Here is a 59,877-nt window from a genome sequence, read left to right on the forward strand (position 1 = left end):
CCTTCAATTTCTCTCCCATCTCCAGGTCACTAACCGTGGTCAAACTCCCCCGTCTGATCCTAGGTCTGTTATCCCCGACCCTTTTCTTCCTCATCATCTTGATCCTTAAATCCATCACCAAGAGCTTATGTCGGGTCATAAGATTGTCGGTCGGAATGACCTTACAATCCTTGCACAGATCTTTATCATCCTTCCTAAGGAGTAAAAAATATATATGTGTTTTAGCCACCGAACTTTGGAAGGTTACCAATTGGTCCTCCTTCTTTGGGAAACTCGAATTGGCTATTACCAACCCAAAAGCTCTTGTGAAATCCAAAAGTGAAACTCCTCCTCCATTTCTATCCCCGAAGCCAAAGCCTCCATGCACATCATCATACCCTCCCGAACTAGACCCGATATGCCCATTGAAATTACCTCCCATGAAAAGCTTCTCCTTAAGCGGTATGCCTCCCACTAACTCGTCTAAATCCTCCCAAAAGCGCCTTTTATCCTCCTCGCTTAAGCCCGCTTGCGACGCGTAAACACTAATAATATTCAACGTGATCCCTTCAACGACTACCTTAATCGACATCATCCTATCAGTAACTCTCCTAACCTACACCACCTGATCCCTTAAATCACTGTCTACTAAAATGCCTACTCCATTCCTATACTTCGATCTACCAGAGAACCAAAGCTTATACTCGTCTACCTCCTTAGCTTTAGAACCTACCCATTTGGTCTCTTGGACACAAGCTATATTAATCTTCCTCTTCTTTAGAATATTAACTAGCTCTATGAATTTTTCCGTTAACATCCCAATATTCCAAGAACCTATTCTCAGTCTAGACGCTCCTTTAACCCACTTACCCCTCCTTACCCTCGTCCCCGTCCCTGAGAAAGAACATGACCCTAGTCTACCATCACTATCCAAAGCCACGAAAATGCGTAAGAACTAATAAATTATTCAAAGGTCTAAAGTCAGCAAAATGTAACTACAACTATATGAGCAAAGAATAGATATGGAAAGATATGAAAATCGGAGGTACCAACTCCAGTTGAAATGAACTTGGTTGCCGCCGAAAGAAGATTGTTGATGATGGAATCTGTCTTTTTCTCTTTGGACTTTTGTCAAACACCTTATGCCCCTACTTCTGAGTTCTATAAAATGCTTCAGCTCTAGCTCAGATTCCAGCCCTAGTAAAGATTGAAGCTTAACAGATCTCAGGGAGCTTATATTTCTTTATTGTGTTCTTGAAAGGACAAAGCTTTTCTTTTTTTTTAATTATTTGTCACAATATATCTCAAAACAGAAAACAAAAAGATGAGAAAATAGCCGGGCCATAAAGAGCATTTGTTAGTATAGTAGTGAGAAAAATAAAGAGAGAGAAAGCAGATCTTGGCTATAAATTATAATTAGCAAACTATAGTTATAGAGCATAACTAAAATATTTTTGAGTGGTTATATGCAAAAATTCTTCTTTAGTTTTTATCCACCCTCCAATATACACTTGGCCCTCATATATTAGATGTTCACCAAGATTTCCAAATTTGCTGTACAACAACCATTTTTGTTTGTTTTTTACACCATTAATGGCATAGTGTGATGCAATGACGAACTTAGAAATTTTACTAAAGCTATTTAAAATTTTAATATAATTTTTTTAAAAAAATTATAATATAATATTATTTTCTATATACACGATATATATTTTTAATGAAGGATGTTCAAGTAATTATCTTTGAATTTATATAGTCGCGTCAGTGTTTTTTTAAAAAAAAAAAACTTCTAGGATAACCCGCGGTCGCTACAATCTTTGCTCTTCGGGTAATCACTCTGTGGTAAACACTTTGAGCGCACCGCGTAAATACGTTGGTGTTTTTTGTCTAGTTACTAATTATACAAATTTTATTTTAAAAAATTGTGAGTTGTCTATGACTCTATGTTCAACTTAACTTTGAATTTATACAACAAGACATTCAAATTACGACAAAAAATAAATTCAAATTTTCCTAATTCTACAATGACTTAATTATTTGAGTTTCCAACTATTTATGAATCAAGAAATAAAAAGGCAAACATATATTTTCATACTAGAAATTGACTGTTTTTCTACTTTAATTAATAGTCAGCCATAAGTATGACTAACTTTTTCATCAAATTTTAGAATTATCCTTTTTAACAAATTCAAAAGAATACAAACCACAAAATGCACAAAGTAGCAGTTCATGGAAAAAGCCTGGCATTCACATTGTCACCCCCATTTGACAAGTGGGATAAGAATAATATTGGAATGATAAAATTAATAGCGAATTCAAAATTTTCAAGACAACGAATGCACCTGAATGAGTTAAGATCAACTCTCAACCAGTGCACCATTCAATCTCGTTTGATCATAAATGTCTTTAGATAATACTAGATATATTTTAAAAATTATACAAGAAATATATAGTTTAATCGGATGACCACGAATTCACGTGACCTTTTTTATACATAAATTCACCCCTGAATAAAACAATTTCACGATATATTTAATCTCAACTCATAAAATATCTTTATTTATTCTGTTCCACAGAGTCAAAAGAATAGGTAATTATTTTGTAATAGTATATACTAAGGAATTTAATTTTTCATTTATTATACTACATTTACATAGTTATGAAAATTCTTATATATTCCAAATGCAGCTTTTTGCTATCGAGATTTTCGAGATTATGAAACAGCGGTAGACTTGTATTACAAGTAACTAACGGATTTAATCGAACCCAATATTTTCAACATCGAGTATGTATATATATATATATACGTACATGTCGAAAGTCATAAAAAGAAATGTCTAATAAGTTTATTGATAAAACCTAAAGATCGATCATTCGAATACATCCAATTAAAATTTTGAATCAATCTCTGCTGCAAATTTCGATAGCCTACACTACATATAACATGTGCACAAGCGGAGCTAGTAAGGGCTCAGAGGGTTCGTTTCCCTTCAACGAAAAATTATATTATTTTATACATGATTAAAATTATTTTTTATATATTATATAGTAGATGTTGAAATCCGCTTCAATTTTATAGTGTTTACTTTTCATATTTTGAACTTTTTTATGAAAATCTTGATTAGGCCACTAATAATGTGCAGGTCTATTTACTTTACTTACAAAAATCAAGTTTACCTTTTTGTTTAGTTTTTATTAAATATACAAATCTTTTTGGAAAAAAATAGTAATTTGTCTGTTTTTTTCTCTGGACAATGTCCAACTTTACTTTTGACTTTATATAAAAAAAAACATTCAAATTACGACAAAAGAAAAAGTTCATTTTTTCCTGATTCTGCAATGACTTAAATTAACTATTTTACGTGTGAGTCAAGAAACAAAAAGCAAATATATTTTCACACTAAAAAAATTGACTTTTTTTTCTAACTTAATAATATTCAGCCGTACGTGTGACAGACTTTTTCATCAAAAGAATACAAAGCACAACATGATAGCAATATTTCATGAAAAGGCAAATTGGCATTCACATTGTCACGCTAAATTACTCGGGATCTAGTGAGATGGTTGAGATTTTTTAAGTTTAATTAGTTAGATTTTGAATTTAAATTTTAAAAAATATAAATGTTTTCAATCAAGAATGATTTATTCTGTTAATGGTTAATGATTTATTCTTTTATTAATTTTATCTAATATAAATTTGAATGAATCTACGGACTAATATACGTGTGATATCTATCACATAGGTCAAGTTGATAAGAGTAGGCAAAAAAAACAACTGACAAGCTTCTAAATTGAAAATCTTCCAAAGAAAGGGTGTGCATGACATCTTAATCGAATTTTACATTGAATGAAAAAGAAAAAAAAGTGCAAAGTTTATATGAGATAACACAAATTTATATGATATATATGAATGAAAAAGAAAAAAATGCAAAATTTATATGAGATAACACAAATTTATATGATATATATGCACACTTTAAAACTCGATGATGATGACATAAAGATAAATTTTTGAGATCTATTGGGATGAAATTAAAATTCATTGAATCTGACAATTCTCTGTTTCATCTTTCCCCGTAAAGAAATACTAATTCTACTGTTTCCTCCATCCCATATTAGATTGACATCTAATTAAAAATATTTATTTTATATTACTTGATCACTTACTAAATTAAAATAGAATTAATTAAATTTTTTCTATTTTACTCCTGCAATTAATATAACCTTTTGAATTTAAATAATTTTATACTAGCTATTTCTATACTCTATGTATATTGCATTGATATAAACAAAGGGCAAAATGATAAAGTCTTTCAATATATTAATAATTTCTTAATCACCATATAAAATTGAAAGTGTTCATCTAATATAAAGGAGTTAATATAAAATTCCTCTCTAGGACACTGCAATTATCTGCACAAAAAGTGTGTCGAACTTTTTTCAAAAAAATGGTTTGTGAAGGTTTATAATTAGTCATATATGATATTAAAAAAAAATCAATTTCATTTAAATTAATCTCAAGTAAAAGCAAAATACTAGGTGAATTCTATATATTTATTGGTGAACAAATAGTTAACATGGTCTGATGGCTCAATTGATTTGAAGGGTGCTTATTCATACGAATAAAATCGATCCCCCTTCAATATTTTCTGAGTCGAGTCTGTCGCATAAGATTTGCCTAATGCAGTTTACATTTCATATGTGGTTTGTTGGCTATTACACAATGAGGGATTATCTACTGCACACAAAATATTCACCACAGAGTGCTCACATGAACCACAAAGGTTGTGGCAGAGGTTATAGCAACGGCGAATTATTCTAAAGTTTCAAAAAAAAATAGTCAACATGTACTTATACTGATGAAAAACTAGTCAAGATGCACGCAAACGGACCGAACAACTACAAAGAAAAGAAAAGACTCATTTCAAGAAGATACATTGTCATTGACAATTGTCATGAATTAGTAAATTGGAGATACTTCTCTCATTGTGACAATTGTCATGAATTAAGAGGGTTTAATTTCCCTTATTTTTTCCCCGGCCACATGGTATTATTTTGTCTCTTTGCCACTTTCCACACTTTCCTTCCTTTTTCCTCCCCTCATGTTTTTGGTCTCTTTGAACCATATAAATACCTCATGTATACTATTTGTCCCAAACTCCCAAACTCTTCTACCTTTTCCCATTTTTTTCTTCTTTAATTTGATCACAATGATGATAGAGTCTTGGAATCCTCCTCTCCTACATGACTACTCAAAGCTTTCGCGACTACAGAATAGTCGCGACTGCTCTAATGATGGGGCAAACCTCAGCACTGAAAAAGTACTTATGATGAAAGAGTTGGAACTTCCGCTGATAGACCTAAACGATCTGAAAAGTGAAATTGAGAGAGAAAAGATTAAATGTGAAAATGCGATAGCCAAGGCTTCATCTGAATGGGGTTTTTTTCAAGTTGTAAACCATGGTGTGAGCCTTGAATTACTTAAAAAAATGAGAAGAGAACAAATGAAATTATTTAAGGCACCATTTGAGATGAAAGCTACTTGTGGATTGTTAAATAATTCATATAGATGGGGGAATTCAACAGCTACTTGTCCAAAACAATTTAATTGGTCTGAAGCTTTTCATATCCCTTTGACAAAAATTTCAGAAGCTGCTTATTATGGAGAGTTCACAACTTTAAGGTACTACTATTATATAGTTTAAGTTACATAAATACACTATTTATATAAAGAATTTTTAATATCACGTCAATGAAAATTTGTAATCTTGACATAAGACATATTATTTATCATTATAATAGATAAAGATGACTTGATGGTTTTAACTTTTTTTTTTCATAATGGTGTATATAACTTAACTAAATAGATGAATATATTAATTTATATATCTAGGTAGACTAATTCTGAAAAAGAAATGCACGTACAGAGGCGAATTCAGAATTAAGAATAAATTAGGCGAGTTGAAATTTAGAATTAATACACAATTTATTGTAAGGGTACAACAGAACTCAATAACTTTAGTTCAAACCTTGTATATGTACTGGCAAATTGACAAATACACTAAATATGTACCTATAATAAGTTGTAAATTAAATGAATATTCACATAATTAGGTTCCGAGTTCAATGGCGAGGGATAGCCAAAATTCATATACATTTCAAATCACGAATCTGCCTCAGCTAAGCTTATTACAAAGAGTTATACATTATTATTACCAAAAAAATCACTAATTTCCGACAAAAATTTTCAATGGAATATGTTGAGAATTGGCATGTTGGTAACATTCCTGACGACTCTCTCATTAGAAACTCCTAACCGACAAGTCAAATTTCGACCAAACGTCCATTGAAAATAATTTGTTTATCAGTGTACATGACTTAATTCCAAATTAAACTCCTTTTTGTTATAGGGAAGTGATGGTGGAATATGCAACTTCAATGCAAGATTTAGCCAAATCACTTGCTAGTGTTCTTGTGAGGAAATTAGGCCACAAAGATGGTGAAATTGGAGAAATTTGCAATGAGAGTGCATGTTTTCTTAGATTAAATCACTATCCACAATGTCAAATATCACAAGAAATATTTGGATTAGTGCCACATACAGATAGTGATTTCTTAACAATACTTCATCAAGATGAAGTTGGTGGACTTCAACTAATGAAAGATTCCAAATGGGTTGCTGTCAAGCCTAACCAAAATGCACTTATTGTCAACATTGGAGATCTTTTTCAGGTACACTCGTTTACTATATTTTTATTTAATGTACAGGTGTGAAAAATCGAATCGATCAATAAATTGAATCGAAAAAAATATTACTGGATTATTGTCTTAATGAATGGTTTTATAAAAAAAAAATATTGTGTTATTCGTTCGATATTGATCTTTAATATTGTGTTATTGAATAAATCGATAACTCATTAACACAATAGTAATTTACTACTTTACCCCTAAATAAAATTAAATATTAATATCAATACCTTATTGGTTACTACCTTTGCCTTTTAGTCTTCAATTCACATTATTGTCCTAGTTTTTTTATTGTGTTGCACTTGTAGAAATCTTTTCATGTTAGAGCACGTTTGAAGCACACCCCTACTTATTGTCTCTGTGTGACCTATAAGTCATAGAATCGACTTGTGGAGCATTCATTAATGTATACAATAGGTAGGTTAATACATCACATGCCATTGAAGTGCGATCCTTTTCGGACCTCACTAATACGAGATGTTTTGTGCATCGAACTGCTATTTCACTTTTATCTAGCTTATAACTTTTATTTTTTGGACTTATCAATGGAGAGAAATGACAACTATATAATTTTGCATACACTTAATGAAAGAAGTAAAATGTTTAATTTTTGGATTGATTTTGAACATTAATTCAATTAGTTTTAAATTATAAAACTTTTATATTTGAGAACTATGTCATTAATATAGAATAATCAAAAGTGCAATTTGTTTATAAAAATGTCTTTGATTGGTCAAGAAATGGTGAAACCAATGTCCAAAATTCCAATTTCTTTTTCACCAACTTTTTGTCTCCAATTGCTCATGGTCTCTCACTGTCATCATTTAAATATTTTAATCCATTTATATATATATATAAAGTATGTGTTTATTAATTTTTTATACCATGAACTAATTAAATAAATAAATTTTGGCAAGTATTGTACCAACAAAGTTATTTCCCTCTCTATCGATAAAAATAACTCATTTTCTATTTGATTGGTAAATAATCACCTAAGTCATTGACAATTTCTTTTACATTTTATTGGTATAATAGTCAAGGAACGTATAAGTTAATTCAGATGTCATCATTATAAAAATAATTTTTGTATTCGTTTAGAAAAGTATGTTCGTTTCTCTAAGATGGATCGGTTGATGTAAAAGGATTCACAAACCAAATGAAGTTCTGACCATCTATGAACGAGAAATAAATGAATGAATTTTGTACGATTTTCAAAAAATTCTTTTATTTCTTTCAAAGACAGAGGATTAATCACATATCTCTCAGGTTTTATATCTCTCAGGTTTTATGAATTTCCGAAACATTTTTTAGAAATATCCAAGAAAACATTTTGAAATAATGGTCAGTAATTGTTGATCCAAAATACTTTTTGCTCTTTACTAAAATACCAACAAATTTTCAAATACCATTTTCAACTTTAAAATAAATACTACCTCCGTCTCATATTAAATGGGCACTTTCAACTTTACACGGTGATTAAAAAATTATTAATATATTGAAAGACTTTACCATTTTGCCCTTTGTTTATATCAATGCAATATGCATAGAGTATAGAAATAGCTAGTATTGAAAATTGTTTACATTCAAAAGACCATATTAATTGTAGGGGTAAAATAGAAAAAAATTAATTAATTCTATCTTGATTTAGTAAATGATCAAGTAATATGGGACAAATATTTTTAGTAAGATATTCATCTAATATGAGACCGGAGGTAGTATTACTTTTCTCGGAATTTCACAATTTTTATGTCAAAACTCCCACTTATTACTATGTTGAAATAAATGCAGGCTTGGAGCAATGATGTGTATAAAAGTGTGGAACACAAAGTGATTGCAGATGGGAAAATGGAGAGGTTCTCAATAGCTTATTTCCTTTGCCCTTCTTATGATTCTTTAATTGGAAGTTGCAAAGAACCTTCCATCTATAAGAAATTCACTTTTGGAGAATACAGAGATCAGATTCAACAAGATGTCAAATTGATTGGCCATAAAGTAGGTCTTTCAAGGTTTCTTCTATAGCATTTACCACATATAATAATTAAAAAAAATCACTACCAGGAAATCGCTAATTTTCGGAAACTTTAGTGACAAACCAAATCTCAATGGATTCCATCAGAAATTAGCGGTTTTCTGATAATGAATACAAAATATTGGGATCATACTAAGGTCTGAGAATATGGTTTCTTTCGTGAAATACGATTTTCAAGGTACTCATTGGTCCTCGATCCCGGAAGGAACACAAGAAAAGATTTTGTTCTATTTTACCCACATACGCATACATACATATATATATATATATGTAGATCGATTTATGTTATATAATTCTAAAACTAAAGTAGACGAGAGGAATGTACTCTTTGTTTACTTCTTTTTATTTGGGAGAGAGAGTAAAGATTACTTTTGTATGTTTATTATTGTTCTCTATTTGATAAATGAAGATAAGAGTTAAATTTCGCCATCTAAATTGTTTAAAATCTTTCAGTATGTTATGTAGATTCCTAGGATTACTTCATCATGGACACTCAAACTTGCCCTCAATTATCAAGTGTGTAACACCTCAATTCGATTTCACTGTGTCAATTGAACACTCCAACTTACAAAATGATCATCTAAACACCTTCAAAATTTATGTGTCACGTCAATGTCGGATGTACACGAGACACAGTGGGGACAAGTTGGAGTGTTTAGTTGTCGGTTGAGACCAAGTTAATATGTCTAAATGTGCAGTCTCAAAGTCTGTTTATGTATTATGCGTTTTTGATATAGCTGCTAACTCTGACATAACATTTTGGTATAGTTGACAAAAAATAATATACAGCTATTCAGGATTCCTTCTCTCAAGTCAAATTCATTTCCATGAAAAAAATATTCCTTCTTCTAACTGGCTATATCAAGTTCTCATAATTTCTGCACAATGATGAAATAAAGAGAAAACTACTATGAAGAATCTACAAATAAAGATACTCTCTCATGGGATTTATAAGTAGACAAGTAAATGCTTTAGGTGAAATTTGATAAATTATATTCAGATATTATCTAAAGAAAATTATTCTTCCAAATACTCTACCTAATTATCTTCAGAAGTATTAGTCAAGAAACAGAGATACCTTGTCCTTGAGACTGCTTTTCTTCTTTACAAAAACTGGTCGATCCTCAGAAGGATCAGTTCGGTTATTCTTGTTCAGATCATGAGCTAAACTCATTTCTTCTCTGACCAGTTCAACTCTCTTCTCCTCATGAGTTTTCTTCAACAGGGGACCAAGAAACAAATCTAACATGTCTTGGGTAGGATTCTCGGACATGTTAAGCTTAGGAGGAGCATATTCAATTGTACTCTCTTGAATTGAAATACAATCAGCATTTGTTTCTCTTCGTGAAGATTGATTGTCAACTTCAATGCAACTTAACGAGCCTATTGACATGGAAATAGCATCCTCCATTGGACAATTTTTTTCTTTACCTGATGCAGCTTGCTCATTCTCATTCACATACTGCCAGGAGAAGAAAAATATGATAACAACCAATAGGTCCCATATTTACTAAAGAATTGAAAGTTGCAATTTCTTATACCAAACAAGAAAAGCACTTAGACACCATATACAACAACAACAAATACCAAGTGTAATCCCACAACTGGAGTCTGGGAAAGTAGGATGTACACCTTACCCACACCTTTGTGGTGTAGAGAGGTTGTTCCCAATAGACCCTCCGCTCAAAAGAAGTGTAATCAAAGCAAGATTGAAAGGGAAATAATGACAGTAAATAGGAAGATGAACAAAGCAAATGAAGCAACATGTAGTAGTAAAAACTGAAGAATAAGATACTACGTGAATACTAACTAATACTACTAAATAAGGAGAAGAGGAGACTAACCCCCTCCCTCTCCCACATAAAAGGACGACAATACTCAGACACCATATATATTTTACAATCATCCAAATGAAATGCCACAGATTAATAACTTATTTCTGTATTTTTAATAGAAAGCGAAGTAGTGCCTCTCGTTTTAAATAGCAATTAAAGCTTTAGTAAATGATTTAGATGTTTTAAAGTTAATAATATTTAGATATCAATAATCACCTCCTTAGCAATGCTCATTAAATCTTCAACAGTCAAATCTTCATCAGCATCACCAGCATACTGCAAATATGAACAGTAAAAAAATCTGAGATACCACATTTCTGCCCAAATGTGATCATTACTTTTAGATGGTAATTTTGAAGAATTGTTTAGGAGACCTCAAGAGAACTAAGGAGGTCACCTCTTCCGCTATGTTCATTTGATCTTCAACAGTCAAATACTCATCATCTGTTTTTGGTGTTGAGTCTTCAACATCAGCACAATTCTCATTCCTGGAATTCTTTGTTTTCTGTTTCTGCCTCCTCAAACTAGGGCCAGCTTCACTAGAATTTTCCTTCACCCTGCTGCATTTTCTCTTCCTTAAGACGCTTTTATCACTTGCTTCTGTTGTTGACTCTTCCATCTCATCACCTCCCTCGGTCTTGGAATTCTTCGTTTTCTGTTTCCGTCTCCTCAACATAGGAATCGCTCCATCACCTTTTACTTTCATGCGGTCACATTCACTCCCCATTAATGCTCTTTCATCATTACAGTCATCAATTGGTAGGTTTAACTTTCTTCTGCTTCTTTTTGTTGTTTGGCATTTTGGAAGCTGAGTGGGCAACTCCTCAGTGAATGTTTCCTTTTTATCCTCAATCTTTCTGTTTTTCCGCCTCTGAGTGACAATCTCCTCCTCTGTATTATTATTATTATTGTCTACATGATCAGTTTTGACTTTTTCCTTTACTTGATCAGCAGCAGACGAAGCAAACATCCACCGAGGCAACTGCCTTTTTCCACCCTTGTCAAGAACAATCTGATCATCCATTATTTCGTTTGTTTTTCTTTTGCAGAACTACTCTAGCAAATGAATTTCTTGTATAGTTGAAGCTAATCAGTCGACAGAAGGGAGGACACTCAGAATATTCAAGCTAAAAGTTGTACCGAAAACAACTCAATCAGCTTGAACCAGATTATACGTAGTGGTAAGGGGCACAATTTCCACCGTCTCAAGATATATTTTTCCACTAAAAAGAATGACGAATTTGAGCATTCACCTTCCTCAAAATACACCTTGTAGAAATACAGAAAAGGAGAAAATGAATTCTCTTTCCGATGATTAAGCATCAACCACAAACTTTGGGCTTTATTTTTATAGGAAGTCCTTATGAAGCAGGTACTTGTAACAGTAAGCACACAAGAATAAGTAGTAATAACATATATAACTTTGAAGAGAAATGTCAAAATTTTCAAAATTATGCGCAACATTATTGAAGATTGTAACTTCACACCTAATCTATAAGATTCTTCTTCAAGTTGTTTCATCTGTGCGAACTTTAGAAAATGCTAAACCTTTCTAGAAAATATACAGCTTTTCTTAAAACTACCATTTCTATTACCAACCAAAATCTCTCAACATATCTTCTTCAATTATAGAACACAAAGACTAATAAGTTTGTCTGCAGCTGCTCGACATCTTTTCCTCTCTCATAATTCAGAAAGATCAGCAGTATCAACTTCATTAGATGATATATGTTATGATATCAATAATGTTGAGTACTATCTTAGCCTTGCAATCAGGGGCAGATATAGAAGCCTGAGTACAACCCACTAACTTAAGAAATCTACTATAACTACATTTCTTGAATACTTGAGTACTATCTTAGCCAAGGGCGGCTCAACCCTACAGCCATTAAAGCAGTGGCTTTAGGCCCCAAAAAATAATTGCCTCCAGAGAACCAAAAATCCCCCAAATTCAGTTCGCTCAAATACGAAAACATGCCGAAGATGCACAAAAAGGACATAAATTCGACCGATTAAACGAAGAATTAAAAGAAGTGCGCAGACAAAAGATGAAGGAGACACATACCTACATACATAAAACAGACAACCACATCAGATGAAAGGCGATGTAAAATGTTAATAATCTTTCTGAGAAGCACGCAATAGCACACTGGGAAGAAACCTACCCTTTTAGTCGAAAACAAGTTATTTGCACAATTAATTATGAGGAATTTTCGTATATAGTTATTTAAAAATATTTTAATTATATTTTTTTTAGTTATATTTTGGATAATTATATTTTGTAATCATAGTTATAGCAGCGTTTGTATAATTTACACAGTGTTTGTATAATTTGTTATATAACTCACAGTTTTTGTATAATTTGTTGTACAAAATGATTTATTTGATCGATTTGGTTTGATTTTGGGGTTTAGATTTGTTTTTATCCAAACCGTGAATACCCCTCATACTTGGCAAATATTCTACTTTTTCTATCATTTATATGTTCTTCAGAAATTCACTATCTTTTCTACCTTTATATTCTTTGAATATCATACTCAATATGCGTGAGTTATGCAATTTTCTTTTTGTTCTTCTAATATATCACGAGTAAGCATGTTATTTATACCGTAAAACAATCTAATATATAAATGAAAAGCAAAACATAAACAAATTAAAGAGAAAAGTGAACATTAAAAACGTGTGAAGAAGTGAAATTGTGTAAATAGTATTGTCGGGACGAACCCTTTTAAGAGAAAATCATGAATATTAAACTAAAAAATAAATATATAAGTAAATTTAAATGTACAATATATATCGAAATGAAGAAGTTACATTTTCGAGTTTTTATCTTTTCATGTACTCAATCTATTAGTGCAATATTGTGTTTCATAAAAGTGTATTTTTTAGGTTGGACTTTTAGCTTGATTTACCCATTACTTATTGTTGTTTTTGGTCAAATTTTTTTACCACACTTCAACAATTTCGTTATCTATTAGTTAAAGTTTTAGTACCAAGATGCTTTTGAAAAAAAAAAGAAGAAGATCTTCTATGTGTCATGACATTTATTTTTAATGTTGGTGAAGTCTTAGACATATTTTTTGTCTAAAATATTTGTAAGATGTTTAAAAAAATATTAAGAGCACTGTATATAATTCATGTATACTCTACATGTAGTAGGAGTAATTTATCTTTAAGCGCTTTTTGACTAGTTTCCATCACAATCTTTGAAAATGGACATGTAAGACATGAAAGAGATTGCATAATAAGGTAGCCTTTATTTGATTTTATTTTGTTGTTGAGATGAACATCATGTTGTATTTACTGTATGAATATTCTTTTTTTTGCTGAAATAATTAGCATGAAGGCAATTTACTGTGGTCATTTTCATGTAATCATTGTAGGTATTAGGAATAAATTGCATCTAGGCACATTTTGTGATGTTTTTGATTACGAGCTTTGAACATAAAAAATGTAGCATATGAAAAGGGATGACATTGGTTGTGGTGTATTTACATTTTTTTTATATAAACTTCATATTGTATGTATAATATAATTTTATCATTTGTGTGAAAAAAATTAACAGTACAAAGGCAACTGAGTGTTGTGCTTTGAGAGCACGGGTAGCAAAGGACCTTTGCAAGTTAATGCAAATTAAAAGGTCATTCGAGCAAATATCATGTTTATCAATCACATATTTTAACAATGTCTCTTTACGTCTTCGAGCAAATATCATGTTTATCAATCACACATTTTAACTATGTCTCTTTACGTCTAGGAGATGATGAAATTTTGAAGTAGATATTCAAAAATCAGTGGAATTGAAAGTAAACGATAAGGAAATCAAACCCAAGAATAGATGTGGATGACTATCTTCTATTGATCAATTATATGGTGTGAAAGCTACAAGGTTTATGAAGTTAACGGTGTTTTTCCTCACACGAATATTAAAAAGTGGAAAATAACAATCATCTAATAAAACACTTTGTTTTTTCTATTTTTTTTACTATACTAAAAGTAACCAACTAACCAGAAAGAGACAAATCAACTCTCAAAAAGAATATCAACTAATGTCATCGTAATATCTGCAAATGATAATTTAATTCTGCACAAATATTAATTAAGTTCTTCAAATGTTCACGTGGTAGCTTTGAAATGGACAATAAATGTTAAGAGATAAGAGATTATCTGAAAGATTTTTTTTGTTTGAATTTTCAAAACTTATCCGGACACTATAAATGGATAGTACTTTTGGAAAGTTAACATGAAGAAAAATTAATCCTCTATAGTGGATAGTACGTTTTTATTATGACATGACCGATAATGTAGATTTACAAAGATGTGGATTTTCTACTGTAAGATATGTGACTTGAAGAACTAAATAGCAGCAAAACAAATCTACGATGGTATTTTTTTGGAATGTATATATACGATGATATTTATAGTGATTATTTACATAAATTGATATTTTATTATTTTAAAGTTTTATTTTTAATATATTGATATATTATATATGTGTACTACATGATTCGATATAAACTAGTAAACATTATAAGATCCAAAATAGCACTTAGATAATTTTTTTTTTTTCTTTTGAATGAATAGTTTCTTTTATTTTTGTGTATGGTTAATAACCGAATAACCTAATAGAACCAAACCGAAATCAGTATCAACCAAATCGATGTATGTATGTTTTATTTGGTTTTAATAATTTTAAAACAAATTAAGTTGATTTGGTTTTGGTTTTGACCAATAACCAACCCCTGAACACCCTTAATTATAGTAGGTAGGGGTGTGCAAAAATCAAATTGACCGATAAATCGGACAGAAAAAAAGTGTTATTGGTTTATTGTTATTGGGTTAACATTTATTTAATGATTTTATAAAAAAAATTATTGGGTTATCGGTTCAGTATTTTTTTTTGAATATTGGATTATTGGGTAAACTGATAACTCATTAAGACTGATAATGTACTAACTTAATTTTTAATTTTTTACTCATACACAAATATCAAACAAAAAATATTAATATAAATATATAATACTATTTAGTATTTTCCCTTTACGCTTTGCCGCTATAGGCTTAGTGTTCAGTGACAAAGTTTTGCAAGTTGGTACGAAGACGACTCTAGGAATCGTATATTTGTTTTAAGAGTATTTTCTTATTGGTTAACCGAAAATCGAATCGTTAAAGATCAAAAATCGATAAATCGAAAATCGATAATAAATTGGTTTGGTTTTCGATTTAGCGTATTTAAAAATTAAAAATTGTTAAACCTAACCGATAATACTTGAAATCGAACATGAACAGACCGATACAAACCTGGCTAATAACTATCCAAATAAGGTGTTAGGGGTCCTTTGTTACCAATAGTGGCGAATAGGATGTATTAATTTAATGTTGGTATTATTTATTTTCATGTTGAAATTATTTTTTCATGTAATGCTTAATTTGATGTATTGAGGTAATATGTTATTGCATTATTTTTTAAAAAAAGGAAAATTATTTATAAAAATATTCTTTATAAATATGGTAAAAAGAATGCAGAAAAAAATTGAGGGCCAATCATCCAATACACATCAAACTTCTGTTAATAAATTATTAACAAAATAAAGTTAATTATGAAAACCAGAGGCTATGATCCCTCATTTATTGTTTTGTTCTGATTTTAGTTCATCTATTATTCATCCTAGAATGTTAAATTTTCAATTAACCAAGTTATATTAGGTTAGTTCAAATTATCAATTTCGATTAACAAATGTCATTTTTTATTATTAAAATATTATATGAGTTTCTTTCTTTTCTATATAAATTCATTATTTCTTTTCTTTTTTCATATGCTAATGTCTCACATTATATTACTATTAATGTATTCTTTTTCTTGTTAGATATTGAAAATAAAAGTTTTATTGTCCGAGAATTATGCTAACCATAATATACAATTTGATCAATTCTTTTAAAAAATAGATTCTTGCTAAATTTCAAGATATTAATAATGATTGTCATGAGAAAAATTAATATTAAAATGGATGAATTCTCTATTGATATTCTTCAGCGTTGAATTAAATGACAATATTAATATTGTTAAGTGGAGTGTCCACATATAAGTGGAATGTCCACTTGCCTACTTTCATTTAATGTCTCAACATGATATCCATTTCTGCGGATATCTTTAAAACTTAATAAGTTTCTTGGAGATTTAAAAGAAAATAATGCATCTTCTATAACAATTTTTGTCCCTTTAGGCAGAATTATAGTAGCTCTTCCGGAGCCTTCAATCATTTTGGAATTGCCAGATATCGTAGTAACATTAGCTTTTCTTCTAAACAAGTTGGAAAAATATTTCTCGTCTTTAAAAATAGCATGAGTTGTTCCACTATCAATTACACAAATATCTTCTTGATTGATCATTGATCCAAACAAGATTTGAGGCATTTCCATATTTTCTTCACAAAGAAAGAAAGTAAATATTATAATTAATACATAATTTATTATACAAAATTTTATTTTATTACATGGATCTAGAAAAATACAAACATAATATTTAATACATACAACAACAAAGAGAATTGTTTAAATATTATCCGGCTTATCAACATTCATATTTACTTCTGGAAAATTAAAGAAATCAGCTACATCCAGATGCATGGGCTCAATATTGTCCTCAGAGATAAAATTTGTCTCTGGATTATTTTCCGCCCTCTTTAACGATGCCTGATATAGCTGAACCAAGCGTTTTGATGACCGGCAAATCCGCGACCAGTGCCCCACACCTCCACATCTATGACATATTGTTTCTGAATTATTCTTCGGTAAAGCTTCTGGCTTTTTACCCTGCCTTTTATATTGCTGGTTATTTCTCGGTGCCAGCCGAGCATCATGATTAAAATTTCTTCTCTGACTACGACCACGACCACGACCACGACTGGGGCCATGGCCTCTTTCTCGTTGGTTAGAATTTGTCTGATTCACTTCAGGGAGTGGCAAAGAACCAACTGGCCGACTATCATGATTTTTCATTAATAGTTCATTATGTCTTTCAGCAATAAGAAGGTGAGAAAGTAATTCAGAATATTTTTTAAAGCCTTTTTCGCGATATTGCTGCTGCAGGAGCATATTCGCGGGTGGAAATGTGGAGTATGTTTTTTCAAGTTTATCTTGTTCCGTGATTTCATCTCCGCATAAAGTTAACTGAGCTATAATTCTAAATAAAGCAGAATTATATTCAGTTATATTTTTAAAGTCCATCAGTCTCAGATTTAACCAGTCATAACGTGCTTGTGGAAGCATGACCAACTTCAGGTGGTCATACCTTTCTTTTAAATTTTTCCACAATTTCAAGGGATCTTTTAATGTAAGATATTGTAATTTAAGACCCTCGTCAAGATGGTGGCGGAGGAAAATCATAGCTTTTGCACGGTCTTGACTAGATGCCGTGTTATCATCTTTGATGGTGTCTGCCAGACCCATCGATTCAAGATGAATTTCGGCATCTAGTGCCCATGAGGAGTAATCTTTTCCAGAGATATCCAAAGCAACAAATTCAATTTTTGAAATATTTGCCATTTTATAGAAATAAAATTAAATAAAATTCTTACCACTTTTGTTACCTTGAAAATTAGCCGGAGCCTCGTGCTGATAACGTGTTGTAAAATACACTAAATGGAGCAAACAAAACGGAGAGGATAAGAGAATTAAAAGGAGAGCAGAGGAGGAATTAAAAGAAGAGCAGAGGAGGAAAACAATTTCGTCCGTATTCGTGTGTTTTAATTCTATGTACAAGGGTAAGAATTTATAGGAGAATAAGAAATGATTGTGGGCAAGTTGCCCACTTTTAGTGGGCCCCACATGAAGAATATAAAATGAAAGTAGGCAAGTGGACATTCCACTTATATGTGGACACTCCACTTAACACTCCCCCTTGGATGTCCACGTGTAATGTGTTTACATAAAAATACTTTACAAGAAATAATATACTAAGTTATTCTAATGTTGTGTCTACATATCTGATAATACGCCTTGATTGCTGCCTCATTAAAAACCTTACCAGGAAAACCCAATGGGACAAAACCTTGGTGAAGGGAAAAAGAGTGCAGCGCGTATTTACTCCCCCTGATGAAAGCTTCATTTGATATTTTGGAGACGGCGCATTCCAACCTTATGCCTTAGCTTCTCAAAAGTTGATGTTGGTAATGCCTTTGTGAATAAATCTGCAAGATTATCACTTGAACGAACTTGTTGTACATCAATTTCACCATTCTTCTGAAGATCATGTGTGAAGAATAATTTTGGTGAAATGTGTTTCGTTCTGTCTCCTTTTATGAAGCCACCTTTCAATTGAGCTATACACGCGGCATTGTCTTCGAATATAATTGTGGGTACTTTAACATTATTTTCCAGACCACATCTTTCTTTGATGAACTGTATCATCGATCTCAACCATACACATTCTCTACTTGCTTCATGAATTGCTATTATTTCAGCATGATTTGAAGAAGTAGCAACAATGGACTGTTTTGTTGATCGCCATGATATAGCAGTCCCTCCGTGTGTAAACAGATAACCTGTCTGAGATCGAGCTTTATGTGGGTCTGATAAATAACCTGCATCTGCATAACCAATAAGGTCTGCGCAACCTTTGTTAGTATAAAACAAACCCATATCAATAGTACCCTTCAGGTATCGCAAAATATGTTTGATACCGTTCCAATGCCTTCGCGTTGGGGATGAACTATACCTTGCTAGCAAATTAACAGAAAATGTTATATCAGGCCTAGTTGCGTTAGCAAGGTACATAAGTGCACCAATAGCACTAAGATATGGTACTTCAGGACCAAGAATTTCTTCATCCTCTCTTGGAGGTCGAAATTGATCTTTTTCCACTTCAAGTGATCGAACAACCATTGGAGTACTTAATGGATGTGCTTTGTCCATGTAAAATCTTTTTAAGATTTTCTCAGTGTAGGCAGATTGATGGACAAAAACTCCGTCTGCTAAATGTTCAATTTATAGGCCTAGACAAAGTTTTGTCTTTCCGAGATCTTTCATTTCAAATTCTTTCTTTAGTTATTCAATCGCCTTTTGGACCTCTTCAGGGGTTCCAATAAGATTTATGTCATCAACATAAACAGCGAGTATCACAAACTCTGATTCCGTTTTCTTAATAAAAACACATGGGCAAATGACATCATTTATATAGCCTTCATTTATCAAGTACTCACTGAGGCGATTATACCACATACGCCCTGATTGTTTTAAACCATATAATGATCTTTGCAGTTTTATTGAGTACATTTCCCGAGACCTTTTACATGCTTCAGACAATTTTAATCCATCTGGAATTTTCATGTAAATTTCATTATCAAGTGAACCATAAAGGTAAGCTGTAACTACATCCATTAGATGTATTTCAAGATTTTTATGTACAGCTAAACTGATGAGATATCGAAAAGTTATTCCATTCATAACTGGTGAATATGTTTCTTCATAGTTGACTCCCGGTCTTTGAGAAAATCCTTGTGCAACAAGACGTGCCTTGTATCTTACAATTTCATTTTTCTCATTTCGTTTTCGCACAAAAACCCATTTATAACCAACTGGTTTTACACCTTTAGGGGTTTGGACTACAGGTCCAAAAACCTCACGTTTAGCAAGTGAGTCTAATTCTGATTGAATTGCCTTTTGCCATTCTGGCCAATCACATCTACGTCGACAATTTTCGACGGATTTAGGTTCAAGACTTTCACTATCTTGCATGAGGTTAATTGCAACATTATATGCAAAAACATTATCCACCGTAATTTTTGATCGATCTAAATTTATCTCATCACCGGTAGAACTTATTGAAAGTTCTTCATTCACTTGAGTCTCGGGTTCTCTGATTTCTTCAGGAATATCAGGATTACTCAAACCTTGACCTTCTTCAGGAAGTCCATGTGTAGTATCATCTTTATTATTTCTTACGCTTCTTTTTCTAGGATTTTTATCCTTTGAACCCAACGGTCTACCACGCTTCTGGCGTGTTTGAGATTCAGATGCTATGATACTTGTAGATGGTCCTTTTGGCCTATATTATGCAAAAATTAATGCAATTGAAGCAAATATGATCGTAAACCAGAAGTTTACTGATCCAAATATATTTGTACTATGGCATGATCGAATAGGTCATCCTGGATCAATAATGATGAGACGAATTCTTGAAAATTCAACTGGACATCCGTTAAAGAACCAGAAGATTCTTACAAATGATGAATTTTCATGTGCTGCTTGTTATCAAGGCAAATTAATTGCCAGACCATCGACCCTGAAGGTTGGCATCGAATCTCCTGGCTTTTTAGAGCGTATACATGGAGATATATGTGGACCTATTCATCCACCTAGTGGATTGTTTAGATATTTTATGGTCCTAATAGATGCATCATCTAGATGGTCTCATGTGTGCTTATTATCATCTCGCAACCTAGCGTTTGCGAAGTTGTTAGCACAAATAATAAGATTAAGGGCGCAATTCCCAGATTATCCAATTAAGGCCATTCGCCTTGATAATACTGGAGAATTTACATCCCAAGCATTTAATGATTATTGCTTATCAATTGAGATAAAAATTGAACATCCTGTTGCTCATGTTCATACTCAAAATGGCCTTGCAGAGTCATTTATAAAGCGCCTACAATTAATAGCAAGACCTCTACTAATGAAAACAAAATTGCCTATTACTGTTTGGGGTCATGCTATCTTACATGCAGCAGCACTTGTACGTCTCAGACCGACACATTATAATAAATACTCTCCGTCACAATTAGTATTTGGTCATGAACCAAATATAGCCCATTTAAGAATTTTTGGTTGTGCGGTATACGTGCCTGTAGCACTACCACAACGTACAAAAATGGGCCCTCAACGAAGGTTGGGCATATATGTTGGGTTTGACTCACCCTCCATAATTCGATACCTTGAACCGTTGACTGAAGATTTATTCACTTCTCGATTTGCAGATTGTCGATTTGATGAAATAATTTTCCCGCCATTAGGGGGAGAGAAAAAGGAACCTGAAAAAGAAAAAGAAAAAGAAATTGCGTGGAAAGTTTCATCACTATCACATTTTGATCCACGCACCCGCACATGTGAGCAGGAGGTCCAAAAGATCATCCACTTACAGACAATAGCAAATCAAATGCCAGATGCATTTACTGATTTAAAACGGATAACTAAGTCACATATCCCTGCAGTGAATGTACCTATCCGAATTGATGTCCCAAAAGGACCATCTACAAGTATCATAGCTTCTGAATCCCAAACACGCCAGAAGCGTGGTAGACCGTTGGGTTCAAAGGATAAAAATCCTAGAAAAAGAAGCGTAAGAAATAATAAAGATGATACTACACACGAACTTCCTGAAGAAGGTCAAGGTTTGAGTAATCCTGATATTCCTGAAGAAATCAGTGAACCCGAGACTCGAGTGAATGAAGAACTTTCAATAAGTTCTACCGGTGATGAGATAAATTTAGATCGATCAAAAATTACGGTGGATAATGTTTTTGCATATAATGTTGCAATTAATCTCATGCAAGATAGTGAAAGTCTTGAACCTAAATCCGTCGAAGATTGTCGACGTAGATGTGATTGGCCAGAATGGCAAAAGGCAATTCAATCAGAATTAGACTCACTTGCTAAACGTGAGGTTTTTGGACCTGTAGTCCAAACCCCTGAAGGTGTAAAACCAGTTGGTTATAAATGGGTTTTTATTAGAAAACGAAATGAGAGAAATGAAATTGTAAGATATAAGGCACGCCTCGTTGCACAAGGATTCTCTCAAAGACCCGGAGTCAACTATGAAGAAACATATTCACCGGTTATGGATGGAATAACATTTCGATATCTCATCAGTTTAGCTGTACATAAAAATCTTGAAATATACCTAATGGATGTGGTTACAGCTTACCTTTATGGTTCACTTGATAATGAAATTTACATGAAAATCCCAGAAGGATTAAAATTGCCTGAAGCATGTAAAAAGTCTCGGGAAGTATACTCAATAAAACTCCAAAGATCATTATATGGTCTGAAACAATCAGGGCGCATGTGGTATAATCGCCTAAGTGAGTACTTAATAAATGAAGGTTATATTAATGATGTTATTTGTCCATGTGTTTTTATTAAGAAAACGGAATCAGAGTTTGTTATACTCGCTGTTTATGTTGATGACATAAATCTCATTGGAACCCCTGAAGAGGTCCAAAAGGCAATTGAATATCTAAAGAAAGAATTTGAAATGAAAGACCTTGGAAAGACAAAACTTTGTCTAGGTCTGCAAATTGAACATTTAGCAGACGGAGTTTTTGTCCATCAATCTGCCTACACTGAGAAAATTTTAAAAAGATTTTACATGAACAAAGCACATCCATTAAGTACTCCAATGGTTGTTCGATCACTTGAAGTGAAAAAGGATCAGTTTCGACCTCCAGAAGAGGATGAAGAAATTCTTGGTCCTGAAGTACCATATCTTAGTGCTATTGGCGCACTTATGTACCTTGCTAACGCAACTAGGCCTGATATAACATTTTCTGTCAATTTGCTAGCAAGGTATAGTTCATCCCCAACGCGAAGGCATTGGAACGGTATTAAACATATTTTGCGATACCTGAAGGGTACTATTGATATGGGTTTGTTTTATACTAACAAAGGTTGCGCAGACCTTATTGGTTATGCAGATGCAGGTTATTTATCAGACCCACATAAAGCTCGATCTCAGACAGGTTATCTGTTTACACACGGAGGGACTGCTATATCATGGCGATCTACAAAACAGTCCATTGTTGCTACTTTTTCAAATCATGCTGAAATAATAGCAATTCATGAAGCAAGTAGAGAATGTGTGTGGTTGAGATCGATGATACAGTTCATCAAAGAAAGATGTGGTCTAGAAAATAATGTTAAAATACCCATAATTATATTCGAAGACAATGCCGCGTGTATAGCTCAATTGAAAGGTGGCTTCATAAAAGGAGACAGAACGAAACACATTTCACCAAAATTATTCTTCACACATGATCTTCAGAAGAATGGTGAAATTGATGTACAACAAGTTCGTTCAAGTGATAATCTTGCAGATTTATTCACAAAGGCATTACCAACATCAACTTTTGAGAAGCTAAGGCATAAGGTTGGAATGCGCCGTCTCCAAAATATCAAATGAAGCTTTCATCAGGGGGAGTAAATACGCGCTGCACTCTTTTTCCCTTCACCAAGGTTTTGTCCCATTGGGTTTTCCTGGTAAGGTTTTTAATGAGGCAGCAATCAAGGCGTATTATCAAATATGTAGACACACATCAGAATAACTTAGTATATTATTTCTTGTAAAGTGTTTTTATGTAAACACATTACACGTGGACATCCAAGGGGGAGTGTTAAGTGGAATGTCCACATATAAGTGGAATGTCCACTTGCCTACTTTCATTTTATATTCTTTATGTGGGGCCCACTAAAAGTGGGCAACTTGACCACAATCATTTCTTATTCTCCTATAAATTCTTACCCTTGTACATAGAATTAAACACACTAATACGGACGAAATTGTTTTCCTCCTCTGCTCTTCTTTTAATTCCTCCTCTGCTCTCCTTTTAATTCTCTTATCCTCTCCGTTTTGTTTGCTCCATTTAGTGTATTTTACAACAAATATGATAAATTCTTTTGTTTGTGTTATTTATTTATGTATAATTGAGATAAAAGATAAATTTTATTTGTTCATTGTAATAGTGATTCATACATTAATAATAATCATTTTTCACATATGATGTACAAATATTAACTTTGAGCTTACTTAATTTAATTCCTTCCATAAATTTAAAAATGTTATTCGATTTCTCATCCAACAATGAGTTTATTGTTGCTTATTTTGACTAAAAAGAAATTCAAAAGAAATGTTCATAATAAATTGAAAATACCAATTCAACTACAAGCGTAATTATTAATTTAAAAAATTATCCTAAATTTCTAAAATAATCTGTGAGAAATTATTTTTGGGCAACATATTCAAATGAGAAAAAATCATGATTTTATTTTCTAAAATTCATATATCATTTGCTACATATTGACTCCTACAACTCATGAACATTAGTTATGGTGCAGTAATGAGACTGCTTCAGCCTTAATGAGAGGTCTCAAATTCAATTTCTGAGAATGAAATTTTTTTATTGAAAGTGCCACACTCGAATGAGCCCTGCAACGGTCGACTTTAATTGGGATTTCACGGACTCCAAGTGAAAAAAAAAAGAAACTCGTACAATCCACTCGTATTATAATATTAATAAAGAGAAATGAAACAAATGCAATTAATAAACAAGAATATAAAAGAAACAATGTAAAATTCGCTTTTTTTATTTTTATAAATAAATATTAGTAGGGCTTTTTTCCCCAAAACTTTTTACAGTAAGAAAAAGAAAACCTCAAATTCCGCCGCAGCTCCGCCGTAACACCGCGGCGTCCTTCTTCTTCTAATTCGCCGGCTTTAGAAGAAAGAGAAATAGCTCAGTTATTTGATGTTTCGAGTCTTTAGATAGCCCGTTTTAGTTTTGTTTCATTTTAGTTGTTAGGGTTTTTGGTGGTCCGAAGATGTATCCTTCTCGAGGAAGTAATGTGTATGGCCAACAATCGTACTCTTCGCAATCAAACTACGGCCAAACTGTGAGTATTTTTTTTTTCTTTGTTTTGTTATTTGATACTTTTGTTGTTGTTGTTGTTGTTGAGAAATGAGAACTCATTCTAATCCTCCTTTAATTGGTAAAGGCTGATTTGAGTTTGTCTAAGTTGAATTGTATGTTATCTTATCTTACACTTGTCCATACTAACTTTTGGGGACTTATGGGGTTGATTTAAGCTCAAGTGTCATATCTTTAGGTGGTATCATAGGTAGGTCTTGGGTCCAGGCGTGAAGGGGTGTTAAAGTATGCTAGAGTTCCACATTGGTTAGGGAATGGATGGGTGGTTTGGTTATATGGACTTGGGTAATCTTCTCCTCGTGAATTATCTTTTAGGGTTGAGTTAGACTTTCGTATCATGTCTTTAAATGGTATCATAGTCTGGTTTATTCCTGTTTGGGCTTTCGATCCATGCTTCAGTTGGGTCCAGGCTTGAAGGGGTGTTAATGTATGTTAGAGTTCCACATTGGTTGGGGAATGCACGGGTGGTTTGGTTATATGGACTTGGGTAATCTTCCCCTCGTGAGATAGCTTTTCGGGTTGAGCTAGACTTAGGTGTCATATCTTTATGGACTAAAAAGCAATAATTAAACCTTAATCCCAGTTAGTTGAGGTATTCACCGATTTCAGTAATCTCAAATTAGCATACAATAATGATAAATCATAGTACAAAAGGAACGAGTATTGATATTTAATATTATATATATAAATAAAAGGTAAACAACTGCTCAAACACAATATTGATATAGACACTACCATAACAATTCTAAATATTTTTGGACATGAAGGCGAACTTAGGGAAGGAGAACTAGAAGTAGATTCTGAGTAGCTTGAACCTTGAAAAATTCGTGATTATATCGACTCAGTCACAATTTCAACCTATTTAAATACAAAATTGAATTTATGCCAATAGATAGAACCCAACAATGGTCTGAAAGTATGTTCAAAACTAACAACCTTCTTGGTATTGGCTTCCTGTCTAAATTTACCCCTACCCTGGAGGTAGAGAAGTTGTTTCCGGTTGACCCTTTGCTCGATGAAACACATGTAGAAGCAGTTCGGAAAAGGCTATAGCAAAAACCATCTAAATTTACTATAAGTTTTAATTAATTTCTCAATATAAATACACCTCACTTAGTGGAATTTCACTGGGTATGTTGTTGTTGTTGCTGTTGTTGTTGTCTCAATATAAATACGAGGACCGGGTAAAAGCTACGTGTTTGGGGAACCCATTCCCTACACTGTCCACCCCTGCTCTATGGATCCATTCATTTCATTGTGTTATTTCCTTGGCTATATCAGCATTGCGATTGTAATTGTAAAATGCTAATGGCGGAGCAATTGTTCATCGCGTTGTACAAACTCTGAAGCAACAATGCTAAAGCAGAAAAAAATAGGTGGCTCCATGACTGTATTTAGTTGATATTGTAACAGTAAAAACTTATTGATTTTTGAAATAATGATATTGTCGTATCAAATGAAAAATGAGATAGGCAGGAGTATCAAGCGTGTAAATAGTGAACGTGAGAGTTAGATTGTAGTCGGTCTAATTTATGGACTTGCAGATCAGGTGCAGACAATAATAAGTATCTCTGCTGTAGTCCATTGTATTCTGAACTAGCTTTTATTCATGGGCAGCTTTTTCCATAAACCACAGGGTGCATAAATTCATTCTAAAGTAGCTCTTGATAAACATTTATGATTGATAAAACTCTTCTAACTCTTCTATTGTATAGTTTTCTGTACTATGTTCATGATTGTAATTTTATATCACTTTCTCTGTTCATCTAGTTGGGACATGGTTACTCCGAGAGTTCTGCCGGAGGGCCTGAGAGGTCCTCTCAGTTACCCACAGGTTCACGACATTCCTCAATGTTAGGAACTCCCCAAGATGCAGAAATGAATGCTTATACAACTCACAGTCATCATCCATCAACAGTTCCTAATTATGGTGGGCAATATAGCTCCCTGTATGGTTCAACTGCTCAGCAGGTCAGCAGATTCTTCTGCCCTATATATATTCTATTTGTATGATATGTTATCTATTGCCTTAACTGTCTGAAGAATGAAATATTGTCATAAGCGGCACAAATGCTGATGTTATGTTTGAAGGGGGGTGACCTTGTGTTTCTTGTGATGTGGACTCGGTGTGAGACTAATAGCTTGTTTGACCAAGCTTTTAAAATTAGCTTAATTTGAGAAGTGCTTTACAAAAAGTACTTTTGGTGAGAAGCAATTTGTTCTTGGCTAATCAATTTGGAAAACTCTTTTGAGCAATAATTAATGTTTGGTCCAAGCTTTTTTTAGTTTTTTTTTTTGATATGGTACATATGTTTGGTCTACGCCTTTAAAAAGTGTTTCTAAGCTATGTTGCTCGGAATTTTCAAAAATGTCAACGGGGGTGTGTCTTATTCTTCAAAAATAGTGTATTTTTGGAGAATTCGACGTGTGCACGGCATCGGAAGTGAAGAGTCCGCGCAACTTAGCTTCTAAGTGTATACTCTCGAAAGTGCTTTTCAAAAAAGTACTTTGGGGAGAAGCTATTTTTAGGGCCTGTTTGGATGGGCTTATAACTTACGACTTATAAGCATAAGTCATGAGTTAGGAATCCTAATTATTGTTTTTTATTGGTGTTTTTTTTGGGCTTAAAAGCACTTTTTCATTTTATCCAAACACTATAAAAATACTTAAAAGCTATTTTGACTTAAAAGCACCTAAAATAAGTTTATCCAAATAGGCGCTTAATTTCTCAAAAACAACTTGTGCTTCTCCTCAAGAGCACTTTTCTTCTCCAAAAGGCTTGGCCAAACACCTCAACTTTGAAAAAGCACTTTTTCGAAGAAAAAAACACGCCTTGGAGAAGCTTGGCCAAACAAACTATAATTCTTCTATCATCATGAGAGAGGAAAGACCTGCTCACAGTATTCAATTTATACAAACTTTAACCTCCGTGAATTTTATCTGGTTCCTTTTTTTGTTGTCTGAACGAGTTTAATATGTCGGCTGTTTCTGTTTGCATTTCTGATAGTGTAATTAGATAGATGGTATATTTGCATATGCTCACAGTAGTGGTACAGCTGTTATGCTGTGTTAGAGTAGCTGACTTTCCTGTCTTTTTCACACAATTGGATGTTGTTGTTTAAGATATACCAGTTGGCATGCCAAGAAATGTGATATTTTGCTCTGCGTAATTGCCCTGTTGCATTTTAGAGTTTAACCATTTGGAAAATAATCTCACCATTGAACATGTAGCTTCTTTCTTTGCATGATGGTTACCAAGAAAATCCTCTTTGTTCACCACTAGCCAGTGCATGTCTGTAGATGTATGTATCTGTAAACAAATCGATGCATGCACATACTGCTTTTGGTATAGCCTGTGTTGCACAGTCCATAGATTTGACTGTCTCATGATCTTCTTTCACAAGTGGGATATTTGACAAGATTTTGTCGAGTGTGCTTTCTTCCTTTCCACCAATTTTAAGGATTGGGTTTATAAAGCTTTCCCCACGTCTAATTTATTAATGCTTTGCATTTTGTGTGTGTGTGTGTGACTGTGTATTGCTTTTTGAGTGTTTCAGTTAAGCTTTTTGCATTATCAACTGTTTAATTTTCTGATTGTGGGTATAAAAGCATGTCTCTCTACATCTCTTTCATATGCAGATGCCCACAATTGGTGGAAAAGGATCTGGATCATCAGCTTTGGAAAGTCGTAGCGGCTTTGGTGTGGATTCACCAAAGTTCACGGCAGGTGACTACGTTTCATCATCCAGCCATGGATATGGTCATAAAGCTGAACAACAATATTCTGATAGGGTTTCTGATTATCCAACCCTTGATAGACGTCAATATGGTGAACGGCATAACTCTTATGCGGGGAGAGATCTGACAAGTGAGCAAGCCAGTCGATATTCTGATTCAATTTCTTTTGGTAATAAGCATCAGGTGCGGTTTTTACACTAGGCCTTCTATCTTTTTCAGGAACTCTTTTGACTGTTACCACCACCCTGGACACACCATGAGCATGTGCACATGAGATCTCAATACTTATGATGGTCATCATATGGATTGTGATTGTTCCCTTGTATAAATATATACAATAGTTACCAATTTAAAAATAAAACAAAATTCTGAATGAGCATTGGGAAGTTTGTGTTACCCAAACTTCTATCTGTTACAATTCCTTGGAGATTAACTAAACCAGAATACGAAGGAGCTTGATAAGAGAGAAGTTCATAGTCCATCCTAGACAGGATAGCCCCTTTAGTATGGAATGTGGAAAAGGGGGTTTGAGCGTAACAATATGTGTAGTGAATAGAATCATAGAAGTGGGTTGTTTATTTTAGGATGGTCAATATAGCAGTAGTAATACAATGTAATAATTTGGTTTGGTTTGAATCATTAAGTAAAACTTTCCAGTTTGTAAAATGAGGTTGATTGTTCTGGAGGTTTGAAGAGGAAACCATGTTGAGTAAGACTGCTTGTTGTCATTGTTTAGGCACAATGTACTTGTCTGTGTCCTGGCTAAATAATTTATTACTTTCTATGACCTTTTTCTTGATGTCTCCTATGTTTTCCCCTATTGTTAGGCTGAAAGATATGAGCATATGGATCAAGCATCTATAATACGACAAGAGCAAATGCGACAAGACCAAATGCGACAAGACCAAATACTGAAGTCTCAGGCATTGCAATCTGCTTCCATTGATGGAGGATCTAGGTATGTACTGTAGTTATATCTCAAAATTGTGTGATGTAATAGCAAAATGCTCTTTAGAACCATCTGATTGGTTGTGTTTAATTGTATTCTCCCTTACATTATCAGTATCTATACCTGGCTCTAACATGTAAATAGGAGTGATATACTTCCTGTGAGTGATAGCCTATATCTGTACACGTACTGTGCCCAGCTTCTTACATGGAGCTATATGTCCTCTTGCACTAAGTAGCAACAAATTTCTGGCAGACAAATTGAATATCTTGCAGCAAGGAGTGCTGCTGTTCGTCATGCAGCCCAAGATCCCACATCTTATAGTAGCAGAATCGACTCAGATCCTCGCACTTTATCAACTTTACCTGGATCATTACTTCCTGGGCAACACGCTCCTTCTATCCTAGGGGCCGCACCGCAAAGAGCTGTTGAGGATGTCATGTATGTTCAAAGTTCTACGAATCCTGGTTATGGAGTGAGCCTGCCTCCAGGTAGAGACTATGGGATTGTGAAGGGACTTCATGCAACTTCCGACTCTGACTATCCTAGCAGCGTGTTGGCACGTGCTGGTCACTCAAGGTTAGATGATTATAAGGATGACAGGGTTGTCTATTCTCGGGAGCCTGAACGAAGGGAGAAAGATCGACACTCTTCACGCGAACGAGCGAAAGATCGAGAAAGGGCGAAAGATCGAGAAAGGGAACGGGAACGAGAGCGAGAACGAGACAGGGAAAGAGAACGAGAACGGCAGCGACAAAGAGAGCGTGATCGTGAACGTGCTTTGGAACATAAGGAGAAGGAAAAAGATCATGAGCGCAAACGTGGAGCTGAAATAAAGCATGAACGAACACCTCCCAGGAGTTCCAGGGATCGACGAGGGCCCTCTTTAACCAAGGACAGTAGATCTACACGACGAGAATCTCCACGTCCTGAATCTTTGAATAGGTGGATTTTAATTGGTTTTGTCCTTCTATGGTTGTGTGTGTTTAGCAGCTGCTATATATTGCAGCATTTGTAACTAACTTGGTGCTCTGTCATGCTGAAGGCGTCATTCACCTGTTAAAAGGAGAGAGTATTTCTGCAAGGTAAAACAAGAGCTTAGCGCTTGAATCGTTATTATCCCTCCTTACGTTGTTCTGCTTTCCATGTGGGAATGAAGTGTTATGAGGACCTCTTAGTACTTTAAACATCTTGATCATCATATTTCATGGACAGAGACTACTCAAGTTACTCGTTTCTAAAAATATCCTTATTCCCTATCCAACACAATTGGGCTATTGGCTTTTTCAATTATCATGTGTTGCAACAAGTTCTTATTTTGAACCATTGCCAGTGTCAGATATTTTGTCCCTCTTTTTCCTTTATCTTCTTGCTGGTCTCCTATGCTCTCTTCCATCTTTCCCTCCGGTTGTTGCTGTCCGTGTGCTCAAGACATGTAGTTTCTGCAAATACTTGTGGTGTTCTCTCTGTTCCTTCCTTTGATCCTGGAGACTGTTGATCCTTTTCTGTACCATCAGATCTTGTCATGGTTATCCTTTTGGGGATGATAGTTGTCTCTCTTTTTTGATAATTTTTAAGCTGCCTTTATTTGAATGGTTGAATTTTGGGACTTGAAAGACTGCTTCAATTATTCAAAAAGGATATCTAATGATTACTATTCTTATGCGTTCATTGTTGTTTTTGCAGGTTTATTCATCCAGCTTGGTTGAAATTGAGAGGGATTATCTATCACTGGATAGGCGGTATCCCAGGCTTTTCATATCTCCAGAATGCTCAAAGGTTTGCCTTCTCTTTCATTCAGCTAATTTTATGTGAGATATATCACGTGACATCACATTTTTTTTTGCTGTAGGTAGTTGTAAATTGGCCAAAAGGGAATCTTAAGCTTTCTTTGCATACTCCTGTCAGGTAATTAGCCGTGATACGTCCTCTTTTATGTTTATTTATTTAATACTCTATTTCTGTTATTTTGCACTATAGCGTTCTATTTGTTAGTGCAACATCTGTTTTGCAAAAGAATATCAAGTCTCTCAATGATTTTTGAAACGATCTTATCCATAGGAGCCGCAGCTCAACAGCTGCTTTCTCTACCCTCCTGCACTTAATCTGGTGCAGTTAATTATTATGTAGATATGGAGTTTTGCTTTCTCAAAAAAAATATTAGGTAGATATGCAGTTTTGATTCTTTGGAATCTGGAAGCTGTTGGCTAATACGACACTTCCACTCTTTTCATGCTGGAACAGTTTTGAGCATGATTTTGTTGAAGGAGAGGCTGCAACAGCACTGAAACGGCTGTCATCGAAACCGTCTGCTGGTGAACCTGAAAAATCAGAACCTGGGATGACTATATGGAATGCAAAGGTTTCTATGAAGATATACGAATTGCTTTAGAACCTGTCCTTTCTTTTCCTTCCTTTCCTCTGATAATTCTTAAGTTAGCATTTGCTTGAGATGTTATCATGATACTATAAGTGGTGGTCAGATATAAGAACCAGTAGAAGTTAATGGTGGGGAATTGTTCTGAGATTTCAACGTGAATAAGAAGTTTATTAGTTTTGTCATCAGAGAAAAGGTTCCCTCTTCCTCTTGCATTTGTTTTAAAACATTGCTGAAGAGAACCATGACTGAAGTGGTGAATGTTTCTGGTTCATGGTGGTTATATAACAATTAGCTGTCTGTACTCCTGAATTTTGGGCATCTTTGAGAGTTAATTTGTGTCTTAATTATGGATTTTTGAGAGGAAGAATGATGTGATAACTGCTTTTGGTCTTTATAACTTCTAATATAGGTGATAATTGCATTAGTTCAATATTTTCCTTGCTCCTTATTGTTGCCACTATTAATGCACCTGAACAGACTTGGTTTCAACTTGATTAGATTGCAAAGCATAGACCTCATGTTCTATATGCTATATGTTCAAAGATTACTAGCAAGTTGGTTTTGTATTTTCCAATGTTCTAGTGGAAGAACAGTATATATGCAATGGTGTTTCTTCTCCTGTCGCGATATGTACCTTGTTATCCCAATGCACTCTCTCTACATTGTGCTAATATGTTTCTGATAGTTGTCATTTTATTTTCTGATATATAGATGATTTTGATGAGTGGGCTCAGCAAAAATTCTCTGGAAGAGTTGTCATCCGATCGAAACTATGATGACCGAATACCTCACTTGTGCAATATGCTTAGGTTTGCTGTTCTTAAGCTGGAAAATTCTTTGATTACTGTAGGAGGGCAGTGGGATAGTGTTGATGGTGGTGATCCATCATGTGATGACTCCTCTTTGATTCAGACGGCTCTTAGGTTTGTTAATCACATTCCGCTACTATTGTGATTTTATGTTTTTTTCACTAACCCTACTGATAGAGCTATTGATATTAGACATGCAAAGGACATAGCTCATCTTGATTTGAAGAACTGCCAGCAGTGGAACCGTTTTCTTGAGGTAACATCTGCCTGTAGGGGTATATCTGCCCTCCGTTCAGTTTATTCTACCTTACATGTTTAAAGCAGGACTCTCCATCTCTTGTTTTTTGGCAAGTAAAATGATTTTATTTACCAAAAGTAATTAGAATTGTACAGGGTCTGCGATGATACAACCACCAAACGCAGCAAGCATCAAAGCAACACTACCACTCAACTATTACAAATTGTTGTGCTTAACCTACCAACCTAGCTATTCTCAGGGGTAAAAATTTAATCTTGCGAGGGCTCCTGTTAGCCGTGCGTGATAAGATCCGCTGAACACTACCTCTTGGATTATCTTCCTGATTTCCTTCTGGGGTTCACTTTTCATTTCCTTGAACACACAACTATTCCTCTCAACCCACACATAGCAGACACAGGCAGCCAAGGTCATTTTATTGATAGCATCAGCAGCTCCATTGCCTCTACATGGTTATGTGCCCACTCTTATTCTTCTGTCCAAGAACACTTGTCTGTCTATACCCAACCACTGGAGGAGCTTGGACCATATAGTAGCAGCTGCTTGTCAACTTTAAGATTCATTACATATTTAGTTCATCAGCTTCCCTTTCCCCCCCTTCTGCGGTCCATGCTATTGAGATGGCTCATATCATAAAAAAATGTTCTATATTTTCCAAGAAATGTTGGTGGCAAACTCAAGCCAAGAAATAGATTTCTGATCTGGATCACAGAAGCTTAGAAATTGCTCACTATTAAATTTATACGGTATTGAGGATAATTTGTATTTTGATGCTTCGCAGATACACTATGATAGAGTTGGAAAGGATGGGCTGTTCAGTCATAAAGAAGTCACTGTTTACTTCGTTCCAGACTTGTCTGAATGCCTCCCTTCATTAGAATCATGGCGTGAGCACTGGTTTGCTAAAAAAAGGGCTATTGCTGAGAGGGAAAGGGAACTTGCATCGAGAAAAGAGGTCTGCTTGCTTAAAGTACTAGTACATTTTTTGTACCTTCAACAAAAAATTCTCTCTAGAGTTTTGACGAATTTACTCCATTTGTTTTATTAAGAAAGGTAATTTATTGTTTTATATGACACCAAACCGGTGCAGTCTAGTGGGCCTTACGAAAAGGGGAAAATGAGTTAATGAATTGAGAAGATCTATCAAGTTGTCTCTTCCATTTATGTCCAGTATCTGACATCAAAAAGCTAGACAGTGAATAACTTGATCCTCATGAACTCTCCTTCCAACAAAGATCCTTTGGTGTCTCTCAACTCCCAAACCGCCCACAAATGGCTGCAGAATGATATTCCTCTGTGCCACTGGAAAAGTGGATCTTTTGTAGTTTCTGGCATGCATCAGTCATCCACTATACATTTAAGTATGTGCATAATAGCTGGATCCTTATCAAAGAGCGAGAGAGAGCGAGAACTAGCATCTTTGTGGCCTTCATCACTAATATTATCTGTCGCAATAGCAATACACCTCTACTTTTGCAAGTCGTTCCGAGTCAGACAGGACTATGTGCCTCCAACCAAATACTGCACTTCGTGGGATGCTTTATTTCTCAAATCTGTTTCTGTTTCCAACTTGACTGCTCAACTGTCTGCTGCTCCCTGCTAAATCCTGATGAGATGACCTCACAGTAAACATGTGGTTGCTCTTGACCTCTCTCTACTTGTGTCTTGTTGTGACTTATGATTGTAGTAGTGGGTTAGGTATGTAGCAGCTGTAGTGGGTTTTCAATTCCAGAATGCCGATTGCTCTTTATCACCTTTTTCCACAGAGATTTCCCTCCCTACTGAACCTCCACAGACATTTTGCCAGTGAGCTGTTATTTGGTCCCTCATGCTTCTTACACCAAGGGTCTCCTTTCTTTTACTAGTCATTTTCTCCCACTCAAGATTGTATGTCCTTTCTCTGCTGAGTTACCATTTTAAATCCTCCCTTTATCTTCCTCACTACTCCGTCCAAAAAGAATGGCGTTGTCGGAGCACCAGGTTCAACACAGATAATCTCAATGTAATTGTTTTTTTGAAAGACAGTTTTTATAGTTTGGAACTGCATAGAAATACTAAATATCACAACTTCTTGTAGTTAAACTCACATACACATGTTTGAAACAATCATAAACTAAGGATAAACTCTTTGATTCCCATAATAGCAATATCCAATTTTTTTGGGACAGAGGGAGTAGCATTTTTGTTTCCAGTTTACTTTTATGTTTCCTTTTCATTTACTTTAGTTGCAGATGGTACATTAATTATTTTGCTTGCTGACCTGTTAAATTATTTGTTTGATCTAGAAATCCGGAGAGAAGGAAAGCCAGAAAGGTAAGATATCCGAAATTTTGGTGCATCAATTTCTTTACCTGAGAATCAATTCTGGTTCATTTATTCTTTTTGGAATTCAATAACTGAAGAGTATCAGCATCTCACAGATGCTAAGAGGGGTCCCAAGTCAGAGAGAAACTCTGCATCTGGACAGTCTGCAGAAGCAAGCAAGAAGGAGAATGATGGCAAACTGAAAGAGAGTACAGCTGATAAAGAAGGATCTAAGAAGAAAGGTGGAGAGAGTAAACAAGCTATTGAAACTTGTAAGGTGGGAAATGATTATGCTGAACCGAGTCCAGGAGAAAGTGCTGCTATTGAAACTGATGGTAGTGCAAAGTCAGTTAAGAAGAGAGTTATAAAAAGAATTGTTAAACAGAAGATCTCCAATAAGAAAGACTTGGAAACCACAGAGAAGGTGAATGATAAGGTGGATAGTAAAGAAACTGGGGAAGGAAATATGAGCTCAGAGATTGCTTCTTCCCAGGTTGGAGCATCTGCTAACCCTCCAGTTAAAACTTTTATAAGGAAGAAAATTGTTAAGAAGGTTCCTGTGTCGAAAACTCCAAAAGAAGATGGGATGAAACCTCCTGATGTGGCAAGTGTCAAGGAGGTGGAATCTTCGGAAGATAAGGGGAATAGTAAAACTGATGGTAATAGTACTTCTATCAAGCAGGATGCTGTTGTCAAGCAGGACATTGTTGTGAAGAAATTAGTTAAGAGAAAAATAATTAAGAGGGTTCCCAAACGAAAAGCAGCAACTACAGACAACAACAATGGAGCCACTGGCGTTGCTAGTCTCAAAGATGATGTGAAAGAGGAGAAATCAGTTCAAGCTGAAAGTAAGGTGAAAAATGTGGGTGATAATAATGCAGAAACTGCAGAGAATGTGAATATCGTCAACCAAGAACAGAAGGTTAGCCCTAAAACAAAATCAAAAATAGCTGACGTGAAGCAAGAAACTAAAGAAGAAAAAAATACCAAGGCGTTAAATCTTGCTGGGTCCAAGAAAGAATCTGAAGCAGACAAGCATAAAAGTTCTCAAAATGATGACCTTTTAAAGCTTAAAGGAAAGGAAGGCCTCAAAGAACAAACAGGAAAGAAGGATCAGGATGAGAAAATCCTTTCGAAGAGCAAATCAACTAAAGAGATCAAAGAAAAGAGAAGTGAAGATCCTCCTCGGCACCCTGGATTTTTTCTTCAAACAAAAGGGAGCAAGGATATGAAGGTAGGTTGAATCAGAATCGCTTGACTGTTCAAGTTGGAATAAATGTTTTATACTATTGTTTGTAAGAAATAACTATGTTGTTGTGTTCCTATGCTTACAGTTGCGATCATTGTCTCTTTCATTGGATTCTTTGTTGGATTATACTGATAAGGATATGGAAGAATCAAGATTTGAGGTATAAACTTCTTAGAATATAAAACAACCATGGCTGTACTTTTTGCTGGAAATCACATACTTGTCCTATGATTTTACTAAATCATCATCAGTGAATTGATTATTGTACTTTTGATTCAATTGGATGTTATTGCGTCACCTTTTGCTTATCCCTTTCGCAGCTCTCACTTGTTGCAGAATCCCTGTATGAAATGCTCTACTATAACATGGCTTCTCGTCTCTTAACTTTTCTTCAGGTTTGTGCAAGTCATATTATTCAGTTAGTTCCCTGAGAAATGATATTTCTGTTGCAAGTTTTTATTTAACGCTTGCCCATTATGTTACTTCTATAATAGAAATTGCGCCCTAAGTTTTTGATCAAGCGAAACCAGCAGAAAAGACAGAGAGAAGAATCATCCAAGAAGAAAAGTGAGGAAAAATCAGCCAAGCGTGCAAAGAAGACAGATGAACATATGGAGGATGCCAAATCTACTAAAACTGAATCACATGGCAAACATGATCAAGAAGATGAGAAATCGCCTTTCAAGGAAGAGGCTACATCACTAAATAATGCTGAAGAGACAGTTATACCAGATGAAGATGCGAATGATGACTCTGAGATGGATGAAGATCCGGAGGAAGATCCAGAGGAAGAATCAGAAATGCAAGACACAAGCCCACAGGATGGCCAGGCTAAGGAGTCAAAGGTTCCGTCTTCTCTTGCTACCACTTAACAATTCTTTTATGTTGTGTTTTCTGTGTACTTAGTTATGTTTGGAATTTGCTGTTTATTGATCTCATTTAGCGAGAACATTGTCGGTAAATATTAGTTGCAGTAGGTATTTTCAGTTTCTTATATAATTCAATCAGAGTCTTACTAAATTAGCAATATGAAGAAACACTGCTCTGCATCTATTTTCAAGAATATTTTGGATATTCTGGTACAATTAAGACTCAATAGAGGATTGGGATAGTGTAGTTTATGTAGAAGTTTTTTGCCAACACAAGAAATACTTGTATAATTTGGTAATTGGTGAATTAACTTTTTTTATTATCTTATTGGTGAAATAAACTTTATCAAACAGCTTATTGGTGAAATAAAAGAGAGTTCATTGGTGAACATTGATCTATATAATATGAAATTGTAGTGCCACTACAAATTTTATATGTTTGTTTCCGCATATTGAGGTAGACAAACAATAATTTGAACCCATTGATTGGTAAGTTGGTTTTGCAGCAAGGGTGTGGAAATGAAGAGACTAGATTTGGTGTAGTATTTACTGTAATCTTGTATGTTTCTGATTAGGAAAATGCCGAGGAAATGCAAACTGATGCTGATACTGGAGGTGAACTGTCTGGAAACAGCAAAGATGAAGGAGCTTCTGAGATAAAGCCAAATCTGGAATCAGGCAGCAAAGAAGAGACGACAAAGGTGGAAAAAAATACTAGAATTGCTCTGGGTGAGGTTAACAAAGAGCTGTTGCAGGTAAGTTGCTGGTTTCTCTCTTAATTTCTATTAATCATTCTTTATGTTCTCTATCTGATGTCTTCTTGCTTTGGAACAGGCCTTCAGGTTCTTTGACCGAAACAGAGCGGGATATGTTAGGGTAAACCAACTAAGCTTTGTCCTTTCCTCTCTCTCTCTACTTGTTGCATAGGGAACTCAATCATGTATGCCTTTATCAGGTCGAAGATATGAGACTAATCCTCCACAACTTGGGGAAGTTCCTTTCTCACAGAGATGTCAAGGTTGGTTTATTTCGTATATTGGTTGTACCTTTACTGGGTTACTTTGCATGTCTGCTGACAATAACACATGTCACCCAGGAACTTGTGCAAAGTGCACTTATAGAGAGCAACACCGGGAGAGATGACAGAATTCTCTACAAGAAGTTGGTTGACATGAACTTGTGAAGTTTGTTGCAGGATTAGCTAGTGAATTATTATCAAATTTTAGTGCTGCCTTTTTAATAAATTATTTAATGGTGAACAAAGTATGCCCTGGAATAGACTTAATTATTAAGGCTAGTGGTTAAATTATCGAAACCAAACCGTTACAGAATATTTGATACTTGTGCAAAGCATTTTTCATAGTGCGCATTCGGTTCTTAATCAGTGTGCAATTTGGCCATTTCCAATATGACTACATTCTCTAGTATATGCCAGACAATGCACAAGGCAGATGGAAGTTGTAGAAGCTGTCCGTCTCTACAATTCTATTCGGCTGTAAACATATTTCCCTTCTCGTTAAGTTGTAGTTTCTCCTTTTGTTGTTGTGTTGGTTGGTTTGGGGATGGGCGGTGCATTGTCTCGCGGTTTTGGGAATGATTTTTGTCTTCGATATAGGTGTGAGCAGGCACAGATTTATAAAGCATAGAACCAAGATCAAAGTTTAGGAAATTGAAAACATCTGACTTGTGAGAGTGCACGTTAAACGGCGAATGCCAAACACATACGCAGCCCCTCTAACTTGCCCCTAAATTTCAGTTGAGCAGGCACAATTTGTTCGAGTCTCCTTTGTTGGCAAATCACAATACACATACTGGTCAAAATATTCTTCTTTACGTGTGTATATATATATATATATAGTAGATATATATATATATATATATAGTAGATGATGAACCGTTTGGTGAAAATCTAGTCTCATCTACTTGTTGAATTTCTTAAACAGCATCAGGATCCTTTGTAAAGTTACTTGTACCGTTTCTTCCCACATGTAGACCAGAAATCTTTCTTTATGAACAGTTTGAATTTAGTACAAATACATACCCTTTACAACAAATTCACCTCTGTATATACAGCTCACGTTCTATGTAAATATGTTCTTTAACGTGTACTTCCTCTTAAGGTAAAGAGGTTGAGTTGAACCTGAAAATGAAATCGTCTTTAGTATAAAGTACTTAACCCCTGAAGTAGGACTTCACGGGGCGAATTGGGATTAGCTAGCCAGTCACCCTTTTCTGAAAACAACTAATACTTAAATTGCAAACTAGTTACGATCAACTATATAAATCATTTACATCAATTCTGCTCTATTTGAGTTCATTTCAATCCAATACTCAATAATTTGTTGATTTTTACAGCAAATTAGGAAGAAAAAAAAAGAGAGAACAATTACACAACGAAAGGATGATTTCGAAGTTATATTTGTTTCTCGAATTTACACACAGAAAGGTGGAATAATCTCGCCTGATATGGGATGACGAAAAAAGGCTGTTATTTCCTGATACTTCTTGCTCAGATATTCAGCTTCCGAAAATGGTTCAAAAACGTTCTTCTCATTGACCTAGTCATGTAAGTACCGCCAGTTGTTTTATGCATTTACACAAAATTGTGCACTTACACTAGCCAATAACCCAAACTGAGCACCGAGCATTCTCTATCAACAAGCTGGCTCCTGTTTCAACTGGATTCCACTTCTGCAGCCAAACATCATCGGCTGGGGAAATAGAGGGATCCATCACCATCATGACATGTTGCAAGAAATCTTGTTTAACATAGATGAACTTGGAGCATATTTAAGACGACCACACAGAAGTTCTATTGACAGGGTAATTCTAGTGATATGGTGGAACTTGAAGAACCGATTCAGTAAGGCGCTGGATCAACCCTAGTGATATGGCATAAGAATTGAACGTTGTGTCTAAAAAAGGGTGCAAAAAGCAAGATCACCTGGGCTGAACTAGGCGAAAGACTACTAGCGAGCTCCTCATTCAAGAAGACTGGAAGTGGTGGCATTTGGCTCATAATCCCTGGCATATTTTTCATGCTGAAATGACATAATAACAGTAGTATTATATGAATGGCAGGACAATTAAAAGTCAGCATGGTGGCAAATAAAAAGGATGATAGAATTACTTATTTAAAATCGCAGTTAAATTGTTCTTCGTCCGGAAAAAGAGATCAACATTGTCCTGCAACTGCTCATTTACATATTGACATCAGATATCAGAAGCTATGCAAAATAGAAAATAGTAAGGTAGGAACATCTGCCAGTCGCCCTCCCAAAGATGCGATAGAAACAGAAATAAAAACAAAAAAAAAGACTAATCCATGAAGAAAAAGTTAAATAATTCCATCTTCTTTATTTTTACTTTTCCAAGGATTTTATACACCTCATTCAATTCCCACATTAGTTTTCTTACTTCGTTCCTTTTTTTAATAACTGTGGTTTTCGAGCCAGCTTTCACGCACCTCGACTAATTTCATGGGACACCTACCACCTCCCACTAGCAATAGTTACCGGGTAACTCTGTCCACCAAGGCTAAGACAGATGGGAAGAAATTACCTAGTGTTTTTTGCCTCTGCTAGGATTTGAACCTGAGACCTACTTAGTTCTATTATTTTAACAGTAAATAACAAGTATCACCATTCTCTTTGTACTCAAACTAAAAGGACTACCAAAGCTGACACAGAAAGGCCAACAGATGAAAATGTCACCGATCTTTTTTATGACCTATGTTACATGCACTCTCAAGTCGTGGTAATTACCATTGCTGTCGAAGGATCAGGCTCATTAAAAGTTAATGTGAACACAGACAAAACTTGGATATGGTTACAAGGAATCAGCAACTTAAATGTGTCCCTGGGTGTGTGTTTCTATACATATACAAGAGCAATTCAGAATTATCTTAATTTCATTTTAGAAGAGTGGTTTAAAAGTACTTAATATTAAATTGGCCCAATCTTTTGTCATTGTATACCTGTAATCTCATATTAATGAGCCTTCCTTCTTTTCTTGTTAGTGTTTCTATTGTATAAAAAGTAGCACCGGTTTAAAGTGCTTTTCTTTATAATGTAAGGTAGTAAACGCCATTTGAGGTGCTTAGTCGGGGTGCAAACTTAACAAAGTTTACATTCCTAGAGTGTTCAGAAAATCCATATAGTTTTCCAAGTCATTTAGATAAGATAGTTTAATATGCTTTACTTGGCCGAGGATTTATCAGAAACAGTCTCTCTACCTTCACAAGGTAGTTCATAAGGTAGGGATAAGGCTGTGTACACCCCACCCTCCCAAGACTCCACTTATGATATTACACGGGTATGTTGTTGTTGTTGTCGTCCCCACCCTCTCCAGACTCCACTTGTGGGATTATACTGGGTATGTTGTTGTTGTTAGATAACATTGATTACACCAAAAACAAGTTTCTCAAACAACTAGATTTTTAGGCATTTATAGCTAGAGCATGTCCTCCAAACTCCAAAGCACCTCCTATTCTTTTCCTTCCCTGGGCCAAAATCTTCTAGTTTCCCCAAACATTTTCTTGCAACACATCGAAAATCCATCACTGGCTTTGGTATGGCCATTCCACCTTGAACATAAAAAAGATCAACACCTACCAATATAAAGAGATGGTTGACTGCTTCACCATCCCACCCACACATGAAATATCTATGGCACAACTCCTCTTCTTTCTTTTGTGGTTATCCAAACTAAGGACTGCTTCCAGCGCTGTCGTTCAACCAACTACCTCCAGGAGAGCTGTAGCTTCTATTTAATTTTCGGCGGAACTGCTGACCATGTGCCAAGTGTGACCACTAGAGCATAGAACAATTTTCTTTTGAAAATGGTAAAGTTGTATTATTCAGCATTAAGGACATGCTGGCAACCTCCAAAAAGTTATGGACCAAGAAAAAAGTAAAAAGTTACAGTAATTACAGAGATCCTGAAAAGTCTACTAACTGTTAAGCTTCTTCTATACCCTCTTCTTTACACCAAAAATACAAAGTATTGATACAATTCTCGTTAATTTTCTGGTTTGGGTTAGAGATATCCTCAAAGCATTTGTTGTTTCTCTCTCTCCATGTTGACAACCATATGTTTTTCAAAATTTAGCTCCTTCCTCTCCTTATCCAACAGATGAGTAGGTCAGCAGTGTGTTCTGGTATTACCCAATTTTCTTGAGACATACTTAGAAACAGAGACCGGATCTGTGTGCTAATCCTACAATGGAGAAACAGATGATTGTTGGTTTCCTTCTTCTCCTTGCAAAAAAAAAACATTTAACTGTGAATCTTTCAACTCTTTTCTTCGTCCATGAGTATCAGGGCCTATACAATCAAATCCATGTTTTATTGACATAGCTGACTTACTACTATCACCTTCCAGCTCTGGAAAACTTCCTGTCCCAGCTGTGGTCATTCTGTGAGGAGGAGATTTTTTATTTTATTTTTTAAATTGGTAATTGCTCTCTTCGGCATTAAGGACATGCTGGGGACCTCCAAAAAGTTGCTAACAAGAAAAGGAGAAAAAGGCTAATTACAGTGAACCTAACAAATCTACTAACTGTTCTACTTCCTCTGTACTTTACTCCTTACACCAAAAATAAAAGGAGACAAATACATTTCTCTTTCACTTTCTGAATGGAATTTGTTTTATTCTCATAACATCTTCCATTTCTCTCCTTCCATATTATCCACCAAATGCAAGCTGGGGTCATTCTCCGCCATTTCTTCTGGCTCTTACTTTCTCCTCTCCTAATCCAACAGCTCAGTAGGTCAGCAGTGTGTTCGGGCATAGTCCAGTTGTTGTCTGTGAGTTTCAAGAACATGGACCAAAGCTGGGAAGTGACTTTGCAATGCAAGAATAGGTGATTGTTGGTCTCATCTGTCTCATTGCAGAGAAAACATCTGAATACTATTTGTTGGCCCTTCTTCTTCAACACTTCTTGCGAGAGACATGCTCTCTTGGCCACCAACCATACAAAACACTTCACCTTAGTTGATGCCTGACTTGTCCAAATCTGCCTCCACCTTGCCAATCTGATTCATTGAAGAGATCCTACTTCCATCCTGTAGAGCTTGTTCACAGAAAACCTTCTATCCTCAGTGTGTTTCCAGTTGATTATATCATTTCTTCTATCCTCAGAGTGTTTCCAAGAGTGTCAATCTCGGAGAATCGGTTTGAATTCATGCCGGGGCGGTCGACTATTGAAGCAATCCATCTTATGCAGAGACTGATGGAGAAATTTAAAGAAAGAAAAAGGGATCTTCATATGGTATTCATTGATCTTGAAAAGGCCTATGACAAAGTTCCAAGGGATATTCTCTGAAAGTGTCTAGAGGCTAAAGGTGCCCCGATGGTGTATATCAGAGCGATACAGAACTTGTATGCCGGAGTCAAGACACGGGTTCAGGCGGTGGGAGATGACTCAGAGCATTTTCCTATTGAGATGGGACTACATCAGGGATCTGTGCTGAGTCCGTTTCTTTTTGCATTCGTGTTGGATGAGCTGACACGGTCTATTCAAGAGGATGTTCCATGGTGTATGTTATTTGCAGATGATATAGTTTTGATTGATGAGACTCGGGACAGAGTCAATGATAAGTTGGATGTTTGGAGACACACTCTGGAGTCCAAACGATTCAAATTGAGCAGGACCAAAACAGAATACTTGGAGTGCAAATTCAGTGTTGCGATGGATGAAGAGGGCATAGAAGTGAGGCTTGCCAATCAACCTATCCCCAAGAAAGAAAGTTTTAAGTATCTTAGATCCATCATCCAGAGTAGTGGGGACATCGATGATAATGTCACGCACCGCATTGGGGCAGCATGGATGAAATGGAGGCTTGTCTTTGGGGTCCTGTGTAATAAGAAGGTACCATCCAAACTTAAAGGTAAGTTTTATAGAATGGTGGTTAGACCGGCGTTGTTATATGAAGTGGAGTGCTGGCCAGTCAAGAACTCGCATGTTCAGAAGGTGCATGTTGCGGAGATGGGGATGTTGAGATGGATATGTGGTCACACTATGAGTGATGGAATTAGGAATGAGGCTATTCGGGAGAAGGTAGGAGTGGCCCCTGTGGCAGACAAAATGAGAGAAGCAAGGTTGAGATGGTTCGGGCATGTGCAGAGGAGGGGTGTCGATGCCACAGTTAGGAGGTGTGAGCGGTTGAATTTGGATGAGGTGATTGGACAGGATATGGCGTTACTCCATATCACCGAGGACATGACCTTAGATAGAAAGGAGTGAAGGTCGCGGATTAAGGTAGAAGGTTAGTAGGAGTAGAAGGCTAGTAGGGATAGAATGATGTCATGCATTGTGACAGTTTAGGATTAGTTGTAGCTCTAGGCGTATCATTATAGTTGTGTTGTTATTGCCTTTTGAGTATCTTAGTATGTTGTATTTGTTATTGTTCTTGCCTTGTAAAATTTGCATCGTATTGTTTTTTTTTGCCGTTATGTTATATAAATTGGTTTTTTCTCATATTTGGGGCCGACATATTTGAGTCGAGGGTCTCTGCGTACATTCTACCCTCCCCAGACCCCACTTGTGGAATTTCATTGGGTATATTGTTGTTGTTGTGGACAGTCATGGTATAAAGTTCTGAGGAGATGTTCTATCCAATCAGAGCCTCCAGAAGAGCGGCAAATCTGGGTATGTTATAAAAACTTCTCCCTCAATGCAACATACCTAACCACAATCTGTCCAAAATTTTACATTCCATTCACAGCTTTATATCTAATGAATTTCCAAACACCTCCAGCTGCCTTATGATTTTATCCAGAAATTCACACCATGTGAGGTTGCAACTGTTTTCAAGCACCACCACTGCTCTTTTGCAACCTACCTCCCTACTTTTACACCAAGTGTTAGTCTATTTCCTGCCACTTCCTCAACAACCAGTATTGTGCTTTGAAAGGTTTTTGACACCAAACCCTCCTTTATTCATTGGCTTAATCAACTATTCCCATTTAATAACATGGTATTTAATGATATTTATTCTCTCACAATTACCCTCAGACATTATCCAACCCATCGTGACATGGCCTTGTCACGTTTTCTGTACCTGTTTGGCCAAGTGAAATTCCATTTTTTCAGAATCCAGAGCATGATTTCCACCAGGTGTTTGATTCTTGTCATACCAGTATTGAATAATTCTATTCGCCCATTTGTGCCTTGATAGTTTCTGATAAAGGGTTCTTCCTGATCACATGCATATCCTCATCCACCATACCAAACATTGACCCCTTGTTTCATCATCAATTTGGAAGAAACATATATAAATGTTAATCACAACTTCCTCATTCATCTTCATTCTTCTATGCGTCCAAACTGACCATTCATATCAAATTTTTGTACTAAAAAACATCCAGAGATCTCAGCCAACTTACTCATTTTCCTGCATATGATGGCTATGCCCTTCATATGATTTGGCAGCAGCATCTGAAACTTCACTGGTTGATTATTCCTCTGTTTACACAAGCTTTTTCTCAATGCAATATATTAAAACCATGAAAATTCTGTCTGATTGTGTGAAACGATTTCGATAGACTTCTTGCCCCAAGGGAAAAAAATCTTCCCCTCTCTCGAGTTCCCTGTCTTCATGCAGCTCTTTTCTCATTAAACAAGATATGATCACACATGAGTCGCCTTAGACAAGCTTATAATGCTGCGTGAATGAAACTTATGTTAGCACTAAAGGATCAGAAACGATGCTGCAGAATCAGAAAATTGCCGCAGAGAGAGCAAGACTTGTCCAGCTCTTTTCTTGTCAGTATTAACAGAGCCAATGTTTTCTTTTCCCTGTTGGGCTATGGCTTTTAATAAATATCATCCCCAGAAAATTTTCTACAAGTCATCTTCCATTTCAAGAAAACTATTGAAGTCCTTCAACAAGAAGTCCGCATCTTGTTTTTCTGATTCTCCCCCAATTATTTCATAAGTTTCATTCTATAAACAAGAGGTTGAGACTGATACCTTGAACGTTGAGAGGTTAGCTGAAATTTTGTTAAGGGCCTGATTATTTTCTTCCAATAGACGCCTTGTTCCAAGTAATGCTGCTAAGCAACACAAAAACCAGTTAGACAATTAGAGGCAAAGCTGAATGAAACAACTCAAGATACAAAACCAAAAACACATAAGAATTTCACAATAGTATTAGCACAAGAACAAGATTGATCAGTAATTTCAGTAAGAGTTTTACCAGATTATGCAAAATGACATATTTCAGTGTTTGCGTGAATAAATTGGTCAAACATAAAACATTTTGACAGTTGTATAAGTTGAAATTTACTTTAGTTACTGCAGTAATTTTTAGTCTAATAAGTTGCTTAAGTTTAGGATAATTTGAATTTTAAATTTTTATTAGATAGATTAGTTTACAACAACAACAACCCAGTGAAATTCCACAACGTGGGGTCTGGGGATTAGATAGATTAGTTTGTTGAGATATTTTAGTTAGTTTTAAATTTCAACTATTGTGTTTTATGTTGGCTATTTAAAGCCCCTCAATGCTTAATAAAATTATTGAAAAACAATTGAAATCCATTTCAATCCAAAGAAAGTCATTTTAACTCCTTTTTTGCTGCCCCATTTTTTTAAAAAAAAAACAGTGGCATCAAGAGCTTTATTGATCTTACGGGATCTGTGAGTTCTTTCAAAGAACTACCATACAATTTTTAACCCGTAAGGACTACCTTTTTAACCCATAAGGGCTATCCATTTTAACCCACCAGGGCTATTTTCAACCCGTGCTTTTTTCAACGCATAGGCTATTTTAAATCAATTTTCAACCTAAAAAAAGGATGTCAAGTAGCAGTCTCTCTTTGAATGCCCAAAAAAGTTTCACTGACAAAAACTATCAGAATTGGTCATTGAAAATGAAATCATATTATGAAACATATCTTTTATGTGATATTGTGATGGAAGAAAAATCATCACAACAACTCTTTGCAACTCCGAATTTCCAAATGAAAGCACTTTCAAACAAGAGAAAATCATAGATGGTGCTTTTTAAGCACAAAATCAAAAGAAGAAAAAGAAAGAAGAAGAAATTTTGCAAGTTCAAAAATGATCAAAGAATCACCAACCACTAAAGCGGAATTTGAGGAGTAGTAATTTTATAAATTGCAGTAAATAAAGCAAAGGAGGAGTGTTGAAATTTACTTTAGTTACTATAGTAATTTTTAGTCTAATAAGTTGCTTAAGTTTAGGATAATTTGAATTTTAAATTTTTATTAGATAGATTAGTTTGTTGAGATATTTTAGTTAGTTTTAAATTTCAAACTATTATGTTTTATGTTGGCTATTTAAAGCCCCTCAATGCTTAATAAAATTATTGAAAAGCAATTGAAAGTCATTTCAATCCAAAGAGAGTCATTTTAACTCTTTTTTTGCTGTCCCATCTTTTAAAAAAACCAACAGTATACTTGCATTCGGAACACGTACAAGATCACACTTTCACTCCCTTCCTCTATTTATCCTTACAAATCTTGTTTCCCGAAATTAGGTTACAAGAAAGTTGTGCAACCCACACAAACAGTTCAAATATGATCAACTTGTAACATCCCAATTCTTCTTATTTTAAACTTCCCTTTCCCATTCAAACAAAAACATGCAACACAACCTTTTTCCATCTCCTTCACTTTATCGGGATAGTGATTTCCAAACTAAGCATTGTGAATTGTGCAAGAAGAAGCTAAATAACGAATTGTTATTAAGATTTAAGAGTGAATATATTGTCATTAGATTTTATCACAGAAGAAAGAAGAAGCTTAATAAAATGATATTTCTATATTTTTCACTATAGCAGATTGCTGTTCATCTGATACCAGAATGAATAACACACACACTTTTAACCAGAAACATTATCTAGCTGCATCAGGTATTATTAGGTAAGCAATTATCTGTTACAAGATCATTTAAGTCAATTTCAGGAAACAGCTATTTAGTTAGAGAGGTCATAGAACAACTTTGTTTTCTGGCAAAAGGAAAATGGAGAAGAATAGTTTCCTATTGATAAACAGGTGAAACTAACCTCCTGATGGCAAAACATCACCATGGCCATGATGATTCATGGAGAGGGAATATGGAGCCAAGCTCATAAGTGAAGCAGATGCACTACTCTTTGAGGATATTTCTGCTAATTTATCCTGAAGAAGCATGAAAAATGTAATGTTTTTCTTTCTCTATGATAAAATATGCAAAAGGAAAGATGCATGTAGATAGAGACATCCCAATAGACATACATAGAGAGATGATTAGTGATTAATGTCATGAGTCATGACATACTGTAACTAGGGCAGAACATATGAACTTTCGTAAAAGTAATTCCACTAATTCGGTTTCTAAAAGTAGAATTTACTAGTTCATTAGTGATCTGAAATGTGACCATTCAGAAATTTTCCTGAAGCAGAGGCAAAACGCAAAACCAATTGGCACATTCTACTAGATATGTAGACAATCCTATTGCTCCTTCCCATTAATAACAAAAAGGTGATGCCTCAGTAAAGAGAAGGGCAGCCCGGTGCACTAAAGCTCCCGCTATGCGCGGGGTCCGGGGAAGGGCCTGACCACAAGGGTCTATTGTACGCAGCCTTGCCTTGCATTTCTGCCAGAGGCTGTTTCCAAGGCTTGAACCCGTGACCTCCTGGTCACATGGCAGCAACTTTACCAGTTACTCCAAGGTGATGCCTCAGTAAAGAGAAGAAATGACAAAATCCACCTGCCCCTACACTCACACCCATCAGCACCGGTATAGTTTCTACTATGTAACAGCAGGAAGTATAATAACAAAGTCCCAAAAGATCCAGCAAGACAGGTAGGAACTTTTTTTATGAAAAAAATTCTAAAATAAATAAAATCAGATAATCTTTACCATTTGAAACCTCGATTCAAACATTGAAATTCTTGGATAGTCATAGGCAAGACAGAAAGAACTTTCTTTGGTCCAGCAACAGTAGTATGATTATAATACTTAAGAAGTTCTTTTTGGTTAAATGATCAAGTTCTCTAATGTTGAATCGCACTCTACAAATACAGGGAAGAGGTCATTTCTTTTTCAAAATTGATTTAACTAGCTGTTTTCAATTGCCATTGATTCCAGGTAATAAAGATTGCACCCTCTTCCTCTTCATTAACAAGTTTAGTTAACTTTCGAGAAAGAGAATAAATACTAAATAGTTGGGTGTGAGTGAGTAACTATACATCTATACTGACTCAACAGTTAGATAAAATAGCTCGACAAGGACATTTTAACATATGATAAGACACCTATCAAGTGGATCTCATTTTAGACAGAATTTACTCATTAAAAGCCAGCACAAGTAGGCAATGAAAATTTACAGTTGCAAAAACTCACTCCCAATTAATCTCAAAAGGGGCTGGAAAACCTATATGAATATCTAATTCATGAGCATTTAACAAGTTACACCAAAAGGCTGGAGCCACTGGAAAGTTGACAGCACCATCAAAAAGATTTGGAAGATGATACCAGCTTCCATCTTTTGGACTACCTGGAATGAAAGAAATAGAAGATGTTTTGATGGCCTCTCAACTAGCCAATCTATGCTCAAAGCTAAATGTCTTTCGTATTTATATAGTTGGTTTTTTTTGTCCCCAATGGATTCCAGCTGATAGCTTTGTAGATTTTGTTTGCTCTATGATAGATACCTCTCTTTTCTCTCTTTCCAAATCACCCGAAAAAAGGGCAAGCTGGTATGTTAATAATATATGCTCCTTCTTTGTTTTCTCAGCTCCTTTCCTGTATAGATTAAGAAAGCCTCCTTCAGTCCTAGGCACCCAATATCACTCATCTTTTTAAACTATCAGCCCATCAACGTTCAGAAACAAACTCCATAGCTGCCTAACCACTAGCTGTGTAGCAACAGATGGCTTGTATCTTAACCATAAATCTCACACCTATAACACCTACTACACATTAAAATCTTATCTTCTGCAGAGTTGATTGTGTCAAACAAGCATCAAATGTGACAATCCAACAAAACCCAACCACCTTACGATGTGCTTTATTCCTCCAGATAATCGGATCACCTGTTCCTAAAGGTCATTGGAACCTGGCAATATCTCCACAACCAGTAATACAATAAACTCTTGCTTCGCAATATCAAACTTCTATCCATAACTCCTCTCCTTTATTTTAGTTACTTTGCTCCATTTCGCTGCCGGGAAAGTATTATCCACTTTATCTCCTTCACATAAAAATTCTCTCCTAATATTATCAAACTTGCTCTCTGCTTATAGCTGGAAACAAAGATGTCACATTTAGACAGATAAGCTAGTATTTGGTCAGAATAGTAAAATTACATTTGAAAGCATGCACATTTCTTTAAACTACCATGACCAAAGAATTTTCAAACATAAAAGTTACCGTGAACAGTTTCTAAAAACTCCCAGATTCAAGAATTATTGGATAACTGAATAACTCACTATGTCTGATCAGTCTAGACTTTGAGGACCTTAGATAAGTAAATCAAAGTAATTTGTATACCATACGAGATAAAGGGAAGTTAGGAAAAGGATTAAAAGGAAGTAAAGTAGATGATAGCACACCTTCCTGTCTTTCACTTTCTTCCCCAAACTATAGTCTTCCTGTTTCCTTCGCTTTCTCTGACAAACAATAACTAAAGATGTAAGCAAGTCTTTCTCAACAAGCATCAGCTATGACAAAAAATGCTTCAGACTAATGAAAGGAGTCATCAGAAATAGCTTCTACAAAAGAGATGAAGGATAGAGATAGATACAGTCAAGTAATTGAGAGATATTAAACACACTGGGTAGCTCACCGAGATCCACCTACATCTCAGTGCAACATCACGGACATTTTTATCGCGGAGTGTGGCTGCAATCTTAATGTATTTCATTATACGTGGTTCATTGGCATACCTATTAACAAAAAAGTTTGAAGGTCAAATACATGCGTAAGGATATATATTTTTGTCACAAACATGGATAGACTCAAAAATATCTCAGCATCTATATTAATTAAGAGACCCAAAATAAATCTACCAACTTGATAAGTCCTTCCTCCAGTTTGTAAAGTTCCTCGACCGTCCATTCAACAGCGAGGCCCGTATCATGCTTGAGCCCTGGCACTGTATCTATAAGAAAAGAATCTGAACAACTTCCATACTGACTAGTTATTGGACTATTGCTACTAGTGTTATTGGTTGTCATCATTGTTGGATTCCCTGAATACAACATCCCTCCTCCTACACCACTATTATTTACATCGAAATTCATTCCAAGGTGACTGTAGTAATCACTCATCAACATCATCTGAGATGATGAGCTCCCAATTGCCCCTGATTGAAATAATAAAGCTTGCTGGTGAAACCCTGTATTAGACTCTGCAGCCATTACTTCACTAAAGCATTTAACTCTATTCAAGTACTTCCAGAAAAATTCACCAAACTCCTGAATCCACCCAGAGCTACATAACAATAGGTAAAAGCAGCAGCTTCAAAAACCCAAAATTCATCTGGGGTTCATCACTGTTCCAGGAGAGTAAAAAAGGTTACAATACACAAAACTATACAGTACCAAGACAGTTCCCCCAAACTCCTCAATCCACCCAGAGCTACACAACAACAGAAGAAAAAAGCAAAACAGCACTACAATCAGAGCTTCAAAAACAAAAAATAAAAGCCCAAAATCTATCTGGGGTTCATCACTGTTCCCGGAGAGTAAAAGGGGTTGCAATACACAAAATTATACAATACCAAGACAATTCACTAAACTCCTCAATCCACCCAGAACTACACGACAATAGAAATAAAAAAAGTAAAAACTACAATCAGAACTTCAAAAAGACCCAAACTTTTTATCTGGGGTTCATTGATTTTCCCAGTAGAGTAAAAGGGGGTTTGCAAAAACACTAAATTATACAGTACCAAGACAATACATTTCACCAGATTCCTTAACCAAGATGAAAATCCCCTTCAAAACTAAAACCCCACTTGGGTATTTGTTACCTTTGTTGATTAAATTACATTGCTTCACAAGATTACCCATGAAATGAAACTCAGATATTTTGTGAAAGAATAAAAACCCAACATCAAAGAATCAAGAAATAGTACTTCATGTAAGTATTAGTGGAGGTACAGAGTGAGAGAACTGACAGAACAGGGAAAAAAAGGAGAAATCTTGTTGAAATTTTTTTCTTTATCTAGTCTTACCTTTTTCTTTTATGGAAAAAAATAATATGAAGATTTTTGGACCAATGATTTTACGTATATTATAAAGTTGAGACCTAGGATTTGATGTTTTATCTATTATCAAGACAGGAAATGAAATGTCGACCTACTTTAGGCCTATTCTCAGATGGGGGAAATTACGGAGATAAGCTCATTGTTTATGCATTATAATTATTTATGAAAAAAATTTACGATGAATGTATAAGATTTGAATCTCTTGATTTGATGTTTTATCTATTATCAAGACAGAAAATGAAATGTCAATCTACTTTAGGCCTATTCTGAGAGGGGAGAAATTACGGAGATATGCTCGTTGTTTACGCATTATAATTATTTATGAAAAAAAATTATGATGAATAAATAAGATTTGAATCTCTTTTTGCTTGAAAATAAATAAAAGGATATTTCATCAAGTGTCGAGATAATCAACTTGCATTAAAAGTAGATTACAACAAAAAAGGAGATAACAACAAAAAAGGAAATAACAAAGAAGTAACATATTCGATACGATATTCACCTAAAACTTTTGAGGAAAACAATCTGAATAAATTTCTAAATTTTTTTTGCAATGAATTGAATTGGCTTTAATGAAATTTTACGTGCATATTTCATGCGAAAATCACGCGAGTTGTTAAGTCAAAAAAAATGTCAAACTAGACACTTGGGTCTTATTGTAGGTATTTAAAAGGTAAGATTACTTAGTTGAGGTGTCTATGTGAAAGTTTGTGTTAACTTCAAGTGTTTCTGTATGTATTAAGCATCTAATATACAATGATAACTACGTTTCAGCCTCAAATAAGTTGAAATCAATTATATAAAACCTCGTTTTGTTATTTAACTTCATATCATATCACTATATTATGAGGATTCATATGAATCAACAAGTTTTATGTTGATTACCGACCTATTACAGTTTTTCTCCTTTATCTGGACTTGAAATAGCATAACAAATTGTTCTAAAACACGTAAATCATAAGGGTCCGTTTGGTCTGCTGCATAAGCTAATATAATAATGTACTTGCATTAAATTTGTTTATTTGTGTTTGTCGTTTTCATAAACTCTGCATTGATTATAGATTATCTTGTCCTAAAAATATATATTTATATTCATTTAATTTGTGCGGGATATAATATGAAATAAGAATATAAGAATTAGCAATACAGAAATTAAAGCTATTAAAGGACAAAAATAAAAACTGTGTATATAGTAATAATAACTATGTTTTAGTCTAAACAAGTTCGGATTGGATACATAATTTTTTAATTATATATATATGTATTAAAATTTACACATTATATTATTATTTTTAATACAATGAACTAAGTATTTATAACTAATAAATAATCTTTACATTGCAATTTTTGGTAAAAAATCCTTCCTCACGTGTTTACATCAAATCAATACATGCATGTCATGAGTTTAATATAAAGTTTTTTTTATTTAATCATGATTAATTGGTATTTTTTTACTTCAATTACTTAATCATGGTAATTATATTCATCCGATATAAATATTTGATGTGGTTAAATCTCATTATAGTTTCCTACACTATAATTTCTACATTATTTATCCTCGTAGACTGCATTACAATTCAAGCATTTTTATAACAACCACCTTCTGCAATGATATTTCACTACGACGATTAATTTTTTTTTTAAATAATTTTTTTTATATATCATGTTATACTATATGTTTTTTACAATAATATTTTGTTATAATAGTTTTAAAAAAATATCCTAACAAATTACGTTGTTATAAAAAGTGAAATATTTATATATTAAAATTAATATAATTAATATCATTTTCACTGTATTTTAGTTGATAGATAAAAAATTCAATACATTAAATATGGTATTTTATTATTAATTAACAATCTTACATAACTAAAATATGTACTCACTCCATTTTAATTTATGTGTTAATATTTATTTAACCACGAAAGCTAAGAAAAAAAATGATTAGAAAGTGAATTATTTATATATTTTAACTAATATAATTAGTATAATTTTTAATTGCATTTTAGTTGCCGGTTATAAATTTTCAACACGTTAATTATGGTGTGTGATTATCAATTTATAATTCTGTATAATTAAAATATATATTTTCTTCATCATAATTTATGTGTTGATATTTGATTAAGTACGAAAACTCCTAAATTCTCTATCTTTTTCATCAATGAATTAAATACAATGATGTGTGCCTTTCATGATATTGAAACTCATTGACCTCTTCTTAGTGAGCAAGACTTTTATGAGTTTGACATAACTCGACATCTACTCCAAAACATTCACTCGAAGAATGTTGATTGATAATTATTTAAGAGTCTCAGACTTGAATTTTTACAATGAAAAAAACTTTTAAAAAAATTTCTTCCTTAATAAATTTAACACGATACAAATTTATATTAGTCAGCTCAATATAAATGTCAAATACTAAAAAAATGTGTAATTTACATAAATCTCATAGTGTTAAGAGAAGATTACATTATTTTCCTACTCTTTTTCAAATTACAAATTTTTTAAAAAATTTATGAATTTCGGATACTTTTCGGGAACATCAACAGACATCCGAATACATAAAAGAGGGATGTATTAAAGAGGAGATAGAGATGTATATCAGAGATAGGATAGGATATCTGAATACATAAGAGAGGAATGTATCCGAGAGAAGGATAGAGATTTATCAGCGAGAAGAGAACGATGTATCCGAAAGAGGATTTTTAAATTTTTTTAGAATGATAAATTATTTTTTAAGATTATAATAAAATAAAATGTATATTTAAGTAATTTACAACTATGCCACTTTCTAGCCTTGTGGAGTTTGAACATTGAAGGATCTTTTTGCTTCTACTATTGCTAGCTGGCTCTCTACCAATAGGATAAAAGAATAAGATAAGCAATGGGAAGTGTGCAAAAATAAAATAAAAACAAAATAATTGGTAGATACTTTTTGGTTTTGTTGTATTGTTAGCAAATCTTGAATTGCAGCAGCAGAAAGTGGGAGTCCCAATAAGCAGATTGATCCAATAATTGTTGGCAAATATTGGGTTTTTCTTCTTTGTGACTTTTTCCTATTTACACTTTTGTTGTTGTTTGAAGAATAAATAGTAATTTTACAACTATAGAGTAATAGAACTAACTTGTTCATGAGGAAACTGACATAGATGAGCATTCACGTTCTTTTCGAGGCGGAAGTCAAGAGGTAAATGATGTTAAGAAATTAATTATAATAATAATAACTTATTCAATATAATTTTATAGGTGAGATTTGAAAAGTACAAAATCTATGTGAGCTACAGAAGTTGTTGTTGATAGACTCTCGGCTCAAAAAAAAATATTTTCAGTAGGAGATTTGAAAGATACAAACATGATGAAGCTTCAATAAAAATACTAAAAAATAATAATAATATTGACAGTAAAACAAGTCGTTAAAAATTATAATATATAAATGTGTGTATACGTGATTTATATATATGTTGTTGGATCTGTTGGCATAAGAAATTACTTTTTTGAAGTTTTTGTTTCACCACTGAACTAGTGAAATAATATAATGTTTTGTGTTATATCACAAATCAATCATTGGATAGATGGTGAAATATTTAAAATCACTTATTTTTTTAATAAATATTTTGAGTTTGAGGCATGTGAATTAGAATATTCTTTGAGTCTTTTTATCTCCCATTCAACATGAATCTAATTAATTGAACAAGTTGACTTCAAAAATGAACAAGTGAATATAAAAATATATATTTCACATGATAAAGTTTAATGTTAATAAAAATAAAATGTAAGTTGGATCGCTTTTATAGTACAAAAAACTTCTTTTTTAGTTACTTATTTTTATAATAAAAATAGTGGCATAGTGCCATGGACTTTAATATAGTAACTTGTTTAGTGTGATGTTAAATGTGCACTTAGACTCAATTTATTTTCATAAAAATGAATATAATATATATTTCACATGATAAAGTTTAATGTTAATAAAAATAAAATGTAAGTTGGATCGCTTTTATAGTAAAAAAAACTTCTTTTTTAGTTACTTATTTTTATAATAATAATAGTGGCATAGTGCCATGGACTTTAATATAGTAACTTGTTTAGCGTGATGTTAAATGTGCACTTAGACTCAATTTATTTTCATAAAAATGAGATCTGGGTCAATCATATATTAGTTTATAATAGATTAGAATCATTTGTACTTTATACAAAATATATAATCATTAAAATGTTTACTTTTAATTTTAAGTAAGTGAAATATTTTAACACAATTTTATTTATTATTACTATCATCATTATTATTACTATCAATCACCTCACAACTATCGTAGACAGTTATCATCAAGTCATTAAGGTCTCGTTTATTTTCATTAAAATTAGAATATCTGAATATGAATGTTCATCATATTAAGATGTTGCATTAAAATCTGAATATTAAATAATTAAGACGGTTTGTTTTCTCAATATCTAAATCTATAAAATTTGTCTTTATTTAGAAAATAATAAGCATAAATTTCAAACAAAATATTAATTGATCTAGTATCATAGCAATAAAATATTTTTAAATCTTTATATGAGAACTAATGGTGATGACTAACGATTGTGATTGCGTGCGTCAATTTGGAATAATGTTGACTGATGATGGTAGTTGTGAGTAGTATCTTATCGTATAATAGTTGTCAGTAGCGATTAACTGTGATTGGTGGTGGTAGCGACTGATAATTAGTAGTGAAATGATATTGATAGCTAATGGTGGTGTCGAATGGCGATGGCAGTTAGCGGAATACAGTGACGATTAATGGGGATAACTATCGATAGTGATTAATGGATGTGATAATGATTTTGGTGATTGCGGTTGGACCAAGGATGTTGGTTATGGATAATGAGTGATGGTGATTGACGGTGGCGGTAGTTGTGGTTGAAATGATGATGGGTGAAAGTAGATGAAGTAGCGGTTAACTGTCATCTCTATACAAATAATTTAATATACATCTTAATTACATTAAGACTTTATTATAGATTTTAACTATTCAGACATATTTAGACTCATTAAGTGACTGTATAATAAGAAAAATAAACGCATTTAGTGATTAAGATTAGGACATTAATTAAGTGCAAACCAATGAGGCCTAAGTATCATTCATTGTCACCCCCGTGTACCACTAGTCTTCACTGCACAACCACCCTAAACAATCAAGCCAACCACCAAGCAACCAAGGGCTCGTTTGGTAAGGCGCAAAAAAATATGTTAAATAGATTGTATTAGTAATGCTTGCATTAATTATGATTGCATTAATGCTTATGCATAATTTGATTTAGTGTATTAAAAATATCATGCATTGTATTTTTTTTAAAAAAAATATTTACAAAGACACCCTCCACAAATATAGTGGAAATGATGTAAAAAAGAATTTGAGGAGCAAGTGAGTTATATGATAATGCATGCATTAAATTTCCTTACATTATTAATACCATGAATTTTAGTGTATTGCTGATTTTTATGTATTAGTAATACACTCCTCAATACTAATGCAAGCATTAGTTATACATAGGTTGAAAAAGTGTACCAAATAAGGTACTACTGATACACAAAGGTAATACACGCATTATTTTTTCTGGGCAAAAGACTTAAATATGCCATCGAACTTTGAGAAAATGCTCATTTACGACATCAATTAAAAGTTTGACTCATCTATGCCATTGTCGTTTGAGAAGATGTTTATTTATGTCATTATTTTTTAACTCCGATTTTGAAAAACCAACCAAACAACTTTTAACAATAGCTTTCAATTGGAGTTTTGAATCAAATGTACTCTCCATGTGTTCTTGAAGAAGAAAGAGCAAAAAGAGTACATTTGATTCAAAATTCCAATTGAAAAGTGTTAAAAGTTGTTTGGCTGGTTTTGCAAAATCAGAGTTAAAAATAATGGTATATATGGTTTTTTTCTCAAACGTCAATGACATAAATGAACTAAACTTTTAACGGATGACATAAATAAGCATTTTCTCAAAATTCGATGGCATATTTGAGCCTTTTTTCTTTTTCCTAACAAATTTTACCAAATGACCCCTAAGTATCAAGCACCGCCACCACCACCAATACTAACCACCATTATAGTCCACCTACTTCTCTAATATCCATCGAGTAAATTTCTTGAATAGTTATCAATTTTTGGGAAATTGCCTAGTAATATCACTTTTTTTTCTTTTATAACTACAATATCACTTAACTATTTGTATTTTTCTCAAAATATACTTGACATAATAAAAACACCACTTTCTTTCCTAATGGGATGACATGCCACATTATGATGTTAGCATGTCATTTAAGAGAGAAGAACACTTCTGAGGCGTTTAGTAGTTTTTGAGAAAAATAATGATAATTACGTAATATTTTCATCTTAAATGAAGTAAAAGTGCTACTTGAAGACAATTTTCAAAACTTAAATAATCGTTTAGGAAATTAACTCTTTCCTTAAATGGTTGAGAACAAACCAAAGGCTGTAAATCGCATTGGATGAACACGTTTTACCCAAAGCATTCAATTACCCTTCAATTATAAGCATCAAATAAATAGTTTATACAAACCATGTAATTAATATCTTTTATTAAGTATTTGTTATTAATTTTTTAAATTATATATATTTTACTTTTAAATACTATATTTTGAAAACGCTACATTAAATATATCACATTATTTAATTATTCACATCACTGTCAATTGCAATAAGCTTTAGATTTTATGATTAAGGAGATAATATCTTATAAGTGATTAATCTATTTAAGTATTAACAATCGAGGGCACGTGCATTTTTTTTTTCAATGGAAAA

The 59,877-nt window shown here is 34.1% G+C and overlaps 4 protein-coding genes across 8 annotated transcripts; 2 read left to right on the forward strand and 2 right to left on the reverse strand.

Moving 5' to 3' along the window:
* The first annotated feature begins 4,980 nt into the window (after window positions 1-4,980).
* LOC129871321 (gibberellin 2-beta-dioxygenase 8-like) lies at window positions 4,981-9,184 on the forward strand. Its single transcript, XM_055946220.1, has 3 exons — window positions 4,981-5,662; window positions 6,390-6,711; window positions 8,515-9,184. The coding sequence occupies exons 1-3, from the start codon at window positions 5,082-5,084 to the stop codon at window positions 8,743-8,745; spliced, it is 1,134 nt and encodes a 377-aa protein (XP_055802195.1). The 5' UTR covers window positions 4,981-5,081; the 3' UTR covers window positions 8,746-9,184.
* Window positions 9,185-9,322: 138 nt separating this feature from the next.
* LOC129871322 (uncharacterized) lies at window positions 9,323-12,757 on the reverse strand. The gene is made up of 4 exons (XM_055946221.1): window positions 12,656-12,757; window positions 10,988-11,859; window positions 10,807-10,866; window positions 9,323-10,217 (listed from the first exon to the last, which is right to left on the reverse strand). The coding sequence occupies exons 2-4, from the start codon at window positions 11,612-11,614 to the stop codon at window positions 9,813-9,815; spliced, it is 1,092 nt and encodes a 363-aa protein (XP_055802196.1). The 5' UTR covers window positions 11,615-11,859; window positions 12,656-12,757; the 3' UTR covers window positions 9,323-9,812.
* A 12,220-nt stretch (window positions 12,758-24,977) lies between these two features.
* On the forward strand, window positions 24,978-39,221 carry LOC129871569 (protein SHORT ROOT IN SALT MEDIUM 1). Its single transcript, XM_055946520.1, has 21 exons — window positions 24,978-25,251; window positions 27,057-27,257; window positions 28,926-29,207; window positions 29,852-29,982; window positions 30,229-30,918; window positions 31,019-31,058; window positions 31,660-31,752; window positions 31,826-31,881; window positions 32,218-32,335; window positions 33,065-33,276; window positions 33,355-33,418; window positions 34,200-34,373; window positions 35,704-35,731; window positions 35,839-36,956; window positions 37,057-37,131; window positions 37,292-37,366; window positions 37,466-37,816; window positions 38,416-38,595; window positions 38,675-38,716; window positions 38,796-38,858; window positions 38,937-39,221. Exons 1-21 carry the CDS (start codon window positions 25,180-25,182, stop codon window positions 39,021-39,023), a joined length of 4,152 nt encoding a protein of 1,383 aa, XP_055802495.1. The 5' UTR covers window positions 24,978-25,179; the 3' UTR covers window positions 39,024-39,221.
* A 906-nt stretch (window positions 39,222-40,127) lies between these two features.
* Window positions 40,128-53,006, reverse strand: LOC129870016 (uncharacterized). Of its 5 annotated transcripts, none has more exons than XM_055944581.1 (8): window positions 51,868-53,004; window positions 51,641-51,740; window positions 51,408-51,464; window positions 48,874-48,988; window positions 46,815-46,897; window positions 40,971-41,032; window positions 40,785-40,881; window positions 40,128-40,551 (listed from the first exon to the last, which is right to left on the reverse strand). In XM_055944581.1, exons 1-8 carry the CDS (start codon window positions 52,212-52,214, stop codon window positions 40,495-40,497), a joined length of 918 nt encoding a protein of 305 aa, XP_055800556.1. In that variant the 5' UTR covers window positions 52,215-53,004; the 3' UTR covers window positions 40,128-40,494. The 5 variants fall into 5 exon arrangements, with proteins under 5 accessions (XP_055800556.1, XP_055800557.1, XP_055800554.1 ...); XM_055944582.1 differs by having other exon boundaries at window positions 46,815-46,894; window positions 51,868-53,003; XM_055944579.1 differs by lacking the exon at window positions 40,128-40,551 and having other exon boundaries at window positions 40,558-40,881; window positions 51,868-52,348; window positions 52,829-53,006.
* Window positions 53,007-59,877: the final 6,871 nt, after the last annotated feature.

The sequence above is a fragment of the Solanum dulcamara genome, chromosome 10, assembly GCF_947179165.1.
Source record: "Solanum dulcamara chromosome 10, daSolDulc1.2, whole genome shotgun sequence".
NCBI lineage: Eukaryota > Viridiplantae > Streptophyta > Magnoliopsida > Solanales > Solanaceae > Solanum > Solanum dulcamara.

Coding starts and splice junctions, on each gene's coding strand:
- LOC129871322 (XM_055946221.1), bottom strand. CDS start 11,614: ATGGATGATCAGATTGTTCTTGACAAGGGTGGAAAAAGGCAGTTGCCT. Junction 10,867..10,987: donor AAATGAACATAGCGGAAGAG/GTGACCTCCTTA, acceptor TCATATTTGCAG/TATGCTGGTGATGCTGATGA. Junction 10,218..10,806: donor TAATGAGCATTGCTAAGGAG/GTGATTATTGAT, acceptor TTCTCCTGGCAG/TATGTGAATGAGAATGAGCA.
- LOC129870016 (XM_055944579.1), bottom strand. CDS start 52,214: ATGGCTGCAGAGTCTAATACAGGGTTTCACCAGCAAGCTTTATTATTT. Junction 48,989..51,407: donor AGAAAGTGAAAGACAGGAAG/GTGTGCTATCAT, acceptor ATGCTTCTTCAG/GATAAATTAGCAGAAATATC. Junction 41,033..46,814: donor CTAACCTCTCAACGTTCAAG/GTATCAGTCTCA, acceptor GTAAATGAGCAG/TTGCAGGACAATGTTGATCT.
- LOC129871321 (XM_055946220.1), top strand. CDS start 5,082: ATGTTTTTGGTCTCTTTGAACCATATAAATACCTCATGTATACTATTT. Junction 5,663..6,389: donor GGAGAGTTCACAACTTTAAG/GTACTACTATTA, acceptor TTTTTGTTATAG/GGAAGTGATGGTGGAATATG. Junction 6,712..8,514: donor ACATTGGAGATCTTTTTCAG/GTACACTCGTTT, acceptor AAATAAATGCAG/GCTTGGAGCAATGATGTGTA.
- LOC129871569 (XM_055946520.1), top strand. CDS start 25,180: ATGTATCCTTCTCGAGGAAGTAATGTGTATGGCCAACAATCGTACTCT. Junction 31,059..31,659: donor GGAGAGAGTATTTCTGCAAG/GTAAAACAAGAG, acceptor TTGTTTTTGCAG/GTTTATTCATCCAGCTTGGT. Junction 31,882..32,217: donor TCTTTGCATACTCCTGTCAG/GTAATTAGCCGT, acceptor ATGCTGGAACAG/TTTTGAGCATGATTTTGTTG.